Source organism: Sceloporus occidentalis, unplaced genomic scaffold, assembly GCF_023333645.1.
Source record: "Sceloporus occidentalis isolate IW3139 unplaced genomic scaffold, rSceOcc1.0.p SCAF_5, whole genome shotgun sequence".
Lineage (NCBI taxonomy): Eukaryota > Metazoa > Chordata > Lepidosauria > Squamata > Phrynosomatidae > Sceloporus > Sceloporus occidentalis.
This window is the reverse complement of record NW_028316985.1, coordinates 68,008,746-68,080,834: the sequence shown is the minus strand read 5'-3', so window position 1 is coordinate 68,080,834 and position 72,089 is coordinate 68,008,746. Positions and strand designations below refer to the sequence as shown.

At 39.5% G+C, this 72,089-nt stretch overlaps 1 protein-coding gene across 2 annotated transcripts; it reads left to right on the top strand.

Annotated features, from left to right (window-relative positions):
* Positions 1–28,258: 28,258 nt before the first annotated feature.
* LOC149312277 (transcription factor EC-like) lies at positions 28,259–65,322 on the top strand. 2 transcript variants are annotated; one of them, XM_089526836.1, is made up of 8 exons: positions 28,259–28,315; positions 28,862–29,113; positions 30,750–30,845; positions 43,230–43,344; positions 47,089–47,145; positions 54,923–54,998; positions 62,109–62,256; positions 64,945–65,322. In XM_089526836.1, the coding sequence occupies exons 1-8, from the start codon at positions 28,283–28,285 to the stop codon at positions 65,320–65,322; spliced, it is 1,155 nt and encodes a 384-aa protein (XP_089382962.1). In that variant the 5' UTR covers positions 28,259–28,282. The 2 variants fall into 2 exon arrangements, with proteins under 2 accessions (XP_089382962.1, XP_089382961.1); XM_089526835.1 differs by lacking the exons at positions 28,259–28,315; positions 28,862–29,113 and adding an exon at positions 35,414–35,419.
* Positions 65,323–72,089: the final 6,767 nt, after the last annotated feature.

The window sequence follows — 72,089 nt, the reverse complement described above, 5'->3', positions numbered from 1 at the left end:
TTCCTAGGCTCTATCCTCTCACTTGAGGAGTATGCCCCCCCCCCCCAAAGCTTTGGGATACTCTTTAGTCTGAAGGTAAGTACTTCTTTTTTTTTTTGTGTGACTTCCTGCCATTATTATGGAAGAAGAGCTGCTCTGTTGAGGGTGATGTAAGCCAGGATGGCTTCTCCTTAGATGAATACCCCTGTGTCACAAAGACCTTGTGGCCACACCTGACTAAATGTGGTGGTTATAGGGCTGAAACATCAAATGGAGGAAATAATATCATGCATCTCTTTGTGAATTTCAATCAATAGCTGCATTGGGACAGCAGAGACTCATATTGATAATGGACTGAAAATTAGCAAGAACAGCCTTATTCAGCCTAGGAGGCATTGAGCCTTGTAAAGTTAGGCCTCTCAAAGATGCTTTCCCAGTATCCCATGTAGGATTCAGAGTCCAAAAGATATTTTCATTCTCCCCAAGGGAATAGATGCCAGTTTAACTACAGCAGTCGCCACTGATCTAAGAGTGTTTTAACCCACATGCTCTTAGATATCACTTAACTGATTCAGAAGCCTCTTTCATTTTTATAGCAGATCTTCTCTGAAACAATTTCCAACCAATTATAAACACTAACAGGAACCCTGGTTGATCTTCATCTTTAATAACATGATAGTAAGCGGATATATTCCTACTTCCTATTCAGACTAAATTAATCAAACTTAACTTTGATTCCCACAACATTTATTCATTATACATTCTGCAAAAAATAGCTCAAAGGGTTAAACATGAAGTGAAATACAAGATTTAGTTGAGAAACTCCCCCCACCACCACCTTCAAATTATTTTAAAATGTCTTGTTATGTGATGAACTGGGGAGTTCCTGTTTTATTTAATAATGTTAATTTTAATCTTAATGATGAAAGATAATTCATTTACGTTAATTCTTAGAATTAAGAGAAGACACGTCTAGCCATCTGTTTCAAAGAGAAATGGGAACAATGAGTTTACTGTGTGCCTGAATATGAAGTTTTCCATTTACACAATTTGGCTTCAGTCTTACAAAGTCTGTAATAATGTTAATTCCATTGATTTCATAATTTTAAACATTCTGCTTTTTCCAATTCATAGCACTATAGTTGGACTTGAAGCATCCACAGACTAGATAACTGAAAGATATCTTTGTGTCTTCCAAAGCCTTACAAGCTGGCCACACTAGCTGTAGATTTCCTAGCTTAGTTTATAAAATAATACAGACCTAACTAAGCACTGACTATAAAAATAACTGGGAAAAATATGTGCCTAGTAGATGTAGGGAGGTTAGGAGGTCAACAACTCTCCTGTTCACCCTCTGGTCCTAACATAAAAACAATGGGGGTATTCAGTAAAATTAAAAGGCAATGCATAAAAACTTAAATGGACATTTAATGCTGTCACAAGATGAAGGCAATAAACAAGATATTGTGTGCTTATAGCATACGGGGTAGATGCAAAAAGAACAGGGGACAAATCCTTTTCATAGCCAACAGGAACTAACAACTTGATCCTGCTCTCTGTTTCACGGGCACTAAGCATCACAGAGCTAGGTACTAGCCTTATGTGGGCCTTATCCATTTGAAGGCATGATGGACTTTTGTAATCTCCACAGGTTCCATTTTATTTTATTCTTGTAAGAGTAAAGTTTCTAACACTTATTGGCTTAAGTCAAACTTACGATGCAATGAAATTAGTGGGAGTTCATTTGGTTATGATAGTTTTTCATATTGAATCATATGCATCATCCTGTGGAACCATGACATTCAGCATGGTGTAAACTTCTCTCTTCTCCTTTCCCTGCTCTCCATCACCCTCAAAGCAACTCTGGAGGATTCCCAGTCCCACTGGGGCAGGTCTGCAAGATGCATATGGAGCTGGTCCTGTGGTGATGGGAGCAAAATGGGAGGGTGTTTGAAAGATTGTATCATAGGTCATTATAAATGAGGTTAAATTCAAAGAAAAATTTGTGGGAACATAGGATTATCATTGGAGGCTTCATTGGGACTGAACATTCCCAGTTCCTTTGATGGAAATGGAAATACCCTTCCAGGTCCACCCTATTAATTTCACTGGGAGCAACAGAAACACATCTTAATTTACAAAGGCCTGAAACGGATGGGCCGAATAGACCGGCATGGGGCCGTGCCAGTGCCATTCGTACCAGGATCATGGCAACCACATGTGCCTGGTCCTGATATAGGCTGTGGCCACGATCCTGAACTGAGCCGCCAGAAGAAACAGATTCTATCCGCTCCTTCTTGGCCCAGTTCATTCCCGATGACACAGGCTTCTCGCCGCATTCGGGGAGTACGTCATCTGAATGCTATGCCTGGAACGTGACTGGAATCTACATAATTTATCTAGTGTGTTTTGGGCCATAATCTGGATCCAATTCACTTTTAAAGAATAGTATAAAGAAAAATGTGATAATGTCATATATTACCCAGCCGTTCAGCGAGGAGTAAGTTCTTTCTTGCCTTCCATCTTATTGGCTAATGAGTGGGAGTCAGAGAAAGACTTGATAATCCAGGAAACTACATCGTCCCAAACCATTCCCTTCCATTGCATGTACTGACCAATAAAGGAAGAAAGCACCAGGAGCATAAACAATTAATAGACTTTCCCCCCATTTTACCTAAGTACCATCCAGAACAGATTTGGTTTGAGCTCAGGGTCATTGTTTCGTTGGTTTGATGTAGTTTGATTTCTATGCTGTTTATAAGCCATAGCATAATCTGGAAGATATGAACTAAAACAGGGATGTGAGTAAAGGTCTGAGAGTAGAGGGTTTTCATCTACACAAATCACACCTTTATTATGTGTATAATGTTAATTTTTTGGTTAGTTTTCTGAAATCTTAACATAATGGAATTCATCCCATTTCCATTCTTAGTAAGTAAGTAAGTAAAATTTTATTTATATACCGCCTTTCTCAGACCAAGGCGGTTTCCAGCATTCCACATAATATAAAATCACAAAAAGAATAACATTAAAACCTTATACAATAAAAACAATAAAAAACCCCACTCATGCCAGCCTAACATGCTGACGAAGGGGGCGAGGAGAGAATACTTCAGGGGTCAAAGAGTCAGGGGTAAGCCTGCTCAAATAAGAATGTTTTTAACCCCTTCCTAAACTGAGGGAGGGAGGCGGCCGAGCAGAGCTCAAAGGGCAGCGCGTTCCAGAGGCTGGGGGACGAGATGGAGAAGGCCCTCCTAGTAGTGGCAACTAGTCTGGCCTCTGGAACCCTTAACAATTGCTGCCCAGTTGATCTGAGTGTGCGGGGCGGATTGTATGGAGAGAGGCGGTCCTCTAAGTACCCTGGACCCAAGCCATTTAGGGCTTTATAGGTAACAACCAACACCTTGTATTGTGCCCGGAAGTGACTAGGCAGCCAGTGTAGGTCTTTAAGGACCGGTGTTATATGACTGGCCCTGGAAGTACCAGTGACCAGTCGTGCTGCCATATTCTGCACTAATTGCAGCTTCCGGGTATGATACAAGGGCTGCCCCATGTAGAGCGCATTGCAGAAATCCAAACGAGAGGTTACCAGAGCATGTACTACAGTTTCAAGGTCCCTCCGTCCCAGGTAGGGATGCAGTGGCGTATCAGCCGAAGCTGATAACAGGTGCTCCTGACTGTCGCACTCACCTGAGATGTAAGATGAAGCGATGAGTCAAGGAGCACCCCCAAACTGCGTATCGAGTCCTTCACAGGAAGCGTGATCCCGTTTAGGACAGGTGGAACCACCGCCATTCCTGGACCAGGGGAACCTATCACGAGTACTTCCGTTTTCTCTGGATTCAGGCTGAGTCTGTTTCCCCTCATCCAGCCCATTACCGACTCCAGACAGGCCACGAGAGGAGAGATGCCATCCCCGGTCACTGCATCAGTCGGAGACATAGAGAAGACTATTTGGGTGTCCTCAGCGTACTGATAACCCCGCGCCCCATGTTTCCGGATGATCTCTCCCAGCAGTTTCATGTAAATGTTAAAAAGCATGGGAGACAGAATGGCTCCTTGAGGGACCCCAGATGTAAGGGCCCTCTTGCCGGAGCACACGTCCGCCAGCTGCACCATCTGGAACCTCCCAGAGAGGTAGGATCGGAACCACTGGAGCGCAGTGCCCCCGATTCCCAACTCTCCCAGGCGCTCCAGAAGGATACCATGGTCTATGGTATCGAAAGCCGCTGAGATGTCCAAGAGCACTAACAGGGACACGCTACCCCTGTCCATGCCCAGACGGAGATCATCGACCAAGGCGACCATAGCAGTCTCAACCCCGTAACCCACCCAAAAGCTGGTTTGAAATGGGTCTAGATAATCCGTTTCATCCAAGATCGATTGAAGCTGGATTGCAACCGCCCTCTTGATCACCTTCCCTAAAAATGGCAGTAGCGAAACTGGCCGATAATTGTTATGCATCAGGGGGTCAAGGGAGGGCTTTTTGAGCAAATGTTTTACCGTGGCCAATTTTAAGCTAGATGGAAATTGCCCATCCCTCAGAGATGTATTAATAATCCGGTGTAACATTAAAGTTACAGCCGGTCCTCCCTGAGCCGCTAGCCATGAGGGACAGGGATCAAGGGAGCAGGTTGTCTTCCTAACACTTCTAAGGATCTTGTCCACATCCTCGGTACTCACAGACTCAAAATGATCCAGTATAACCGAGTCCACGGAGGCTCTGGACACCTCTATTCTGGTTTCTGCTCTAACGTTGGCATCGAGACCTTCCCTTATCCGAGAGGTTTTATCCGCGAAGAAGTTGTTAAATTGGTCACAGCAGGCCTTAGTTGGTTCAAGGATCGGGTTTGGGGCAGGAGGGAGCTGAGTTAGCTCCCTCACCACCCTGAACAGCTCTGCTGGACGCGACTCCGCGGACGCGATACGTGCGCCAAAGAACAATTCCTTTGCCGCATCTATCGCCTCTCCATAGTTGTCAAAAAGACGGTCTAGGAGAGCCTTGTCGGATAAGCGCTGGTGTTTCCGCCAGACACGCTCTAGTCGTCGCAGCACCCGCTTCCTTGCCCTTGGCTTTCAAATTCATATATTTGGGACAATCTTAGTTTGGGAATTTGTCTTTGATCAAATATGGCTTGGAATATCCTTACTGGGCAATATATTTCTTATAGTTCATTGAAGAATTTTAGTTTGAGAAATGGTTGATAATGCAGTGATTGGGATCATAGGGCAGGGCTTCAAGCAACACAAAGCTGCAAGGAGAAGCCACAAAAGGACAAGCCGCATAATTTGTAGGCCTGGTTAATACTTTCAAGCAATAGTATTTTGGCCTTCTTTCTTTTTCACTGCCAGTATTAATCTCACATAAATGTACTGATACATTCATCACAGGCATGAAAATGCAAATTATTTCAGCATGAAAAAGAAAATGTGTGAATGAATTTCTACTAATACTAGCAGAGACCAGATCTCCCCCCCCCCCCCCCCCACCTGCCTTTAAAACTATACAGTGAAGAGTGTTCTCATTGTTTGCTATGTGGATCTCAGGAACAATCCCTGATGCTTTAACACTCTTTTCTGAAAGGCATCATGCTTGGTGGTATAAGAAAATCTGTATTGTGCAGTGGTTTGAGTGCTGGACTAGGACTTTGGGAGACAAGCTCGGCAATGAAAAGCCACTGGCTGATTTAGGGTAAGTCATATTCCCTCAGGCCAAGAGGAAGTCAATAGCAAACCTCCCTGGAATAAATCTGGCTAAGAAAACTCTAGGATAGGGTTGCCTGAATCAGAGGCAATTTGAAGGCAGATAACAAAATGATGATGATGATGATGATGATGATGATGATGATTGTGTGTGTTTGTTTACACTGAATGTCAACATGTGTTGGTTAGAGAATGTTACTTATTAATCAAGATTTTATTTCATCTTTGATATGGTAGATACTCAAAATCACAATTTTCTAACAATGATGAAACAGCAAGTTTATGGGGTGGGGTGGGGTGGGGTGGGGTGAGGGAGACCTCTTGTTTGGAAGATGCAAGTACTCATTCCAGCAATGGTTTGCAAATATGAAGCATACAGAAGAATATTAATTAAATTCCCAGCTGACTTTGAACCTTTCAATAACCATTGCCTGTAATGTATTGGAAGGTAGTAGCAGCAAGCCCTGGCAGTTGAATTACTTTTGATTTTGAAGATAAAAACTAGGGTGTAGCAACTGGATTAATTCACAGCTATGCCTTGATAATGGCATTGATCTTTCTTTGATGATTACAGTAGCCCGTATAAAATTTCCTTTTGTTTAAGCAAGCCTGAGCACTTGGTGCCAGTTTATACAGACGCCAGTATATACCTTATTGTTCTGCAAACAACTGTTGAATACAGTTGAATTATTCCATGAGTGGTGCTAAGATACATACATAGGTGTGTGTGTTGAAAAGAATGTTATGGTCTCTGCTGGATTCCTGTACAAATGTGTTTTAAAATAGAACTTCTGAGCACTTTAAGCATGTGTAGCAGCAGATAATTAATGATTCAAACCTTTCCCCATAGTTTGTTGTTATCTTTCATAACTCAGCATGATCTGGCATACATTTTGTCGAAAGGTGTATATTTGTGAGAGAGAACAGCTGGGCCATTTTTGAAATTTCTTGAGCACTTAGATATACAAAAGCAGAAAAGAAAAGAAACACCACAAACCATTTTTGCAGATTTATTAGGAAACAATCCATTTGTTATCTAGACAGAGCTTAGAATGCTGAATTTTGCCACTGATCATTAATGACAAGCAGACAGCAGATAAATGATGGTTACAGATTAGGGACAGAACACAACTGTTCCCAGGTTTTTAACCGTTTTGCTTTGGCAGCACTTCTTCAAGATTTATAGGTAATCAAGGTATTACCCACTTCAGTTTGACTTTCCCAAGCCTCCTCTACCATATGTCATGGCTCAGATATCTTCATTTTAAAGGATTCTTCAAACAAACTTGTTCATGATGACCCAGGCAAAGTTATAATGGCACTAAGAGCAGCACAATATGCCTATACCTAATTTCTCTGAAATGGGGTGATTCTGATGCCATCTCTTTTTGCCTACTTTCATGTACTCACCAGCATGGCAGCCTTATCATAATGCTTGGGAGGCAGTGAATGATGGAGAGTTGTTGATGGGAAGAGCTGGAGGACCTAAAGATGGCAGTGCATGTGCTGGTAACCTCAAGGCTGTACATCCAGGAGAGCTCAGATCACACCAATATTAAAATCACTGGCTACCAGTTAGTTTTTGGGCAAAATACGAAGTGTTGGTTATTACTTTTAAAGCCCTACATGGTTTGGGTCCAAATTACTTACAGGGTAGCCTCTTCCTGTATAATGCACTCTGTACACTCAGGTCCTTTGGGGGACATTTGCTCCAGCCAGCCAGGATTAGGTTGGAAACTGTCAGCCAGAAGACCTTTCTTCAGCCTTCTTTAGATCATGGAACACCCTGATGGAAGAGATTTGACAGTGGAATATGCTGTCTGAATTTAAAACAGCATTAAAGACCAGTCTCTTCCAGCAGGCCTATCTAGATAATTTTTAAATTTTAAATTTAATTGTGTTTCTTGATACTTCAAATTCACATTTTCATTCACACCTTGTTTGTGTACTTCCTGAATCATTTGGTTGGTTAATTTGGGAACTAAATGCCAGACTATAAGGGCATATGATCTGATCCAGAAGATTGTGTGTGTGTGTGTTTATGACTAATGGAATGTAAAACTGATATTATTGGGTGTTCTGAATCACTGCTCTGATTAACAGGTAACAGTGACCAAAAGCATAGTGAGCACATTGCTTCTGAATAAAGACTCTGATCACTCCTCTGATGTGTCATTATAATTTTTTCCCCATTTCAAACCTTTCTTCTGTAGACGTTGTACCCCAAGTCCCTTGTCTTCTGCCAAAAGGCATGATTCCTACAGGATCGTGGGCCACTGATCTCAAATTTGCTTTGATTCTTCTATAATGTCAGCAATGAGAGCTGATTCCTGTGGCCTGCAAAATGTTGTTTCTGACATCAGTAGCTGAAATAACTTTGTGCTTGAAGGTAGCCAACAAAAGGCATAAAAATCAGGTGAAGCATCTTTTCAAGGTACTTTTCCAAATGTACATGGGTCAGTTCTTAAATTTAAAAGGGATGTGTCTGCAGCACATATTGCAATCCCAACAAAACACCCTCCATAATCTACTGTACATTGTGAAGTGAATGTGTGTATGTGTGTTGCGTGGGTCAAGTAATTTTCAAACTTATGATGACCCAAAGGCAAACCTATTGGAGGCTTTCATGTCAAGATTTGTTCAAAGAAGGTTTATCATTGCCTTCCCCTGAGGCTGAGAGCATGTGATTTGCCTAAGGTCATCCAGTGGGTTTCATAGCTGAGCTGGGAATCAAATTCTAGTTTTTGGAGTCATAGGGGATTATCACGCGGAGGCTTACCATCCCTGAAATGTCACTGAATCATCTGTAAAATCCAAGGGTGTGATCGCCAGTTGCGCTTGTCCCTGTGATTAAATCGTCATGGAGGCATCCCATCATTAAAGCATTCACAGAGCAGCCATTTCTCTGCATAATGGAAGTTTCCATTATGCAGATACTAAAAGCCAATAACAATGTACTTAACTTTTAAGACCAATTCAAAGGAACCTTACATAAGCAGAAAACATCTTTCACTGACTTGTGTATATAGCACAGTCTAACCGTGTCCCTCTTGGAATCGCCTGCAATACTACTGTGTTAGTAGAAAAACAGGACTATGTCATGGAAAACATATCAGAAGTATACCTAAAGGATTAGGGGGAAATTGAGAGAACTATAAACTAAAGCCTTCTTATGGCTTCTTAACATAACCACAAGATTATGTACAACATATCTAGTGCCACATAACTAGTCCAAGGTTCTTTTTGTCCAGTGGCTAACTAGTTGAGAAAAACACATGCTATACTTATTATTAATGTTCACCAAACCAATATGTATCACAACATCTTCTGGTAGAGAATTGTGCAATTTAACTATGAACTATGTAAAAGAACGACATCTTTGCATTTTCACCATAGCTATTGCTTCTGCATAATCCGTTTCCAACTGAAACTTTGATCACATTGTCTTGTCTTCATAGTGACAGTATTAATCAAATCTGTGTGCAATAGTGATCAAAGTATCTCCTTACACACTTCATCTCCTATTAATTTTTTTCCTGCAACAGTTTGTCTCCCAATTAAATAGGTAGTTTATTCTTCAATAATTTGTTCTTTCCAGACTGCTTACATTTACCAAGTGCGTTTGTGTATGTGCATAGATCTATATGTATAGGAGCATTTACCAAGTATTATTTTATTTGATTAAGAGGCAGTCTTGAGCTGCATTCTTTCATTAACCTTTCAGGGTGTAAGCCCCATTGAACCTAGTAAGATTATTTCTCAGCAAATGTAAGGTTGTACTGAATACCTAACAATCTGATAGATAACTTATGCTGCATCTGCACTACAGAGATAATGCAGTTGGACACTGCTTTAACATCCATGGCTCAATTCTATGGAATTCTGGAAATTGTAGTTTGGTGAGATATCTAGCCTTCTCTGTCAGAGTGCTCTGGTGCAGACCAACGAAAAATCCCAGGATTCCACAATCTGATCCATGGCTGTTAAAGCAGTTAAAGCAGTTAAGGCAGTGTCAAACTGCATTATCGCTGCTAGTTACTTGAATCTTAAAAACAAATTACAGCCAATTCATTACTGTACAAGTTTCTTCAATTGTGATGTGACAGTTCACGAAATGTATTCTTTAGCCGTTCCCTTGCTGGGATTACCATTCATTTTCAGTGTAGGTGAAGCTCTGGTTGCTTATCTCTTTCTCATTTTCTTTTTTATTCTGTACTTTTTGTGTTCTTATTCACTCGCTATTCTTGTAGCCTAATAGTTCTTTACATTCACTAGTCTTGGCTGATTATTCATCCAAATCTGGTATCATGAAAACAACAACAACCCGACAGCCATTTTAAAGCAGAAATATGGGGAAGTCCTTCCCTTATATTTATCTTTCAATGTTTATCTGTCTGACTCCCTGCTACTTCGTGGTCCTCTTTTCAAACACACACACACACACACACACACACACACACACACACACACACGGGTGCACATGCACATTCAACAGATGGTTGCACATTAAGTTATGTATGCATTGCTATATAAATAGAAACTGCCTACCCATGCTATTGCAAAAGGAGTACATTGTCCTGAATTCAAATATATTTAAGGGTTGCATTTATACATCAAACAGCACCTATGTTTGAAAGATGAAAGAGCTGAAATGCTTACTGGAATATATTCTTTCTGTATGACACTTGTAGGAAAAAAAGTATGCTAGCTGAAAGAAAACTTATCTTTCAAACTTTCTACCAGATTCAACTCCTATCCCGCTCCTCAGCTCCAAGGCTACCACCATTGCTTGGCTGAGAAATAAAGCACACATGTAAATCATGTACACACCAATGTTCATCAGACATACTGCTGAGTTGGTAGTCCTGTCACATGTAAGCTAAATATATTGTTGCTTTAATGTATTCTCTCACTACTTTGATAAAAGCCTTAAGATGTTGTGACAGGTCCTTTGATATTTTCTTCTGATGTTACCGTGTTTCTTTCGTCGTCTTCTTCTTTCTCCAAAATGTCTATTTTGCATAAACATGAGCAAGCGAGACAGTTCTAGTTAAGGGTAAAATCATCATGTTTTATCATTAAAAAGGCAGTGGGCAAGAACTACACTCTTCTTCCTCTTTTAGCTAAACCCATATGTTTAGTAACATGGGTTCTTTAACTGTTTACATTTGATATACAGCAAATGTCATCCTGTATTTATAAAAATGGAACCTGAGTGAAAAACTGGAAGGGATCTCAAATTTGCTAGCATTCTCCCTAAGAAGTAAAAATCTGAACTCAAGTACAAATAAAGTTCCAAGCATTCTAATTATTAGTTTTTTGTGGGTTTTTTGGGCTATGTGGCTATGTTCTAGAAGAGTTTATTTCTGACATTTCACCTGCATCTGGGGCTGGTATCTTCAGAGAAAGATGCCAGAACATGGCCACAGTGCCTGGAAAACCCACAAAAAACTATGGATGCTGTCCATGAAATCCTTTGACTTCACATTCTATTATTATTTTTTAAAAAACTGTCCTGTTTCCTATTTGAATGATGAAACATAAGGACAATAATATTTTAAATATAGAGTTCCTGAAGAAAAAGAGGTGTGCCTCTCACTTGGCCAAAAAAGAAAAAAAAAGAGCTCACATGAAAGTATTTTTAGCAGAAGAATGGAAACTGTAAATGAAAATATGGCTGGGAGAGGTGTTAGTTTCCCTTCTTTATACATTTCTAGCATCCTACAGATGGGATGGTTGTTTTGTGAGCTCCAGAAATATTTAGAGTATTTATCATTCAGGATCAACCAGTGTTTGCAAGTGTGTTTTTGGGCATTTCCAATCTAGTTCAAAGACATGGAAGCTCTCACAAGAGAGCTTCTCACTTATTGCCCATTGGTGATTCTTGGTTCCCCTGTCTACAACCCCTCCATATTTTTTACTCCCTCTAAAACCTGGCAGGGAGGAGGAAGAAGGAATGTTACAGTGATATAGGCACTATACAGACAGCCCCAAAAGGGCGGTCTGCTGGCGCATTGTTTTGCCGCATGAGGAAGCTGCAGTGGACAAACCACGAAGCTTCCTTGTGTGGCAAAAAGAACCCTAAAAAATGGGTTCTTTCTGCGGTGCCCTTGTGACATCGCAGTGTGCCAATGGCACACTCGCGACATCACAAGGGGGTGTGGCATGCAGACGCTATGCGTCCATCATGTCATAATGGTGGCGCCCATGGAGACAGGGCGCCACCATTTTGCCACTGCCAGTACGTACTAGGCTAACCCTAGTACATATTATGGTTAGGGAGCATCTGAATGGTGCACGCTCCCTAACCCTACTGCTTCTGCCACCACGCTACATTTTGCCGGTCTGTATTCCCCCATAGACTCACGTTTATTGATTCGGACTCAAGTTGCTTCAACTTGAACCTGACTCAGTAATGAATGATGCACTGACTCAACTCAACTTGTAACTTATATACTTTTAGCAACCGACTTCCTGATGTCATTTACTTTGAGCAGCAGGCAAGACCTGCCAGCAGAACTCAGGGTGCATTTCTTGGAGAACAGCATATGTGTTAGGCAATGAGCTTGAGATGGAAGGTTCTTTTTAAAGCCTTTGAAAAGCTTTAGAAGGATCCTCTGATGTGCAGTAGGGACAGGCTGCTGGGCAGGTCACAACACCTGCCTCAAACCCATGGGCTAACACTTTTGCTGTTCCCCTCTGAGAAATACTCCTCACCTCTTTTTTTCCTGTTGATGTTGTCTCTTAGACTTCAGACTTGACTTGAAAGTATCATGCAAGGGCTTGACACTCAACCGTACAGACGGGTGCTTCATGCCAGCCTGAGCCTGAACCAAGGGCTTATGGGGGCTGAGTGTTTACATGCTCAGTATGCTACTGCACCCCCTAGCCTCTATCAGGGTGCTTACCTGTCCATACGAGGTGCATCATAATGACATCCATGTGGCACAGTGCCCAACCAACAGCAACCTTCTCCAACATCTTAACATATGCTAGAGAAGTGCTATGCAGACATGCCATGTGGTACGTCTTCATGGCACATGAGCGCGCTGATGGTGCCCTATGCATGCCCTAAAAAGAACTCACTGGGGAGCAGGTTCTTTTTAGGCCTCCTGGAGGCCATGGCATTTGGTTGCTGCAGTCTCCATCCGGGGCAGAAAGGGGTGGCATCTTGCTGCCCCTTTCTCCTAATCTGTCCAGTCTCATAGTACTTTTTTCTTCCATCGTATAGAACTTCCTCCATTACCTGGCTGCTGGTACTTTTCAGGCAAGAAGCTTGGTGCCATGTCTTAAGATGCTGGAGAAGGTTGCTGTTGGTATAATTTCCAGATATTTATCCCATATCCTTTGCTACCTACAGTGAAGACAGATAACAACCCTGGGATTTCCCTCACATTTTATGTGATGACTCTGTCTAGACCAGTGGTCCCCAAACTCTTTTGTTCTACCACCTCCTTCCCTTTTAGGCAACAAGCCTAGTACCCCCTCAGATGTTGGTAGTGGAGCAGGCTTGCAAACTTGCTCACTCCCAACACTCCGAGCCCTTGCAAGTCAGGCTGTTAGATTCATTAAAGTTACAGGGCTGAAAATGGGTTCACACATGAAGATTTATTGTGCTGCTATCAGTTGTATTTTGTATTTCAGTTCCTATTTTTTTGTATGCTGTGACTTCTAAATTAGCTTGCACAAAGGTGATGGTGGTGGTGGTGGTGGTGGTGGTGGTGGTAGTGGGGTGATTTAGAAATTGTTCTAGGGCCCTAACCACCTCAATCCAGCCTTCTTGCCTTGGATGAATTTGGATGGATGATACATTTGTGAGTTTGTGTCTGTCTGTCTGTCTCTGTCTGTCTCTCTCTCTGTGCATGGCAGGTAACAAAAAATCTTTGATTTTCCTGAAAATTTGCTACAATTCATTTTTTTCAAAAATGAGCAAAGAGGGAAGATTTTGTAGGAGATATGGAAATGACAGTGACAAACCTCATGCAGCTCAGGCATTTTCCATTTATATAGCTCTTCATTTTGTTCAAGGTTTTGAAGGTTTTCTTCAGGCAGAAGGTGAAATGTTTTGGTGTGAGAGTTCATCTTGATCTGTTCACTCTCTTGTCAAACACAAATGTCAGATCAGCAGCACTAAAATGGTTTTGTGGGTGTGGGGTGTGGGTAAGAATGTCTACAGTAATGTGAGCAGAACCTTTGGAAGTGAAAATGAAACTTCAGTAGTTAACATGAAAGTCATGCTTCAAGAATTGAAAATGTAGGTTAAATTTAGCTGGCCTGGAGACTGAAGTGTTAATGTGTTACACATGAAGATCTCAATTACTAACACAGGAGAACTAGATGTGCAAGTAACAGTTCATAGTAGTGAGACTTCTTTATCATTTGGAATGCATAGCTTTGTACCATATTCCTGGGTCTTGGGACTGTAACAGGGCACTATATGTTCTTTATCTGTCGCTTGTATTTCATTTCTTCGCCTGATTCCAAGATAGCCAGTATGGACAGAGCCTGACCTTTTATCTTCATCTATATTTATGCTGTATTTAGGCATTATTCTATATCTATGTTGCATGCTATATTTATGTTAGAACAGAATTCAGAAAAGGAATGGTTCCCAATCGGCAGGGCTGTACTCTGTCACCCTATTTGTTCAAATTGTGTGCTGAAAATATCATAAGAAAAGCAGGTTTAGACTTAGAAGGAGAAGCAAAGATAGGAGAAAGGAACATCAACAATCTTAGATATGCAGATGATACCATATTAGTAGCAGAAAACACCATGGACATGGAACAATTACAGAGAAAGGTCAAGGAAGAAAGTGTACTTAATGCTGACCATAAAGAAAACAAAAATGATAACTGTGAAGAAATACATAAATTCAGTCTGGACAATGAGGAAATCAAAATAGTTAAAGAGTTACAGTACTTAGGATCAAATGGTGATCAGAATTGTGACTTCAGCCAATAAATAAGAAGAGGACTAGGAATGGGAAGGGTAGCTATGAAAGAACTAGACAAGCTCCTAAAAAGTAAAGATATACAACTGAGCACTAAAATTGTATTCCCCATCACCAAGTATGGATGCAAGAGCTGCTGGACAATGAAAAAAGCAGAGAAGAAGAGAATAAACTCATTTGAAATGCTGTGATGGGTGAGAGCTCATTTGAAATGCTGTGATGGGTGAGAGCTCTGAGAATATGGACAGCCAAAGACAAACAAATGGGCCCTTGAACAGATCAAGCCTGAAATCTCCCTGGAAGCCAAGATGATTAAATTGAGTTAGTCGTACTTTGGCCTTACCATGAGAAGACATGACAATAATGCTAGGATAGGTGATGTTTAGATTTCTATTTATATACAATAGGTTGAGTCTCCCTTATCTGGAATTCCAAAATCCAAAATATTCCAAAACCCAAAACTTTTTCATGGGTGGCTGAAATAGTGGCACCTTTGCTTTTTGTTGGTTCAGTGTACACAAACTTTGTTTCAAGTTTAAAATATTGTATAAAATTATCTTAAGGTTATATGTATAACACACATATGAAACATAAATGAATTTTGTATTTAGGCTTTGGTACCGCCTCCAAGATATCTCTTTATGTACATATATGGAAATACAAGTATTCCAAAATCCAAAATAGTCCAGGTTCCAAGCACCTTGGATAAGGCAGACTCAGCCTGTAATATAAAGGATGTGCATACAAGTGAATATAAAGGATATTGTACTTCTGAAGAGGAATTATGTGTGCCCTTCCACAATGCACATGTACAAAATGTGTAATGAGAATGCATTTGATAATTAGAAGGAATACTGTAACCTTTATATGTGGAAATGCTATTTTCCTGTGTGGGCAGCATAAAAGGGAGGAGAAAGGAGAAGAGAGAAGCAGCTTTCGTGGTAGATTTCAGCGGTGGCAACGGTGAAGGAGTATTTGCAGTTGTTAATATATGACTCTAGCAAAATACTAATGGAAGAATACACACAAAGCAACAAACTATTTTTTAAAAGCCATCCTATTATTCACTTTTGGGTTCTCTTCAGTTAGTAACATGAGGGGGTTTTTCCCCTTGAAAGTGCTGTGTCACTTCTTCTTTATCCAAAATTCCACCCAGAATTTAGGAAGTACTCACTTCTCTTTTTCTTTCTCTTGCTCTCTTTCTCTTGATTTACACAAACTAATTAACCATACATTATTCATTGTCAAATATTTAATACTCTGTTCCTTGCTCTCTCGTCATTAGCAAGCTGCTTTCACTCCAGTAGCAGGGGTCCATGAGATGATGCTATTTTAGAGGGATGATTATTTAAATTTCCAAAATCCAATCAATGCTGGTAGGTAACTAAACTGCCAAGATAATCTTCCTTCTGGTTGTCAGTTAAGAGAAGTGACCAAACTCAGTTTATGCAATTTTTTGAAAAAACGCAGCATGTATATATTATTCTGTTACCTTTTTCTTAGGTAAATAGTGCATGGGATGTGTATTTAATGAATGCTAGTGAATTCTGGAGAAAGTATGCTAAATTTAGTTGTGAATTTCTTTAATAATAATAATAATAATAATAATAATTATTATTATTATTTGTATACCGCCCTCTGGCAAACCAATCCGGGCGGTTAACAACAGTAAAATATAAAATATTAGTTATTATTTGCGTTATTACTTTTGGTATTTTCTGACAGCTTCTGTATATAGCAAGGGAATTTTCTTAATACGTTGTTTTCCAATGTGTGCACTTACATAAAGTTATGTAGTGTAAAATGCTGTATAAAAACAAAAGCTTGTCATTGTTTTATTGTTACTTGATCACTGAGTTAAAAATGTATTGCTGTTTTTATCATATCAGATTAACATATGAAGCAGAATAGTTCTTAGTTCCTTTTAAAAATGCTCTAAAATATTTGCCTTATGTTTCATTTCATAACCTAAGCATTAGTATAATCTTGAAATCATGTGCAAATTCTCATTCATTCTGCTCCCTGCTCCTTAACAACTAACATAAACATTCCTTTCAGTTCAAGACCATAGATATGTTCATGGTAAGTAACCAGCCACAAAATCTGTAACATTTGTGATACTGAAATTAAACTACGCAAACAGAAAGAAATCATCATTAAAAAAAATTGGAGCATGATCTGTAATGTGTGTGTGTGCGTGCGTGCGTGCATGCATGCATGCGTGCATGCTTTAATCCCATAGGAATTAAAAGAATCAGGCTTCCATACTCAGGCTTTCTTTCTACCTGTGTAACCATAGCAGTGTGACTATTCCACACTAAACAATTGTATAGCAGTTGATACTCTTTTAACTACCATGGCACCTTCCTATGGAATCCTGGGATTTGTAGTTTGCTGAGGAACTTAGATTCCTATGCTACTTGAGGGCAGTGGACTAGAATAATGGTATTCAATTTGTGGTCCTGCAGGTGCTTTGGGTTTCTGCTCCCAGAAACCTGCCAGCGTGGCCAGTGGTTAGGAATCTGGGAGCTGAAGTCCAAAACACCTAGAAGACCAAAGGCTGAGAACCCACTAGACTATGGAGATTATCGCACTGTGTTCTGAGAACGTTCCTATCATCACGTGATGAGAACGTTCCTGGAACAGATATTACTGCATTAGTAAACTAGAACGTGATCAAAACGTGATCAGAACTGCATTTTACCGCACAGCGATTCCTGAAACCGTTCCGAGAACATATTCCACCAAGGCCGCCTCCGTGTCCTGATTGGCTGAAAGAATGACAGGCAGGGAGGCAGTGAAGCAGGCAGGCGAGCAACTGCAGTGAGGGAAGGGGTGTGTGTGAGAGAGAGAGGGGGGAAAGGAGGAGGGAGGGAAGGGAGGGAAGAAGGAGGGATCGGGAGGAAGGCAGGGAGAAAGAGAAATGAGGAGAGATGAGCCTTGCAAGTTACATCCCAAACCTCCTTTGCAAGGTTGGGAAGAAGGAGGAGCTCCATGCAGGTCTCTTCAAGCCGAAGAAAAGCAAGTTGCCAGGGAGGGGACTGGGCCAAGGGCAGAGCCCCGGCAGCCATAGCAGCTCTTTAAACCGGTTAGAAAAGAAGAGTCCTCTGCTGTCATCCCAATTCCCCATTTTGGCTGCTTGTCAGCCTTTTGCCTCCTGTGTGTGTGTGCATGTAATGTGTGCCTTCATAGAATCATAGAATCATAGAATTGGAAGAGACCACAAGGGCCATCCAGTCCAACCCCATTCTGCCATGCAGGAAATCACAATCAAAGCATCCCCAACAGATGGCCATCCAGCCTCTGCTTAAAGACCTCCAAGGAAGGAGACTCCACTACACTCTGAGGAAAGAGTGTGTTCCACTGTCGAACAGCCCTTACTCTCAGGAAGTTCCTCCTAATATTGAAGTGGGATCTCTTTTCCTGGAGCTTGCATCCTTTGCTCCGGGTCCTAGTCTCTGGAGCAGCAGAAAACAAGCTTGCTCCCTCATCAATGTGACATCCCTTCAAATATTTAAACAGGGCTATCATATCACCTCTTAATCTTCTCTTCTCCAGGCTAAACATCCCCAGCTCCTTAAGTCGTTCCTTGTAGGGCATGGTTTCCAGACCTTTCACCATTTTAGTCGCCCTCCTTTGGACACGCTCCTTTTTGAATTGTGGTGCCCAGAACTGGACACAATATTCCAGGTGGGGCCTGTGAGCTTCCCTCCCCGCTTTAATTCTTGTCTGGCTCTTTGCTATGGAATTCTGGGAGTTGTTTGCTTGCTTTTGTGTGTTGCTCCAAACAGAGGAGCTTTTGTGGGTTCCTTCCTGGAGGGAAGGAGGAGAAGGTCCTGGGCATCCCTGCCAACCTTGCCTCCTGCAGGCTGCCAGCACAGGAGCCCCGCTGGACATGACACTAGAGGCCCCCGCAGAAGCAGCCAGACCCTCTCCCTCTTGCTCTCTGCTCTGGCCCCCCTGTTTCCCTCTCTCTTTCTCTCTCTTTCCCTTCTTTCCTCTTCTCTCACTTGTCCCAACTTTCCTCCCTTCCCTCCCTCCTTCTTTCCCCCCTCACACACACACACCTTCCCTCACTGCAGTCGCTCGCCTGCCTGCCTCCCTCCCTGCCTGTCATTCTTTCAGCCAATCAGGAGACGGAGGAATGAGAGAACGGATTTGAGAACAGATAAGAATATCGCACACACCTCTGTTGGAACGTTCTCATCACGTTTCAGCTCTCTGGGAACACATTCATATCTGTACCCTCCTGGAACACATTTGGAACACATTTAAGCGTTCTGAGAACCCGATTGGAACACATACGTGCGGTATACTCAAATGCGTTCCGTTCTCATCACGTGATGAGAACGGTCTCAGAACGCAGTGCGATAATCTCCTATAACTCTCTAGTAGAGAAATCTGTCCCAGACTACAAATCCGAAGGGTCCATAGGCTGAAGCTGTAGCAGTTAAAGTGGCTTCAAGCAGTTATGATTCTGCAGCATTTATATATAGAGGTGGGGAAATTCTGATGATCTGGTTTCATTTCCATCTAGGTTTTGGCCTGGGTAGCTGAGGAAGTACCATATCTTGCATGAAACTGCAAATATTAGGATCGTTCTGAGAAAACCTTTTCTGGGTCCTTGTACTTTTGGAAGTCAGTTAAGTGATGTGTAGTCACTTCTCTGATGTGGCATTGTGGCCTTGGAATGTTTTCCTCAAGCATTTTCTCTTGCACCCAATTTGTTCTCTTTTTAGTGGCAGGTGAAAACCTCTCTCCCTTTCAAACGTTTAGCCTTCTTTTCTATTTTTCCCCTTGAAATGTTGAGTCTTTTGCTGAAGTTGTTCTCATTGGTACTTTCATTCACAAGCAAAGATCTTTACCTGCAGTAGGCTTTGGACAATTAATTGGCAGAGGGCTTTTGATGGGAATGGGGATGTGCAATATGTTCTCCATCTTCACTTTTCTGATGTCCTTTAACAATGCTTTTAATACAGTGTCTGATTTAATATGATCATTGGTGAAAATGTGTTTCAATACTATGGCATTCTGTTTTGGGTTATATCTGATTTTTGTAATGATGTTGTGCGCTTCCATAACTCTCCATTTTGAGAGAAATGAATCACAGCCACACACACACACACAAATAAGAATACCTATTACCTCCATTAATAGTATGGAGAAGCAGGGCACAGTGCTCTTATAATGCATATGCCATTGCCAGTCACCTCACATGGCACAACCTCTCATCCTTGGGGAGGTAAACATCTTCTGAAGTACCTCATGGCCCCAACAAGATAATCAGCATTAGAGAACTAGTTATTGAGAAAGGAGTATGGAAACAATGATTTCTCTTGGAGATAAACATAGCTGGATTGTGATCCTAGTTTTTTTGCAGATAGATAGGAATATAAATTTCACAAAGGAAACAAATCCCAAACAACTATATTCAAAAGGGGGCTGCTGCAATATCTTAAGATGGAAGAGGTCTTAAGAATTATAAACTGATTTTAATATACGGTATGTTAAATAAATAAATAAATAAATAAATAAAATGTCTGCATGGGTCAGGGCTGGATAGTAATTTCAAAGAGAATTTGTGGTGTTGTTTCTGATGAGAATTCCCAAGATCTGAGAGGGAAAGCCATGGCAATTGAAAGTGTTACACTTTTTGTCGATGTTGTGCTTTTAGACTATCCATATGGAGTGCATTTGTACTGCAGAATTAATCCAGTTTGACACTGCTTTAATTGCCATGGCTCAATGCTATGGAATATTGCAATTTGTACTTTTGTGATACATTTAGCCTTCTCTGTCAGAGACCTCTGGTGCCCCACCAAACTACGAATCCCAGGATTCTATAGCATTGAGCCCTGGCAGTTACAGCAGTGTCAAATGGCATTATTTCTCCAGTGCAGATGCAACCATGATTGCAGTTGATGAATTCTGTTCCTGAAAAAGGCCAATGGCTGTAAGATGTTAGCACCTTTAGTATTTTTAATGTTAGATCTAAAGTTATAGCAACATTTTAATAAAACAAGTGGCTTTATGTCACTTCTGATGACTATTCTGCTTTCAAGTTGTTCCTTTTTAACTGCTTGCAGAATGAAAAGTTTTGAAGCAGAAATGAAACTTCAGATGGTTGTTTGTTTTTTTTTAAAATCCCTCACTGAAACAAACCAACTGATTCTTTACATTTTTTTGGTTGCCTAATTTGCAGTTAAAGGAAACCTATGGCAAACAAATTTTGTATTTTTTAATATCAAGATTTTTTTCAATGTTTCACTATCTGTTGACTTTTGTGGACTTTTCAGCTGCATGGATATGACAGTGAGACAATTTGCTGTTTCAGTATTCTGATTTCTAGATTATAGATCAAGAGGGTAGCCCTCCAGTTGTTAGCTCCAATACTTAATCAGAGACTTTAACCCAAGTCTGACACTTTGCTCACAACATCATCCTGGCATTTTAGTGGCTTAATGTCTTTCTGTGCTGGTGATGCAGCATTGTAAAAATTTTGAGGTCTAAAGATAGCTCCTCTTCAGCTACAATACAAGAAGATTTAATAATGTCTGACAGCTATGATAGAGAAGGAATTTTACACACACATACATGCACATGCAAGAACTATTTTTAACCTGTTGGCATTAAAATAGGCAGCTCAATGACAAGTTTTGAATGGCCCGTGTGGTTAAAAAAAAAAAGCTTGGGCCCATGAAAATAGTTGTTTCTTAGGTCTGCTCCCCTTTGTTCAAATGTTGTTGAAGAGTACAATGTCAAAAGGTTAATGCAAAAGACTATATTTAATGTCACATGGGTGTTTTGTGTTAACATCAAAAGCATCTGGACACAGTAACATTTCTTCTGGGCAAGACAGATTATTTTGTAATTGACCCTCATATGGATGAGCATAAAGAGGGTTCTATCTTCAGAATGAAGAGTCAAGAAAGAAGCTACCAAGCATTTAAAGAACAGCTATAATATTTACAGTCTGGTCACTTGAGTTGATATGGTGACAGTATTTTGTTTGTCTCCCCTAATCGACAATCTATTCCTTTGAGGTACGAGAGGGAACACATGGAAAGTTTTAAGTATCCATGCCTTCTTCACTGGGATCCAGCATTTCTCACATTGTCACCATATAAAGCAGGGGTAGGCAACCTTTTTGAGCCGGTGGCCGGGTTGCTGTCCCTCAGACAACTGGGGGGCCGAAGCCAAAAAATTAAAAATTAAAAAATTAAAAAAAAATTAAATATATATATAAACCAGGACAAATGTAGGACAAAATTTTCAAATGGAAGACACTTTTTTTAAAAAAAATGGAGGACACGTGAAAAAATTGCTGATTTTTTAATTTTTTTTAAATATAAATGCATGTTTCTGAGGCTTCTATAGACAATTGCCCCCCAAAGGCCCCGGCTGCAATCGGCGGCAGGACTGGGCTGGGGCCGGTTTCAAGGCCTTGCCGGGCCGCATCCGGCCCGTGGGCCGCAGGTTGCCTACCCCTGATATAAAGCATGAAGGGATGCTTAATCACGACCTAGCCAAGTGAAAAGCTTGGAAACAGCTGTATTGTTTTAGACAACAATACCCAGAATTGGGAAATGTAGCTCCAAAAGTAATTTTTCTAATGTGAAGTTGAAGGTTTTCACAGTGTCCATAGTTTTTTGTGGGTTTTTCAAGCTATGTGGCCGTGTTCTGGAAGAATTTATTCCTGATGTTTTGCTTGCATCTGTGGCTGGCATCTCCAGGGGGTGATTCCATGGACGTGAGTGGGGTACACACAGTAAATATATCCCATAGATGCAGGTGAAACATCAGGAATAAATTCTTCCAGAGCATGCCCATGTAGCCAGAAAAACCCACAAACAACTAATTTTTCTAAGTTCTGGTTAGGTAGTTGGAACTGTCTTACTGTCCCCATTCAAAATCAAATATGAACAATGGAATCAGTAGCTACTATATTTGCTCTTTAATTACTTGTATATATAGACTTACAGATATGTGAGGCATATATGTACAGATGTATGTGGTCAGGTCTGTCCAATATCATAAGGAAAACATATTCTTCCCAAGTCCTCCCTCTTTTAGATTCCCTTTTTTCCCTCCAGAGCTTGAGATGTCAGACATTTTTGTACACAGTGGAAGAGCTGCTTTATTTCAAGTGTGAATGAGCCACATAAAACTCTTCCATATTTTTTTAACCTATAGAACACAATCTCCTCATTTCCTGTGTCTTTGGTCTGTCCCTGCTTTCTAGGAATCAACACTATCAACACTTTCCCCCAGAAAGAACACAGACTGTACATTCATTTATTTTCTTTACATCCCCATAACAGTCACAAAAATCTCAGTCAGGACTAAACTGGAAGTGCAGCAAGGAGTTTGCTTATGTGCTAGTTTGGAATAAGGGAATGACCTGATTACTAGTCAGCAGGGTCTTCTTTGTGGTAGTCTCAACACTGGGGACCTTATTACATGGAGGCACCTACGTGGGTAAAAGGTTGCTAAACTGTTACAGAAGTGCGAAGGTAGGGTTGTCCGTCGCACTTCTAAAACATAATTGGGGCTTCCTGCTTTCCTTCCATCAATGAAGCATTCTTGGAGAAGCCATTTTTGTAATAATGGAAGATCCCATTTTTTTTTAAAAAATGGCTTCTCCTGGCTTCTCCGTGAATGCTTCGTCAACGGAAGGAAGATAGGAAGCTTCAATAACATTTTAGAAGTGGGATGGATGATCCCACCTTCGTGCTTCTGCAACAATTCAGCAATGTTTTACCCATGTAAGTGCCTCAGTCTGATAAGGTTCTATGAAACTCACTTACTGTTTACTGTTTAGACCCTTCTGGGCAAGCAGTAAAACTTTTCTGTTCAAAGCTCCTCTTATTTGAATTTGTTATTGACTTGCGTGGTCACAGCAGCATAGCACAGTACAGTGGGCCCTTCATATTCACTGGATTAGGGATACAGGAGCCCCGTGAAAGTGGAAAAAATGCAAATAAAAAAACCCCAACCCATAATTTATTTTACCTAAGAGAACACCTCTTCAGGAATCTCTAGGTCCTTCAGTGCAACTCCATGGTCAACATCTGCCAGACTTTAACCATAGAATTGCAAAGATGGATGCAGAAATATCTAGAGAAGTGTTCTCTCTAGGAATCTCCAGGTCCTCTGGCAGATGTTGACCACAGAGTCATGCTGGAATACCTAGAGATTCCTAGATGGAACATACAGAGCCCCCTAGAACAGTGGTTCCTAACCTTTGTTGGGTTGCAACCCCCATTGCAGATGAAAGGCCCACCCTGATTGGTTGGGGTCACTTTTTCATACCTCTCAAGACTCATGGAGAAACAAGAAATTAATCTTGCTTCAAAAAATTGCACATTTGCAAGGCTTATGGGGTGTTTCAGAGAAGGAAAGTGAAAGGTTCACATTATAAAATGCAAATGGCTAAAATGCATTTTTTTTAAAAAAGTGCCCAAACATGCTTTAACCAAGGGGGGAAATGCATCAGGTGGGTTACAAATGCATAAATAAATGTACATTTAGAAAAAAAGTTTTAAAATGCACAAAATGCCCATGCAAATCACGCTTATCCCATAGTTTCTCAACTTGACATGAAAACAGGTGGGGCAAAGAGCAGGTGTAATTCAGAGAAATGGAGCAAAATCAAAATAGAAGGATTTTTAAAAATTCCTGAAGCTGACCTGCTTCTCTGTCTCTGAAACACTAAGAAAAGGAAGGCATTGACATAGTTTTTCCATGTTGCCCACAAGTGGAAATGGCTGCATATGCACCATTTTGTAATTTCTGTCACTTTTGCTTTGAATTATAAAGTCAATTGCTGGTATGATGCTATGTGAGTCTGACATTTGAATCTGAAAGTCTTGCTGGAATGAAAGATGGTAGCCATTTTTATTATATAGTATAAACTATTCAGTATGGCTTAATTTCACTGCTCCTAGTTCTGGAGAGACAGATGGACTTAAAATATACTTGTTTTCAGGTTTCACATTTGCTCACAATTTATCTTTTTGTTGGGAATTCAAAATTGTATGTAACAAACAGAAACATATCAGCAAAATGCCTTGAATGAGATTTGGAGGCTGTATGTCAGATGATTCGCTCTTTTTTCTTGCTTGGAATTAAAATCTTCATTCTGAAATATACTATTAACCAGCTCACAAAAACTGGTAATATAAATAAATGTATTAATACATTTACTGTACTTTCTGTTTGTGTAGAAGGTGTCCTATCAATGATACTGTGGATGATACTGTGAGCAAATGTGAAAACTGAAAACAATTTCCACTAAGTTTGTAACTTAGAGGTGATACAGACGGGCAGAAAGGGGCAGCCAGACGCCACCCCTTTCTGCCCCGGATGGAGGCCGCAGCAGACAAACGGTGCGGCATCCGTGAGGCTTAAAAGGAACCCGCTCCTGGTGGGTTCTTTTTCTGCCATGTGTGGGGTACCATTTGTGCACTCACGTGCAAAGATGACATCTGCACAGTGCTGCACTGTTTGAGCGCTGTACCACGTAGATGTCATAGTTATACCCCCTGTAAACGACGGTGCACCAAGGTGGCGCCCGTGGCACGGTAGGGCATGAGAGTGTGCAGATGCTCTGCTCTCCCGAGCCCTACTTTCGACCTCAGGCTGGAGCAAAGTGCCAGTCTGTACTGGGCCTCAGTCAAAAGAAATATTTATGAGAAACAGTTTAAAGCTACATATATGTTCGGGGGCTAAACTTCCATTACAAACAATGGGGCTTACATGTGAAGGTGGTGCATCTAAGTTACAAAAAATGCAGTTTAACACTATTTAATTGCTTTAGCTGTATCCTGTGGAATCCTGGGATTTTTACTTTTACAACATCTTTAGCCTTCTTGTCCAAAGAGTGCTGGTGCTTCACTACAAACCCCAGGATTCTGTAGGATGGAACCGTGACAGTTAAAAGTGATGTCAAACTGCATTATTTCTACAGTGTAGTTGCACCCTGAGTTAGCTTGTATAGCATTGGCTACATGTATTATTAGTATATCTAGATGTGATCCTTGTAGAGAATTTGTCACAGACCAGAAATAGCTATGATGGGTGATCTGAAAAAAAGAGACTATAGGGTGAAATATATCAGTCTATGGAGTTTAAAGTGAAATACCCATTTTCATTTAATTTTGAAGCTGGATTTTATCGCACATTCCAGGGGTCAGGCGAGTGCAACCTGGCTCCAGCCTGGGTCCCAGTCGCATTTATCCGACATCTTTTCAAAAATGGCAGATTCCCAGTTTTGAAAAGATGCCGGATAAGTGCAGCTGGGACCCAGGCTGGAGCCAGGTTGCACTCGCCCGACCCCCGGAACGTGTGATAAGATCCGGCTTCAAAATTAAATGCGAATGAGGCAAGTTGCTTTAAACGTCATGTGATAAACTCCTATGATTATATCCATCTAGGATCCACCAGTGGAACAGCTAACCCCTCTCCAGCAAGTTTTTGCCCCACTTCTGGAGGATTGAGAATTTTTCAGAGGCAATTTTGGAGTTGAATGGAGACCTTACAAGAGGCCAAGTAGGAGAAGAGAAAGATCCATTGTACTAGTAAATGTCCACTTGCACAATGTTGGATGCAGCCCATAATTATAATGATCTAATTGGAATTGAAATGTTGAATATTACATTTCCTCTTGTGGAATGTTGCTCTCCCCTCCCTTCAGTTTTAATCCATGCATTACATTAAATAATCCAGGTAGTTAGGCAATTTTGCTTAAACACTAAAAGTGTGTATTCAATGCTCACTTGTTAAACTCTCTGTAGGGTGACAGTCCATCCAAAACTAAGCCTGTTTAGGTTTTAATCGTTTAAAAAACCCCACTTAATTCCCATACTAAGGAGATTATCACACAGCCATTTCATAACGGGCTTGGTTCGTGATGTAAATTGAACAGAAGGGATTTTATCACACATCCCCGTTTTCAGACAGTACACCTCCTGCACCCAGACCAGTCTTCTTCCATTACATGGCAGGTACAGTAAAATCCCATGAGGAGCGTCCACGATCGGTTTCAGCCCGTTCTAGCTGTTGTGTGCAATAATTCATGCTTCATGGTCTCAATCCATGCTTATGAAGACATCTTTCCTGATTGGTGTGGAATCCCTCCTCCTCTCCTTGTTCCATAACACCCCTCATGTTACTCTCCTTCCGGTAGCAACGAGGATGAGAGAAAAGGTTTGTTTTTATTTTTTATCTTTCCACAAAATTGTAGAATAAATTTTATTCCCATTATAGCGAGATTTTATTGCTGAAAAACAATGTGTTACCAACTCAAATCTTGCTGGCAGTACTGAATATGCTTGTTTAAATCCACTGTTTGTGCATAGGCAGGGATGGCATTCATTTGTGTTTTTTGTTTGCAAACTACTTTTGAAAGCTGCTTTTCTTGAATGAAAACAGTTTATTAGCATCAGAAACATGAGTATGTTCTTTTATTCTGTGTTATTCTTTTATGCGTGGTGAGAAAAAAAATATTGCAGCCGAATTGGGCTCGAACCCAGCAAATCTTGTGCAATGGCATTTGTTCTCATCTCATTCACATCCCGTGAACATCGTGCAAACACTAGGCTAACAGCTAATGCAGTGTGATAACACCCATTCTTAACTGTTAACATCACAACATTACAACTCAATCAGGTAACACCCATTCCCATCTCAATTGTTTAACAGTGCATTTTTGGTGCATGAATGGGAGAGATGCAAGTGAGATAATTTCCTAAAATAATGCAGGTAACGTGACCTGCCTTGCAGAGAGCCTGAAAACAGAATTGAGGAAGAGCTTCAGGGTCATTTATCTATGTAACATCTTAAAGGTGTTTCGGATGCCACTGAGCTGATTTTGTTTAAAGCAGCATTATTAATTTAATGTTTAGAAATAACTACCAATAGCTTTTGAAAGGAAGAGTAGCAAAAATGACTGCATAATGAATGTACTATAATGACAACAGTTGCATTGCAGTGTTGGTATCTGAAGAGCTGGATGTAATACTATGATCCTACTAATCAAACTTGCTGGAAAACTTGTGGTTAGAATAGCTTGCAGTGACTTAGAATGGTAGCAGAATTGTATATTGCATGCAATCTGAAAAATGTTACATATATACCAAAATGTGGAAAATATAGCAGTCCATGTGTTTTAATTTAGGTCAGAGAAGTGAAATTACAACAGCAACAAGAAACAACAGCAACATACTACCAAGTGCTGGACAAAAGCTTCACTATTGTTTAAATCTTAGGGACAATTTGGAAGAAACCTATTAGAAGAAATTAGTCATTAGTCATAGTATGATACTGCAAGAAAGCCAGAGGGTGAATGTGACAGTACATATTTGTGTATTCAGTATCCCTGAGTAGTGGATAAATTGTAGGAATGTGGCAAAGATCAGAGATGAGAGTTGTTTGAAGTAGTGGCAGTGAGTATGCGTAATGAATGGATGCCCGGATCTTATACAATTAGCTGTTGTGGGCATGACCACTTAATTTATAAAGTCTCTCAGGCCACAAGAAAATGTTATCAGTCCATACCAGGACAGCTGAGAATTCTGCATTGCTTGAGATTGCTCAATGATAATCTAGCACAGTTCTTTGGGATTATTTGATAGTACTGAATCTAAAATGCCTCATTTGACTGATTGCTCTTACTATCAGGTGAGCTATTAACAATACAGTATATGTTTTTCTGGTGCTCAGTAGCCATTTGTTTCTCATTGGGTTTTTTTGGGCAAAGGCAATAATGTAGTATTTATGTAATGAACAGTTCTATGTTGTAATGTTTCATGTGAGTATGTATATATATATGTGGCTTAAGCAAGGCTTTGAAAAAAGATTGTTCTATTTTCTGGATAATGTGTCTGAATTGTATTCCTTCCAAAACATTTATTTTCATTGGTAGAAAAGTAATTGTATAAGAGAAATCATTGATTTAGAAGCCAGGGAAGGCTGAATGTTTTGAATTTCTAAAATGTTAAGGTGTTTTGTTTGTTTATGAGTATAGTTCTATTAATTTAGTTGGGGACAATAATGATACTTTTTATTCAGTTAAGCCAATATACCTGTATTTAAATTATGGCCCTGGGTACGTGTAGATTCTGACTTGGAAAAATAACTTGTGGATCATATCAGTTAATGTATATTATCTTAACACAATATTAACAAACAAACAAACAACAATTTATGACTTTCTTGACTTTATAGGTCCAGACCCATTTGGAGAATCCAACAAGGTATCACATTCAGCAAACTCAGAGGCATCAAGTGAAGCAGTACCTAACCCTGGATACGAAGTTATCTAGCCAAACTCTCTCTCTCTCTCATTCCCATTCAATACATTCTTCAGGAGTAACACCCACATTAAGGAGCGGGCATATGCCTCCTACCAGTGATATCAGCACTTCTGGAAGTCCAGTGACAAAGTTACTAACTCTTGGAGGAGAACATGAAAATGCGGTATGGAATATAATTGTAAAATAATCTAAGACTTTATTGGTGTTGGCTGCCTAATTGCATGGAGCTGACAAAATGGGGGAAGGAGAAAGCTTCCCAGATTGTTCAGCATTCATTTTAAGGTTAACTAAGGGCCCGTACAGACAGGCAAAAATAAAGCTGCTTTGGGTCACTTTGGAGGTATGCTGTATAAGTGATGCATGTGTACTAAGAGTCTGGAAGCTGTGCCAAAACCAAGCTCCAGTCCTTAGGATTCTTAGGATGCATGCATAATTTAAACAGAATACCTCCAAAGTGACCCGAAGGAGCTTTATTTTCGCCTGTCTGTATGGGGCCTTTTAAGTTATACTTCAACTGATAATCTGATTGAATAAAACATTAAAGCTTGTACATTGAAATCATGTTACCATTGTCAACTCTGATAGCAATAACATTATCATCTTTATTTATACACATACATATAGACTTTTATGCTGGATGAAATATCTATTTGGGAAATCTTTGTTAACTTCATACTGTAGGAACCTCTTGTTGCAGTGAATAATGATGTTGTGTTTATATATAATTTAGCTTCTATGCTTATTAGATAATGGTCCATATTACGCAAGCATAAATACATTTCTGGCTGTCACTCGAAACCTTTCCTTTCCCAATCTAGGGGTGGTTTCAGGATGTGAAGAGGAAAGTCTCGGGTTTGCTTGGTCACCCCATTTTCAGGCTCATGGTGCTATCTGCCATTGAAAAACCTCACTGCCGTTATCTGAGACTTTCAGTTACAGCACTATGATGACTATTCTCCTGTCTCAGTTTGTGTGCCAAAAATATTAATTTTGGAAGGGCAGAACTGTTTCCTAAAAAAAGCTTTAATTGTGAGGATATTTGTTTTTGTAGTCTTTGTTGAAGTGATTCCCCCCCTTTATTTTCTCTTACACTATTTTGTCTTTTAGTTATTACAACTTATTTGTGCCTGAATTTGACATGTGGATGATGCTAGGTGATTAGGGATCAAATAATAAAGTAGATACTGCCACGATACTATATGACCAATACTTTTGGTAGTATGGTGTTTGTGAAGGCAAAAGAAGTGAATTGAGAGGAAGGAAAATGTTTTTTGGATTAATCATGTGGGCAATTTCATCTAATCAGGGAGCATTACTGAATGAGATAAAATCACTGTATACCAAACCACACAGATATGGTTTAACACAAAAATCATTAACTGAGAGAGGGAGCAAGTGAGAGCACTCTTTATGATTTTGTAAGCATTTCACAAAAGTCACCAGAAAAAAGGGACATGTATGAAAATATTTTTCCAAATCAGTAAGTAGTTTAAAAAAACCCAACCCTATTTAGGTGTCATGCTGTTTTTCCCAAAGAACTTACATTTCCTAGGTAATCTTCCACCCAAGTAGTGTGAAAGACCCATTCTATTTGGGTTTAAGAAAGGAGATGCATTGCGTTACTTGTTTTTGATGTAATATGGTGGATAAAATGTTGGCTCCAGGCTGCAGTCCTATTCCTTGTTATCTGGCAGTCAGCCCTCATTGAAGTCATTGGGACTTACTTTTGAGTTGATATGTATAGAATTAAACAGTGAGCTTCTCTATTAACCATACACTAATAACTCTTGTTTTATTAGATGGAAGACGTTATTGATGACATAATCAACATGGAATCAAGTTTTAATGATGAAGGGATAAGTTGCTCTGAAGCACCACTGCTTATGCAAAGAACTGTAAGTAACTGTTGACAGGGTGAAACAAATGGGTAAAATAAAATAGCTCCCAGCATCTTTTACATGACACACACTTTCAAAGCGGGTGGAAACCGAAAAGAAGCTGTGCTCCAGGGTCGAAAAACAAAGCCTCCCCCCCCAAAAAAAAAAAAAGAAAGAAGAAAAGCTGGAATACTCTGGCTTAGCTCGCAAAATGTGCATCTTCACATCTGTATAAATAGCCCGGTGCCAGTGCAGGGCTGTGGCAAAACAAATAAATGAAAATATGGCAAAACCAGAGGATATAATCATGTTGTACACAAACCAGACAGTCCAACAGGGGGCATTGCATGAAAGGTGGTGGAGGGGCATGTATGGGGGCACATCAATGTATCACCAGCACACTGATGAACCAATGCCCTGTACCAGCAGAGCATTGCACATGTGACTGTGTGGCCAATCAAAGGAGAGGCTATCCAATGGAATGGCATCTAGATGGGATGTCGGAGGTATTTGGGGGTTGCAGGTAATATGTTTGTGTGATGGTGCACATGCATGGTGGGGAGATGATAAAAAATTATCCAGCAGTGTGACTTGACACCACACCATGTAGTCTGCCCATGGGTGTTTGGTTTGCCTTGGAGCAGGCTGTGTGGACAGTGGGGTTTCAACATGCTTTTGGAAAAAGCAGGATCAAGCCGCTTTCTCCTGCCCATCCACTATGGCCCATTGTCTTCTATCAATGAACCAGAATTTAGTTAAGAACTGTGAGAATTTAGTTAAGAACTATAGCAAAAGAGATTCCACCTCAACATTAGGAAGAACTTCCTGACAGTAAGGGCTCTCCGACTGTGGAACACACTCCCTCGGAGTGTAGTGAAATCTCCCTGCTTGGAGGTCTTTAAACAGAGACTGGATGGCCATCTGTTGGGGATGCTTTGATTTGGATTTCCTGCATGGCAGGGGGTTGGACTGGATGGCCCGTGTGGTCTCTTCCAACTCTATTATTCTATGATTCTATGTAATTCAGTATTATAAACATTTACTTCCTATTTTCTGCTCTTCCATGAGACTACCTGAGAAAAATGCCTTTTTCACAGGTGAAGTGTGTATTGATGGTATGGGCAATGGAAAGTGATACTTGCCCATGCTAACTGTAAACAAGCAGATATGATTTTTTTAAATCTTATCTTTCCCTTATTCAGATGCACAACTTTTTGCACTATTATAGATCTTATATAAATGTAATAATTATTAGCTAAATATTTTTACTACTCCAGAGGCTCAGAAAAAGCAGGTCTAACTCTTGCCAGTATGCAGATCAGAGTGACTCAAATCTGCATTGAGGTTGGTGATCCAGACTCCATTTTGTAAATCACTTAATAGAACATGACAAAATAATAAATAGTTTGCAATCCTGACCATCAGGAATTGATTTAGGTTAGAAGAATTTCAGCAAGAACTGAAAAATGCTATAAAGCCAATGAAATAGGCCCAGTCTAGGCACCAAACAGTGCTTGATTTGGAAGCTCACATTTGTCAAATATTTAAAAGATGAAGTACACAATGGAATACTTTTATGTTATAACATTAATTTATAACTATATTATTAACTCCTTTTCCCCTCCACTTGGGCACTGAAAGGGATTCACAAAATTTGTAATATAATAAATTTCAAATGAATTATTAAAATTTATAAAACAGTAAAAATCAGAAAGAGATTTAAAAGGTTGCTATGAAGGAACTAGATAATATCCCCAAGTGTAAAGATGTATCAATGAATACCAAAGTCAGGATCACTCATGCCATAGTATTTCAAATGTCTGTGTATGTATGTAAAAGTTGGACAGTGACGGAGAGTAACAGGAAAGAATAAATTCATTTGAAACGTTTTGCTGCAGGAGAGTTCTGTGAGTACCATGGACTATCAAAAAGATAAGGGCATGTCAAGGGTGGTTTCCCTAGATGCCAAAATAACTAAACTGAAGCTCTTATACTTTGGCCATATCATGAGATGACATGACTCATTGGAAAAGACAATAATGTTTGGTAGTCAGGATGTACCTGCACTGCAGAAATAATCCAGTTTTACACCACTTTAACTGCCATGGGTCAATGCTATGGAATCTGAGGATTTGTAGTTTGTTGTGTCACCAGAGTTCTCTGACTGAGAAGGCTAAATGTCCCACAAAACTACAATTTCCACAATTGTAGGCACTAGGAAAAGAGGAAAACCACATTACAAGTCAGTCAAGGAAGGCACAGTCCTTAGTTTGCAAGGCCTAAGCAAGGTTGTTTATAACAGGTTGTCTTCAAGGTCTCTCATTCATAGGGCTGCTATAAATCAATGCTGACTTGATGCCACATAAAAATAGTAGCAGCAGCCACAGCCACAAGACCAATAAATAAAACAGCCCTCCCACATATATAGAAACTAAGATCTAGCCAGTTTGACTTTCTAGGCTCAGCGATCAGATTCAGATTTGTTTTCATTACACTTTAGCTAGTGTAGTTTGTACAAGCAATTTCTAGTCAGTAATTCCATGATCATCAAAGTTTAACACATCTTTGCTGGGAAAAGACGAGAGTAAATATTAACAACTCTACTTGCTTATCTGTAGTAACCGGAAAATGCTACATCAAGACAAAGTCTTGGTCAAACACATTTTAAGCTAAGTTATGCTTGAAGTTCAAGGAAGTCTCAAAGGTCATTGTTCACCATTTCATTAATAGGTTCTGTTTTTAAAAGTAGAAAAGCACCAAAAAAACAAACAGTATTAAAAGTACACCCTTTTAAAAAATGTTTGCCATAAATATTCTTTATCTATATCTATCAGTTGCTTTCTTTACAACATGACATGTGGTCCTATACATAAGTCTTCCAACAGACTTACTTCCAGGGTAATGTGTATTGATTGCAACCTAAATAAATATAAGGTAGGGCTGTGGAAATTCTGGCTCTCCAGATGTGGTTGGACTTTATTTCCTATCAAACCCTGCCAGCCTGGCCAGTGATGAAGAATAATGATACTTAATAGTTCGCAGAGATCTAGAGGGGCACAAATTCCTTAGCCTGACAGAATACATGGCTGACAGACATAAACTACAAGAGATTGTGGCATCTGTACATAGAAGCAAGGTTGATTTGGACTAGGACATATCACCAGTTGTGTCCTGCAGCTTAGGCCAGTCATCCAAGGCAAAACTACATAGGAGGAGGAACTGTATACATAATATATACTGAGCTCAGTGGTCTTCAAAGTGCATCTAAGGAGAAACAACTGCTCCTGTGGAAGTATGCCACATGATTGGACTTCCTCTTTAGATATGATGTGAATGTGAGAACAAGCAAATGTGTACAACACAAGCCAGCTTTGAAAATGTTGATATGAAGAATTGGGTCCCGGAAAGGAACTAACCAGACACACAGATATACACACAGTGTCCTGTACTGGGCCCAGTGCTATTCAACATGAGTCAACAGTACGACGTAGCAGCTAAAAAGGCCAATGCAATTTTAGGCTGCATCGATAAAAGTATAGTGTCTAGATCAAGGGAAGTAATAGTGCCACTATATTCTGCTCTGGTCAGGCCCCACCTGGAATATTGTGTCCAGTTCTGGGCACCACAATTTAAAAAGGATGTGGAGAAACTGGGGCATGTCCAAAGGAGGGCGACTAAAATGGTGAAGGGTCTGGAAACCATGTTCTATGAGGAACGACTAAGGGAGCTGGGGATGTTTAGCCTGGAGAAGAGAAGGTTAAGAGATGATATGATAGCCCTGTTTAAATATTTGAAGGGATGTCATATTGAGGAGGGAGCAAGCTTGTTTTCTGCTGCCCCGGAGACTAGGACCCGGAACAATGGATGCAAGCTACAGCAAAAGAGATTCCACCTCAACATTAGGAAGAACTTACTGATAGCAAGGGCTGTTCGACAGTGGAACACACTCCCTCGGAATATAGTGGAATCTCCCTGCTTGGAGGTCTTTAAACAGAGGCTGGATGGCCATCTGTCAGGGATGCTTTGAATTGGATTTCCTGCATGGCAGGGGGTTGGACTGGATGGCCCTTGCAGTCTCTTCCAACTCTATTATTCTATGATTCTATGATTGCACTGCAACAATCTAATACAGTACACTCAAATCTATTTAGTTTTAAAACTCAAATTGATGTCAACCAAGCAACAGGCTATCTCACTCCATAATATGGGGAAGTATTTAAGGGAATGACTGACTCATGACTCATAGTTGGTGAACACATGAGTAATGATACATGTTAATTTGTCTTCAACACCTTTCCTCCCCTGATTCCCCGGATCCCCATAATTTTATGGCATTTGCAGGTGTGTCTGAAGGCTATACATTACATATATGTCTTTGGGCTGTTCCATTTCCTTAAGCTCCTCTGTAAACGCCATCTGAAGAGACTGGAGAATATATGCAGTTGAAGTATATTCTGTGGTAATTTCGAAGGAACTGAAGGAAGGCTGTTCCTTTCCTTCCTGTTGAGCTTTCTGCCTTTTGAAAGGTAGGTGAAAGCTGTGAAGGAAAGTGTTCCTTGCTAAAGTGCTCAGGTTTTATTCTGGAGCTGCCAGTCACTTATAAATAGAAATGTGATGGGACTAACCAATTCATGCAATACATTTAAAAAAAGACGACGACAGCAGATAGAGAAGAGAAGGATGGAGTTAGTTAATCTTTCAAAAGAAAAGAATGTATTTCTCATAAAATACTCCGCACATTAGGTATGTAGTGTTCACTTACTTTCACGTTGGGCCATACCTCTCAAATAGATAGTCACTTATTTGAGACTTATGGCATAGCATGACAATAGATTATCAAGTTCAAGGTTCAGAGTTCTGTCTCTGTCCTTTAAAGAGGCTATCTCCATGAACAACTTTGGAAATAACAGCTATCTCAGAACACCTCTCTGTTAGAGTCTGGAAATCTTTTTGACTACAAGTTCTAGCTTCCCCCATAAAGTATAATCAGAGATAATGAAAAATGGGGGACTTAGGGAGTTGTAATACCAAAAAATATTTTTTTTCAAAGCTTCATTCTATTATGAGTTGTTTGTTGGGAGGCAATAAGTGTTAGAAACAGTTGTCCTGTTTAAAGACACAGACAAAAGGCCGTTCATGATGGAAGGGTTTATTGCTTGCTGTACATCCTACCAACAAATCAGCAAAGGCCTGAAACAATCCAAGTTCATCTGGTTGAGGAGGCATTCTAAAGAACCAGTTTTGGGAAGGTTTTATTTTTTAAAAATAATTATCTGCTTCTAATGCCAGTTCTACCTATAAAATAAATGTGCTCTTCTGGAAATGAGGTGTGTGCACACATAATTAGGGACTTGGCACTGAGATATCCTACCATCCTGGATCTTGCAGAGGGAAACAGATCACTTGGTAGTTAAATTACTAAGGAGCTGTTTACCATCATGTCCTCTCCTCACCAGAAAATGGAGACACGGCAGTTGTATTATTTCATGTAGCTTTAGTAGTGGCCTCTTGGAAGTTCTAATTTTCAGATATTGCCTCCCTCATTCATCTGCCTACTGTGTCATCAATCTATAAAGTGTTGCTTTCTCAGTGTTATCTTGAAGATAAAAGATCTTATAGATGGGCAGTTAAGTTATAGAGAACTGAGATAGTCAACAAATAAGGTTTCTTCAACGTCATTTGTGAAACAACCACAGCTAGTGATTAGACATAGTATTTCAGCCTTTCTGTTTGTTAGCAGTTTTGATACGCAAGGCCAAATGGCAAGGTACATGGGAAACAGCACAATTTTACCTTCAATTTAGAAGAGGAAATATCTTTTGATAGCTCTGATTTCATTGTGGAAGTATCTGCATGAGTGGCAATAGACCAGTTTGTATTAAAACGGCAAAAGTTAATGCATATTTTCTAGTTCATCTGCAAGCTTCAAAGATTAAACCAATCTGTGTTGGCTAGTTATACTGAATAAACCAAAAAGTAAATGATAAGAAAATGAAACAAACATTGAACAAATTGTATTTTAGTTAATGTAGGAAATGAATGAGAACGTGCTTCTAATTTCAGCCATCTACTTGACAGATGAAAATAGTGCAAGTCTTAAACTTTATTAAGTCACCTTCAATGATGGTTGCACTTAAAAATGAATCAATATGGTTGATGTTTAAATTGTAGATTGCTAATATGCTCTCCTTGCTCCTGGGCACTTGTCACCTTACCAACTACTTTGTAATCAACCATACAGAATACTTTCTTCATATTTAATAATGGGGCAATCTGGGCTCTGAGAACTGCTGTCCTCAGATGGTCTATTTGATTCTGTGTTATTTTTTAAATTTATTGACTGTAATGAGTACTTGAATCAACTAAACGTAAAGCCACATAAAAGGAAGTTACTGCTAAGTTTTTCTTTGCTGTTGTTAACTCTCTTTGAGTCTGCTTTGACTCATGACAACCTTATGAATGAGATGTTTGCAAGACCCCCTAACCTCACCAAACTAATCAGGTCCTGGAGGTCCAGGCCCATGACCTCCCTAGTTACATCCAACCATTTGTCATGCAGTCTTTCTTTGTACCACCCTCCTTATGTCCTAGTATTAATGTCTTTTCTAAAGAGGCATGCCTTCCTATGATATGGCCAAAGTATGACAGCCTGAATTTAGTCATCCTGGCTTACAGGGAAAGTTCATGCTTGATCTGTTCTAGAACCCATTTGTTTATCTTTTTGGCCATCCATGGTATGCTCAGCACTCCGGCACCATATTTCATATAAGCTGATTTTCTTTCTATCTATTTTCTTCATTGTCCAACTTTCACACCTGTACAGTGATGGGGAATACAATGGCTTGGGTGATCCTAACTTTTAGTGTTCAGTTTTATACCTTTGCACTTCCTGCCCTTCCCATTCCTGTTCTTATTTCTTGACTGCAGTCTCCATTCTGATCAATGTTTGATCCAAGGTACGGGAAAACTTTGATCATTTCAATTTCCTCATCATGTACGATGAATTCATGTAGCCCTTCCATGGTCATTATCAATATCCCTCAGCCCTTTCTCACTAGAGTACAATCATAGTATCATAGAGTTGGAACTTGGAAGAGACCACAAGGACTGTCCCATCCAACCCCCTGCTGTTCAGAAACACACAAACTACTCCTGACAGATGGCCATCTAGCCTCTGTTTAAAAACTTCCAAAGAAGGAGACTCTACCACACTCCACTCTCAGGAAGTTCTTCCTAATGTTGAAGTGGAATCTCTTTTCCTCGAGCATAAATCCATTGCTCCATGTCCTAGGGCTGAAGCAGACAACCAGGAAGGAGTGGCCAGAGGCTGCTCTGGCTGGGATTGGGCCAGGACCATGGCAACTGCACGGCCTGCTCCCAAAGTGCTTTGCCACCACAGTTCTCAAGCCACATGAACCAGGAATCAGTTTAAATTGACTCCTTGTTGTGGTGGTGGCAGACTCCTTTTTGAGGTGTTGGAGTAGCTTCCAGCTGCTTTGGGGGTATGCATCACCTAAATGCCATACCCCTAAAGCAGCCAGAAGCTGCTTCTTTTGGCCTGTGTATTCTAGGCCCTAATCTCTGGAGTAGCAGAAAGCAAGCTTGCTTCATCCTCAATATGACATCCCTTCAAATATTTAAACAAGGCTACCACTTCTTAACCTCTAGGCTAAACATACCCAGCCACTCATCACAAGGCATGTTTCCAGACCTTTCACCATTTTGGTTGCTCTCCTTTGGACACGCTCCTGCTTGTCCAAATCCTTCTTGAATTGTAGTGCCCAGAACTCGACACAGTATTTCAGATGAGGCCTGGCCAAAGCAGAATAAAATGGTACTATTACTTTCCTCAGTCTAGACACTATACTCCTATTGATGCAACCTAGAATTGCATTGGCTTTCTTAGCTGCTGCATAATATTGCTGACTCATGTTCGGCCTGTGGTCGTAGATCCTTTTTGCATGTATTGCTATCAAGCCAGGTGTCAGTCATCCTATATCTGTGCACTTCATTTTTACTGCTGTAGTGTAGTATCCTACATTTCTTCTTCTTGAAATTCATTGTGTTAGGTTTGGCCCAGCTTTCCAATTTATTAAGGTCATTTTGAATTCTGATCTTCTCCTCTGGGATATTAGCAACCACACCTAATTTAGTATCATCTGCAAATTTGATAAACATGCTCTCTATTCCATCATGAAAGTAAACTGATAAAGCTGTTGAACAGCATTGGGTCCAGGACAGAACCCTGGGACACTCCACTGGTCACTTCTGTCTGGGAGGAGAAGGAGCCATTGTTGAATACTCCTTGGGTTCAGTCAGTCAACCAGCTATGGGGAATTTCATCAAAGGCCTTACTGAAAGTAGGGCTGGGAATCATGTGGTCCTTCAGATGTCAGACTGCACATCCCCACAGCAATAACCAGTCATAGTCAGTGGTGAGGAATTCTGGGAGTTGCAGTACAATAAAACTTGGAAGCCTTATAGATCCCATATCTGCACTAAAGGAAATCCCAAGGATTAAGGGTGATTTCACACATGCATGCTGCTCCTTGAAATATCATCGCTCAGCCAGATGTGTAAACTGCCTCCAGGATGCCAACTGAGAGGATAGATCTTTTGATCATGGACACTCACTTGATATTGCAGTCATTGAATGATAAAGGTCCATGTGTGGCCTTGTCTTAGAGTGAAGCACTACAGCAATAAACAAAGGGGGCAAAGAATTGGAAAGACTTACAGGGCTGATTGAAACCAGACTGGTTTTATAGGGGTGGAAAAACAGCTTTCAGATCTTGAAAAAGATGATAAGAGTGAGTCTAATACTGCTGTCAGTTTTACTGTTGACAGAAAACAAAATTAGGTCATTGCGATTATTTCATGAAGTTTAGTGGATGAACATGGGCCACTCATTGTTCCACAGCCAAATCTACCTCATACATTTGTGTTGTGAGAGGAACATCAGATGTAATCATATCTGCCATTAAGCTCTGTAAGAAAAAGTAGATGATTATGAAAAATGCTAAGTAATAACAGGAATATTATTTTTATAATTGTCTTTTGCCATCTTTAGGTATTTCAATTTAATGGGTACATAAATGAATGCAGGCAGGATTCACATGAAGAGAAGCACTGTATTTCATTTAAATGAAATATTAAAACAATGATCTTCTGTGATTATTAAGGTTTTTAAATAACCTTTTCAGAAATGCTTACTGGAATCTAAGCTATATTAGTCTTTCCTCTGGAACTTCCATTATAAGTGCCATTGTATTGTCTGGTTAACCATTTGCTGTGTTAATCATTTAGTGTAGTTCTCAGCACTGAGCAAAATGATTTATCCTTTATGAGAGGGAGGGGGAAGAGTGAGTTATCTGTAGATCAGTGGTCACTGACAATGAAGACAACAAAACGCACTGAACAGAAAGGTACAACCTCTCTCTCTATACATTTTTCATTTATGTGTACGTTACTACTTTCCGGTCCAATGGTTTGAAGTACAGTAGTTTCCAGATTGTAAATATGAAGAATATTTTTATTTATGTATCTTTCCTGGTTTCGTTGGAAGGCTATTTGCTTGTATCCGTTAGTGAGTAGTGATGTTTTTGATGGATGTAAATATATCAATACATCTGTATTTAAGTTACCTTTGATCCTTAGAGCAAGAGAATAATGGACAAATCAGTATAGTACTAATCTTGAGTTGCTTGACTTTTTATTTTTTTTAATACTGACATTAATAGATACTTTGTCTTCTGAATCTTCTGGGAAAATGAGGCTCCAAAATCAGCTCAGTAAGAGATAGATGTGGAATCTGCTGTTCTCCCTACCTTAGTGCAGCTTTGTTGTTTACCACTATAGTAGCCACAATGTGAGCATCGATTTTTGTTGTGAAATGTAATCCTAATTTGGTAGGGATACAGATACATGATCGGAGTGGAGACCAAAAACAGCAGTGAGAGCAAAGGAAATAAAATGCAACAAGGAGAGTGGTAATTTGGTTTGCAGGGACTATTCATTAGCAATTCCAGTTTGTGTTTTCCCTAATCTGTATTGTTCATAGTCTTTCTAAATTGTAACTATTTTGTTTTTATATAATTGTCTGTCTTTTTGTATCTCATTTCCAAGTTACTTTCTCACAGACACCCACATGTCCACTGTCTGTGGATATAGACTTGCTGGTTTAGGATTATCCTTCATGTATCTGATACAGTGGGGTCTAGTCTGGAGACGTTTATGCCAGAATAAATGTGTTATTCTCTAAGGTGCCATGAGCTCTTTCTGCTTAAACTGAAATCTGGCACATTTTGGAGCCACAGTACATTCTGTACTATTCTTGAGTAGTGAGTATGTGGAGATAGAAGTATGAGGTAGGATCCAGTGGGGGAGTTTGACTGAAGCAATTATTTCCATCTTCAGAACTAGCAGGGAGGTGAAAACCTGCCCTTCCTACAGCCTTCCACAGGCCTTTCAAACCTCTCTGAGGTCCTGAAAAACCCTTCACAGTATGTTATTAGATGGTGCAGAAAGCTACACAAGGTGGCAAGTGGAGAAGCAAGTCTTATTCCATTAGTGGATGGGTACTAATGCAACATTCAATTTAGGCTGAGATGACTGTGCTTGCCAGGTCCATCATGGTGTCCATAGTATGTCCAACATTTAAAAGAAGAAGTTATGTGCATACTAGTATTATTTAAGTTACATGTATACAGTGAGCCCATGGTATCTGCTGGGGTTTGATTCCAGGACCCTCTGTGGATACCAAAATCTGTGGATGCTCAAGTCCCATTCAGTGCAATGGCTAGTAAGATGGTGTCTCTTATATAAAATGGCAAAATCAAGATTTGCTTTTTGGAACACACACACACACACACACACACACACACACACACACACACAATATTTTCTTGCCATAGATGCTTGAATCTGTGGATAAAAATATCAATGGATACAGAGGGCCAATTGTCCTTCATATGTGATCAAGAATGCATAGAGTTCCTTACTACGCCTGTTGTAGGTAACTGAGTGAATGCACAATTGGGGCTAGGACTGGCATATCTGGCCACCCATCTCCTTTTACATTATGTATACATTATGGAGAGGATCTACACTGTCTGCTTCATGGGTGGGCAACTTTTGGCATCTACTGGACTGCACTGGATTCCTGGGAGACTTTCAAAGGCTACATTCTCCACCAAAAACTCCTTCTCTTTTCAACCCCCCCCCCCAGTGCCCACCAATACCCTCTCCTTTATCTGTATCAACAAATATTTGATTATATTTTTACTTGTATACAAATAGCTATAACAAGTACATTTCTATACCACTTATCAGTGCACTTGAGCACTCCCTAAGTGGTTTACAATGTGTAAGTTAATTGACCCCAACAAGCTGGGTACTAATTTTAGTGACGCATGCCAGGCTGAGTTGACCATGAGCCCCTGGCTGGTTTTGAACTCACAATCTTGTGTCCTGCCCCATGTCTTTTCCTTTGCGTACATCACTACAAAATAGTGTTGAATTTGATGTCTGTATCTGTGGAAGGAGAAATCTCAGACATTAAAACTGTTGTTATTTCAAGATTTTCTTTATGACCCAAGCTTTCATAATGTGTGGGTTTATATAAAGCCAAGGACACTGTAAATTTAAAACTTATTTAGAAAACTCTGAGCAATATCTACAAACTGAAATCAACTGTTTTGAGAGATTTCATATTACACATTAGAAATTAATGGACCTACTATACGGCCGGTTACAAAATCTAAGCATGCATAGCAAATGGAGAACAAATTTTCTAATTTATCCCTGTGCCCTTGTAAGGCAGTTGCCCACAGCATGGTCTCCAGTGCTCTGTCCAGTCTCATTTAAAGATGTTTTGCATTGCCAAGTCTCTTCCTTTGTATGCTGTCTGAAGCATAAACAATTTCAGAAATGAATTTTGAGTGCAGGGAGATAGTTGAGAATCCACTTGGGTCTCAGGTAAGATCAGGAAGGTTATTTTCCCTTTCAACTTAACTCATATTTGAAGTGTAGTTGCAGTAATCCTGTTATTGGAAAATATGCTATGGCATTAATTCAAAATCAGACATCAGGGGCCATAACCAGGCATCATTCTGCATATAAAACTCACATCAGCCTCACTCAAGTTTCTGCATACGGAACAATGGCAGTCTTTGACCCTTAACATTTAATTTTATTTTATACAAGATAAGGGCGAAGTCTGTCTTTAGATGCATATTTGCAGCTCCCGCTGCGATTAAGACATGAATACGCATCTGAAAAAGAATTTTGTTCTTAAGTGTCTACATATGCTTTTCACCTTACAAATCATGAATTTATTTTGCTTCCCTCACCCCTAACTTTATTTCTTCTCTCTCTTTCTCTTTTCCTTCTGTTTTCCTGAAGCTTTCAAGTAGCATTTTGGACATATACAACAGTGACCAAGGAATGCCAGCTGCTAATATGGGCCTTACCAATACTTCCTGTTCATCTAATTTGCCAGTTAAAAGAGAACTCACAGGTAAACTACTTCTGTCTTATAACTTTGAAAATAATAGCACTTTTCATTGGGAACAGCTCTTTGTGATGTATGCAGAGTGGCTACCCCTTTCTCCCCAAACAACCTTTTGCTTGCCTAGTGTTGCACAGAGGGAGAATTCTGGAGGGAAACCTAGGCAGTAGATCCTGGGACAAGCTTCAACATCAGTGGTGAATGTGTGAGCTTCATGCCCCTGCTCTGTGCATTGCCAGAAAACAACAACAAACAAAACACACAAAGAGAGATACTGAGATGTTGAGAGAGAACCCAGTTAAGGGGTCTTCCTTTGTGTGTGCGAGAGAGTTATTGTTGGAGTAGTGGTGCAGAAAATAAATAAATACTCCTCCCACATATACATATTCTATATGCCTTTGTGTGAAAAAGATGAATATATTTTGACATATCTGCTGTTGCATTGTTTTGTTGTTATTGCTGTACATCTTCAAGTCCTTTCTGACTTAAGGTAAGCCTAAGGTGATCCTCAGGTGGGGCTCAAGAGTGTATGACTCACCTAATTTCACCCATTGGGTTTCCATAACCAAACAGGGAATCAAACCTGGATCTCAAGAGTCATAGTCCAACACTCAAATCACTATACCACACTGGCTCTATTTTTGTTACTAAAAGAAATGTTGTAGTAGAGTTTCTTACCTCAGAAATGAGCCATAATTATTTTTGCTTCTGCAAAGTCATGGATCAAATCATTAAAGTCTATACCGGAGTTGTTTCAATGATCATAAAAACCAAAGATTTCAGTTGGACTGAGAATGCATGCCTCTATTTCAAGATTCTCCATTCTTCTTCCCGTATTAAATGCAATATTTTATTGTTTTCCTTATTTATCAGTTTCAGTTATATCCTGTCTTTCCTGCCAATGTGGTATACAAGATTCCCCCTACTTTGTCCTTGTAATAATCCTGTGAGGTAGGTCAGTCTGAGAGAGAAAACTAAGATCAGATCAATATGTGAGCTTCATGTTTCAGTGAAGACTACAATGTAGATTTTCCAAGTCCTAGTTCAATCATAACCTATAAACCAAAAATACAAAATAAATGTTGAGGGTAGCTGAGAGATGGACTTCAAAGAGTCATGATAAGTGAGAAATAGGGTGCACAGAGGGTAACAGATCTGTGGTGGCAATTGAAAAGGTGGTAGCTAGGTGGGTGATGGAACGTAGCAAGCAAAAGGGGGGGGGGTAGTAGAAAGACAGAATACAAGGTGCTATTGGCGCAAAGAGAAAGAGGGGAGATTTACATATGGCTTACTCAAATAGCAAAGAAGATGATCATGATGATCTTTATTTATACCTTGCCTTTTCTCCCAGACCAAGACTCAAGATAGGTCACAAATTAAAATAAATAAAGCAAAACCAAAAAAAAAGGCAAAGATCTATGCTGAAATGGAATTAAACTATTAACAATAATAAAAATAAAATTAAAAATAAAATTAAAATTAAAAAGTTTAAAAGGAGATGAACAGGAGAAATGAGGCCTACTAGATGTATATTATTCTCTTGCCTTGCCTAATTTATTAAAAAGCTAGAGGGAGACTGGCTAAGTAGGCAGAAGGTAGAGTTCCATCATGCCTAAAGAAGGCATTTATATGACCATTGCTGAAAAAGCCCATCATATTGGATAACTACTGGCCAGTTAACATACAGTTTTTGGGCACAGTACTATATGAGACAAGGAGATTATCATACATACTTTATTTCATTGTTTTCCCGTCCTTGAAAAGCTACAGGATAAGCCTGGGTTGCATACAGGCAGTATACAGGAGAATATGATAAGACCTGTCTTTGAAGTTAAATTAGAAAAACGACAGGATAAAGCATGTGCGATAATCTCCAGTCTCTACAACCATTTCAGTCTGGTTTCAGGCCTGACTAAGAGACAGAGACAGTGCTGCTTGGTGAATGGCCTTGCAATAGTGTATGCCCTGTTGGTCTCCAACATAACGCATGCTCTGTGTCTGCTCTTGCAGTGTATTGCCAAGATTTAGTGGCACATAGCAACCAGAAGTAGAAAAAAACACCTATTTTCTAATTTCTTGGAGAAAACCTTTTTGTATTATAACCTGGCTTATGTCATGAGTCTACTCTGAAACAAGGCATGGATTCTCTATGCTCCCCATTATGGCACAGAAAAAAGAGCTTGTTCTATTGTTGTGCCAACAAATCTGGAGACAGAAGAAGCTCTGAAATTACAAAAATGGCTAGAAGGAGCCATACAATCCCCTTCTTCTGAATGCCATTCCTTCTCCACCCTGTTTTAATCATCTATAATTGCATTCTCTCTAAAGAATATATCTAATGTTCAGCTCCAGTATCCTATTATGGGATATACATATTTTAACTTTGGTTCATATTGAGATTTTTTTCCTGTAAAGTCTAAATGGCATTGGCCCTATTACCATATGACTTTAGGTAAGAGAGAGAGCATCTTATACTATTAAGTGCAGGAGTTTTGAAATGTAACAGCAGTAGACTCAAACAGTTAAATGTGAGGCTGGTTCTGCCTCTCCTGTGTGGCTGTTATTTATCAAAGGAAGGAAGGCAGGCAGGAGGGTGGGCAGACAATAAGCATAGTGAGAACTTGTAGTGGAGGGCAAGGTGTACAACTGGGACTAACTCACGAAATCCACAGGGACTAATCTTGAGCCAGGTTTTTAATCTCTCCCTGCCTACCTCACAGGGTTGTTGGGCGAATAAAGTGGAGGGAAAGTACAACCATGTATACTGCTTTCAGTTCACTGGAGAAAAAGCTGCATATAATATATAAGTAATAATGAATGGTTATAAAATTAAGTTATGTTATTTCCATATTTTTGGCATGTACCTTCAGAGAGGAAAGAATGATTTCAGTCTATTCTTAGAACCTTTTGAAAATCATTTTGATTTAGAGAAGTGCAGAGGAGAAAATAAGTACATACTGACATTTTATTTTGTTTTACAGAGCTTAATATTTTCTCACTTGACTTTGCATGGTCTTGCCCTGCCTATTTGATTCGGTTGATGTGGTAGTGCTGTGTAGCTGGACAACTTGTAACAAGCATTTTTTCTAGACATCGTGTTGCTAATAAAACCAATTACTGTAGGAAACATAGCAGATTTGCACACATTTTGGCTTCTGATCAATAATATAAATAAATTATCTTCCATTAAATTTGTTCCAGGTTGCCACAAATGACTCTCTCAAAGGTTCACAATGCATCTATTCACCGAAAATCCGTATTAATGGATTAACAACTTTAAAAGTTACATTCACGTAATCCAAAGAATGCTAACAACCATGTACAGTTTATCAGTGCTATGCAAAAGGAACAAAGAGGGAGTTTTCTTTCCTCCCTGCCCCTTCCATGAGTATTTTGAAATCTGATTATCTCTTGCAAGATGGGAAGGGGAACTCAGTTTCACTTTAGACTGCCCTAAATTACAGCAAATTAGAAAATTGCTAAATACGATGTTCTTCTTTTTCAGTTTCTGAAAATTAAAAATGCATGATGACATTTTTTAAAAAAGTGCACACAGCCTGAACAAGCTGTAAACAGCAAACAGGGAACTGAAGAACATGGCAAAATCATCTTTTGTAAATCTAAGAACATTAGAGCATAAAACTACTGAAAGTTTGTTGGAAACACTGTACAATGAAAAGGGCCATTTCCAACCCAGAGCAGTGTCTGAAGTTATGTTTTAAGACTGTTAAAATAGTTTTTGCTTTCTGTCAGAAACAGATACACGAGCAATGGCAAAGGAGAGGCAAAAAAAGGATAACCATAATCTCAGTGAGTATATGTAACACTTTCCTAACATTAATTGCTGTTTTGTGGGCAGTACATAAAATTAGACATCTGTAACAGAATAGTTGACAAATATGATCACTTTTTTTTTTTTTTAAAAAAACCTCATAATTGTAGAAAAATAGCAGGTAAAAATATTATGTTCTTCAAATTTATGTGCATATCCCTCGAACTACTTTCAGAAAGTATGCTGTTTTCAACCAAAGTTAAATATAACTTAGTTCTGAACAAATGCAAAAGATTTAACTTGTCTTTCCCAGTTAGTATCATAGGGTCAGATGAGAAAAACAGACTATTGCCAGGGTTACCTGCATTGACATTGGACTTGTGGATTTCTTTCTTTGCTCTTGCCAGTGTGCAGAAAATTTGGTCCTTTTGATGTTTCCTACCAATAATTCCTAACAGCCTCACCTTGCATGAATAATGATCCAAGAGTGTGGGAACTATAGTCCAAAACATCTAGTGGTTCAAAAGTGCCCACTTCTGTCCTAGAAGGTAAATGCACAGTAAGATTCAGCTTCCATAGGCTGCCAAAAGTTGGTGTCCTTTTCGACAGTTTTCCAGGGTTGAATGCTTGCTTTCCTGAGAAGCCAGGACTAAGTGAACCTCTTCAGACTCCTTTAAGGAGTAGGCCAGGGGTAGGTAACCTGCGGCCCACGGGCCAGATGCGGCCCGGCGAGGCCTTGGGACCGGCCCCAGCCTGGTCCTGCCACCGATTGCCGCCGGGGCCTTTGGCCTCTCGCGCGCAGGGGCAAGGGGGGGCAATTGTCTATAGACGCCTCAGAAACATGCATTTATATTAACATTTTTTAAAAAATCAGCAAATATTTTTGGTTGTCCTCCACTTTTTTTAAAAAAAGTGTCCACCATTTGAAAATGTTGTCCTACATTTGTCCCGGTTTATTTATGTATTTAAATTTTTTTTAAATTATTTAATTATTTATTTTTTGGCTTCGGCCCCCCAGTTGTCTGAGGGACAGCAACCTGGCCCCTGGCTCAAAACGGTTGCCTACCCCTGGAGTAGGCTATGAGGAGAAGATAACAGATTTAATTTGCTCTTCTAATTGCTAATTAAAGTCAGGGTGAGATTGCCCAAATGTGGAGTCTGGGCAGTCTTCTTAATAAACTAGGGCAGACTGGTGATATTAGCCCAGGTCACTATATTAGATCCTTGTCCAAGTGTATAGTGGGTTATATCCTTGTTCCTTACATAGCCTCTAAGATGTGACCTGGTTAAAAAGTATGACTCCTGTCTTCCTTTGAATGAGTGTAGGCAGTGATGATCAAGTGGAGCAATAGAAGAAGGTGAACTTTTGCTTTTGGATTCAATATTGATTGTTTGGCTAAGTTGTTTAGAAGCTTGCTTATATGCTTTTGTTTTGAGTCTTGTGCTTTACTTGAGCACATAGTCTAAAGAGACACTGGCGGGTTACAAACCGCCATAAAGTACGCGCTCCGTGCGTACTAGGGTTAGGAAGGGCCGTATTAGGGTTAGGAAGGTTCTTACCTTCCTGACAGCCCTTTCTCCCAGTACGCGCGGAGCGCGTAGTTTTTTGCGGTGCCCATCCACATGGGCGCCGCCATGTTGACGTACTAGACGCTGTGCGTCCAGACGTGTCGCGGCGGAAGTGACGTCGCGAGGACGCACTCCACCCCTCGCAGCGCCACTTCCGCGTTCCAAAAAGGAGCGGCATTTCGCCGCTCCTTTTTTGCTGCGCAGGGAAGCCTCGCGGTCTGGCAGCTGGGGCTTCCCTACGCAGCGAATGGCGGCGGCGGGAAAACGGCCCCTTGAGAGCCGTTTGTAACCCGCCACTGTTTCTGCCGAGAGGAAGTGAGACATATAACTGCTGCTTCCATTTATGAAGCTCAGAAAACAGGAAAAGAAACACTGGTATTTCACAGAAAGCATTTTATGGGGGTGTTTTTCAGGGATGTTTCATGGGGGCAACCTTGGAATGCTGTGTTGCTACCTATATAAGACAATGAATCTGGGTGATGACCATGTATTTACTTGCCAGATGATGGGGGGGGGGGGGTTATATTTACATCAAATGCAAGCTGATTGTTCTGCTTGAGGAGATGGTGAGTCAGGTTTGATGCCTGTGCATCTACATCTCAAGTTCATAGAATCATAGAATCGTAGAGTCGGAAGAGAACGCAAGGGCCATTCAGTCCAACCCCCAGCCATGCAGGAAATCCAAATCAAATCATCCATGGTAGATGGCCATCCATCCTCTGTTTAAAGACCTCTAAGGAAGGACACTGCACTACACTCCGAGGGAGTGTGTTCCACTGTCAAACAGCCCTTTCTGTCAGGAAGTTCCTCCTAATGTTGAGGTGGAATCTTATTTCCTGTCGCTTGCATCCATTGTTCCAGGTCCTGTTCTCTGGAGCAGCAGAAAACATGAAACTGTTTTGGAAAGAGTAGGGCAGAATTGCCTGGAACAGCTAGACACAGGCTTTCCTCTAGGGGAGTGAACAATTCACAAATACAAGAGGCAGAATGTGACACACAGAAGTAGATCTATTAGGAGCCATGCTGTGACTTTGGGGCTACAAAATTGATTCCAATCCCTACTTGGATTCCAAGCCCTAATCCTGTGATTATGAGATATAGGAAAAAAGACTGCAGCCTCAGTCCTCAGAGAGCATGGAGGTGACTTTGGAGGGTTCTCTGAATGCAATGACCCCTGCCTACTTTCAGAGGAAGAAGCAATGTATGGTGATGGTAGGCGATTCCTCTCTGAGAAGAACAGAAACAGTAGTGTGCAGAACTAATAGATTTCTCAAGTGGTGTGCAGCCTCCAAGGAATAAAGATCCACTATTACCCCTTCTTTCTGCTCCATGTGGGAACAAATTATATTGTAAAATATAGCCTTCAACATGTTCCAAGGGTTTATGAGATTCTGGATAGGAAGCTGAAGAACCTGGGGCACAAGCTGATATTTCCTCACTCCTTCCTGTGGAAGAGAGAGAATACTAGAAATAAACATCTGGCTCTGCACATGTACTGCCATGAAAGGCTTGGCATTGTGGACCATGGACTGCACTTTCATGAAGTAAGACTTCTAGCAAGATATTGCTTATAGCTCACACAGGCTGGTATGAGTGGATTTGCTAGGAGCCTAGGTGTTACATGGGGAAGGATGTCAGTGTTCTAAAAAGCAGGGGGACACCAAGTACTGGGGCAGTGGCCTCAATGATGCAAGAGGAATTTGGGGGATAGTACAGGAGCCCAGCAGTGGGCAGAAAAGGAACAACAAAGAAGGAGCTGGAAAGAATGCCCCATGATCTTAAAAGATTATCACACCAGCGCTTACTGTCTCTCAATCAGCTGTCAAGCGTTGGGGAAGCATGTGTGTGTGTGAAAGCCAGGCACGCTTCCTCATCGTCAGGGAATCATTGGCTCCCTTTAGCATCACTGAATCATTCAGGGAGAGGGAATTTCCTCTGAACACAAAGTTTCCATTCAGAGGAAATTCCCTCTCCTGGAATGATTCAGTGACGCTAGAGGGACCCAATGATTCCCTGACAATGAGGAAGCGTGCCAGGCTTTCACACACACACACACACACACACACACACACACACACACACACACACTTCCTTGACGTTTGAGAGCCGATTGAGAGACGGTAAGTGCTGGTGTGATAATCTTTTAAATGTCTATATATCCATGCACAGAGCATGGGAAATAAACTAACTTGCACCCTTAACAGAGGATGGCAAATATGATTTAATAGACATCACTGAAACCTGGTGGGATGAATCTCATCATTGGAATGTCATAATAGAATACATAATAACCTATTCCACAGAACAGGCCAAACAGGGAAGAAGGGCTAGCCTTTTGGATGGAGATCTTTGACTCAAAGCATGGCAAACAGGTTGGGGGGAGTCTAATACCAACTCCAAAGCCAGTCTGAAGACTTGGGTGTTGTCTTCCTAGATGTAATGACTAGAAATTCATAAAAAGAGAGAAAAAGTATTAGTAGAAGACTTTAACAACCCAGATATTTGTTGAAAGTAAAAGTCTGCCAAGAATGTAACGTCAAAGAAAACAGCTTCATTTATATACCGCTTCATACTGACATAGCAGTGTCTAAGCGGTTTACAACTATAAGCTAATTTCCCCCAACAATCTGGCTACTCATTTTAGCAACCTCAGTAGGATGCAAGACTGAGTCGAGCTTGAGCCCCCTTGGCTAGGATTGAACTCGCAACCTTATGGTTTTGAGTGAGTGGCTGCAGTACAGGCATTTAACCACTGCACCACCAGGGCTCCAACAAATTCCTCAATTGACATGCAGACAATTTCATTGTTCAAAGGTAGAGGAGGCAACAAGGTGGATCAATTATTTTGGATTTGATCTTAACCAACAGGGATGAACTAGTCAACAAAGTGGAACTAATGAGATCCTTAGGTGGGAATGACCATTCTCTTGGGTTTGTTATACAGATGAAAAGGGAAACCAGACCTGTAGAGATGAAATCACAAAAACTAAAGCTCAGAATGACTTTAGTTTTCTAAAGTGGTTAAAAATAATCAGGATGGGGGGAGAGCTATATTTGGGGTAAGAGGAAGCCCAAGCAAATGACCTAGCTAGTGCATGAAGATGGTAAAATGCTAACAAGGACAGAGAGAAGACAGAACTTCTCAACACCCTCTTTGCTCCCGTCTTCTTCCAAGGAAATAATTAATCTTTAATGGTTGAAAACAGAACCAATGATGCAGTAAGAACACTTCTGCCTAGAACAGGTAAAGAAGTAGTAAAGGAATTTTTAACTACTTTGAATGAATTTTCTATGGTGTAATCAGCTGCATCCCAGGATACTAAAGGAACTTGCAGTTGTAATCTCAGAACCACCATCAACAATAAATTAGAATTCTTGGAGAAGATTATTGGTCCCAGAAAACTGGAAGAGGATGAATGTTGTCACCATCTTGAAAAGAGGGGGGACCTAATGTCTAGTTACCTGGATGTCAGTACCAGTAAAAGGTTCTAAAATAGATATTTGAATGGACAGTGTGTGAGTACATACAAAGGAATGCTGTGATTACTAAGACCCAGCATGTGTTTGTCTATTTTTAAATAAAGTTGCAAGTTTGTTAGATGAAGGGAAGGCTGTAGATGTAGTATATTTTGATTACATTGGTAAGTACTGGTTGGGCCTCTGTGATATTCTTGCAGATAAGAAGGTAAAATGCTGGCTAGATAGTGCTAACGTTAGCTTGATTTATAACCTGTTCAGGGACCAAGCAATACTTACCAATGATTCCTCTTTATCCTGGAGAGATGTGACTAGTGGGTGAGAGAGGGTTCTGTCTGGGCCTGGTTTGCACCTGGCTCTGTTTGCACCTGGATGATGGAGTAGAGAGCAAGTTTATTAAATCTGTGAATGGCATCAAAGGTGGGAATAACTCATACCCCGTAGGACAGAATCAGAATTCAAAATGACCATGACAGATTAGAGAACTAAGCCAAAACTAATAAAATGAATTTTAACATGGATAAATATAAAGTACTAGTTTAGGTGGGGAAAGTGAAATGTACAAATATAGTATGGCTTGACTACAGTACATGTGAAAAATATCTAAGGGTTGGCAGGAGTTTGTACTAGATGGGTATTATGGGCTCTTCCACCTCTCTGATTCTGTTTCTAAGTGTACCTTGCTTCATTTCTAGCCAGCAAACTGAGACGAAGCATGGATTGATTTTATGATATTAGCTTAATTGGGTTGTGCATTACTCCCACTGACTTTAATGGGATTAAGTCTTAGTTTATACATGTACTCGTGCCACATGGGTTTCTTAAAAGGAGACTGAGCACCACTATATATACCAAGCCATTTCCCCCAGCTTGCTTTCAGACACCCACCTCTGTGCCCATAATGCCTATTTACAGACCTGTAGGTTCTTTTTATGATAATTTGTTGTAACGGTGCCATAAAACAAGGACAAACAAATAACAAAAGTGAGCATTTTACAGCATCAACAGAGAACAAAATTGTTGAAATATATTGATTCCTGCATTTTTAAGCTCACCCAATTAAGATTCAGTTGATTTCTAGGTGCTTTTTGATATATGAAAACGTTTAATGATACATAGACATTCCTAATAAAAAATAAAAATTTTAATCTGAAAGTCTAAATGTTTCAGTCCAAATGATAACAAATGATAATAAATACATGATAGGTTCACTATGGGGCTGTGCAGACAGCCCCGAAGGGTTGGTCTTTAGCCACCCCTTTTAGAACCAAATTGGGGCTGCAGCAACCATATGCTGTGGCCCTGATCTGGCCTTTCCAGGGTGAGAAAAGGAGCTGCCAAAAGCATCTCTTTTTTGCATCCTGGAAAGGGTGCAACAGCTGCAGCGCTGTGGTTTTACAGCACTCCTTTGGAGCTGCATCGTGCGGATGCAGCACCAGAGGAGCACCATGATGCCACATTCTGTGTGGTGTGCCACATGGTGTCACACCGCTCTGGGGCAGAGCTGGAGTAACTGTCCTATGGACACTATGCCCCGACTCTGCCCTCAACCCAGACTTTAAGACCGGACTTAGGCACAGGGTCTAAGATGTTTTTGCCTCCCTGTTTATGTTTATGTTTATGTTTATGTTTATGCACAACTCAATTAAGCTAATATCATAAAATCAATCTATGCTTTGTCTCAGTTTGCTAGCTAGAAATGAAGCAAGGTACAGTTAGAAACAGAATCAGAAAGGTGGAAGAGACCATAATACCCATCTAGTAGTTTATACCGATGAATCAAGCAACAATAAAAATTATTCTGATGTTGAAATGTCTCTGCATCATAGCTGGGTAGATATCAGGATCTACATGGTTTTTCACGAGATCCTTGAGAACTATCAAGAGGAATAAAAAAAAAACAGTATGTTTGGGAGTTTATGCTCTTCTTGGAATATATAGTCGGTAACAGAACCAGGTTCATGAGCCCTTTTGTACAAAATGTCACCTCCGGCTTTCTCCCAACCAAGTCTGTGTATGTGTGTGTGTGTGTGCAGCACGTGTGGTTACCTTTAATTGCTTCTGTTAGACAATTAGGAGTCAGAAACACTTGCTGACTTTCTATAAATCATCCTAATATTAGCTATTGGATCATGATATATCTTTACTCTATGTGATTCTAAAAAAACCTACAATTTTAGTCTAGATCTTAGCTTCCCTTTATTAAGATTTCTTAATGGGTGAATTATTTTTTATATATATGGGAGAGAATACAGAAATATATACTCGCTCAAAAAAAAAATTCTGAAGAACTTGATTAGAGCCATCTTTTCCAGTGCCAGTCATTTTGATGTTAGCATGGATTCAGAATTTTCCAGTGTTAGCAATTCTTTGTGTTTTATAAGTCATAAGTATATATGTTACTCACTGTCTAAACTTATCAGTTTTAATAATTCATTTCCTTTAAGCAAATCCTATTATTTGATTTTATCTTGCCATGGTCCAAGAACTAATTCAATAAATGTTTTACTACTGTTACATTTCATTTGTTTGTGGAAAGAAAGCTCTGAAGAACTTCCTGTCTTTTCCAGTACTAGTCATTTTATTGTCAGCATGTATATAGTTAGCATTTTCAGATAATGCAAGAGCCTGTGGGTGTGTTTGTTGGGACTGTGATGTTTTGAAACAGGTACAGCAATGTATAAGAACATAACTGTGTCACTGTTTACTATAATAAATGATATCCATTTTGTTAGGTTCTGCTATTATTACAGTCTCTTGTTTTCCTAGTTGAAAGAAGAAGGAGGTACAACATTAATTACCGGATTAAGGAGCTTGGCACACTTATCCCAAAGTCTAATGATCCGTGAGTTCAGTTGTCACTTCTGTCATTGTTCTTACAATTTAAATACAAAGAAAGGGGCAAAGGGTAAAATATTGTTCTAAATGTCAGGGTTAACCTGGATAGTTTGGTTTTCTACCATTTATATCCTGCCAGGCATCTAGAGCCTATTGTCTGTGGGTCTGTGTCTGTTGAAAACTCTACTTGTAATCTACTCAAAACAAGCCAGTGTGGCATAGTGGTTTGAGTGTTGGACTATGTCTCTGGAGACCAGGGGTTGAATCCCTGTTTAGCCATGGGAGCCCACTGGGCAAGTCATACATTCTCAGCCTCAGAAAACCCAATGATAGGTTTGCCTTAGGGTCCATAAATCAAAAATTGCTTGAAGACACACACACACCACCACCACCACCACCAACATTTGCTTATAATCTACTTTCCACAAGCTGAGACATTCTAAATGTTGTAGATGAATGTTATTCATGTCATTCAAGACAGTATCACCTTGGCACATTTCCAGTATTCTTCAGTGAACATATAAGGACAAGCTTCATAATGTAACAAGGAACTTTGGCAAGCATCAGAATAACCAGTAGATTTTATGGTTCTCCTTAAAATAACCAGCACTCATGGGTTATGAGCTAAAAATAATGTCAGTGGCAACCACAGAAGAGTGAATGTCTCCTTTAGAGTGTCCAAAAGTCATATTTAGATTTTCCACATGAACTTTTGAAGCTAGCACATACTTTACCAGATATAGTAAAGGACAGAGAGGGAGAAGGAGAAGAGGGAACATTCCACTTTCTTTTAAAGGGATTTAAAAAATATGTGGGCAGTACAAGTACAGTCTGCAGAAATAGAACACAAGTACAATGTGTGCATCTGTAGTGCTCTCTGCTGAGTCAGGCTGATGCACTCACTATTTACTATGACATCTGTTGCTACCTCCTCTCTTCCTCTTCTCCTATCTATCTTTGTGGTAGTGCTTTGGTTCTATATGTCTGGGTGTTGGACTATATGGTCCTTGTGGTCTTTTCCAGTTCTTTGATTCTGTTTCATATTTCACATGCCCCTTGATTTATTTTCTCTAAAAGTCATTACTGCAAGGAATGTGACTGGTGAACACAGAGGTTAAAATAACTCACAGGTTTCCAAATGTTTTTGGGATCCACCATTGGACAATAGCAGACTTCAAATTTAATCACAAAGAAATAGGTCTCTGTATCCGATCTATATCTTTCATTCTTTGTCCTAATGCCCAATTCATTTGTTTGATATGCATTGTGGCATGGGACCACTCAGTCTAAAAGCTACATTGTTGTTGTTATGTTTCTTCAAGTTGTTTCCAATTTATGGCAATCCTGGGATGAATCTGTCATGGACCTTTCTTGGCAAACATTTTTTGGAGGGGATTTGCCATTGCCTTCCTTGAATGGTGAAAGTGTGACTTGCTCAGAGTCACTCAGTATAATTCCATGGCCGAGTGGAGTTTCAGCCCTAGACTCTGAGAGTCCGAGTCCAGCACTCAAATACTACAGCACTCTGGCTCTTGGAGTAACATTACATGTACAGTATGAGTTGGCTTGAAACCTAAGGGCCTTGGGTGTGATGGGTTGAACTGTTTTGATGACTAATTACATTATTGCTATGCATGATGGAAAGATTTATTTCATTTCATTTATATGCTGCCTTTCTTCCAAAAAGGGACCATAAAAGATAAAAAACACTTTAAAAACAATAAAAAGCAATTTAAATAACCCAGTTAAAACAGTGTAAAATTAAGACTAAAAACATACAAAAACTGAAACACATAATCTAAAACACCTATCCCATGGTTTTTAAAAAGATGAACTCCAGGATTTCTTAAAGACTCTGGGGCTGTACAGATGGGCGGCATGCAGCCACCCCTTTCTTGGCCAGATCGGGGCCGCAGTAACTGCATGCCACAGCCCCGATCAAGCCTCTGGAGAGTGCAAAAAAGGAAGCGGCATAGCAGCTCCTTTAGGCACCCTCCAAGAGGTGCCATAGCTGTGGTAGCATGGCTTTATGCTTCAATGTTGCATTATGTGGATGCAGTACTGGAGCATCATCATCATGGTGCACGCCAAGTGGACTGGCATACACCAAAATGGCACCCTGGGGGCAGGGTTAGGGCATGCAGCGTGTGCCCTAATCCCACCTACAGCTGGCACAGTGCCGGTCTGCATTGCCTCTCTGTCTCCCAGTGTTAGCCTGTTGAAGTTTTGATATCATGATTTTCTCTTGGTCTTACCACTGGCATGTTTAGTAAAGACATGGGAGCTAACCTTTTATTAATTGTTCCTATACTGTGGAATTCCTTGCCACAGAAAACTTTGTTGACTCCCTCTTTGCTATTCTTCCAGCTACAGGTAAAGATTTTTCTATTTACCCAGTTCTTTGAGTTATAACTGTCTGCTGCAGAAAGTCTGGGTTACACTGGATTTATATGTATACTTTAATAGTTATTTGTATATTTTATATGCCTTTTAAAAACTTATTTAAATTAACATTTTTATCTGGCTGCTTGTTTAATTGTTTTTTTTTAAAAAAACTTTATATAGCCATAATTTTAGCTATATTTTGCTTTAACATTTAGCTGCCTTGGATCCCATATTGTTCACTGTCAGTAGGAAGGAATTTAAACTCCCTACTAGTACTCTCTGCTCTTCTAATAAAACAGTTTCTTAATGGAATCTTGACAGTCTTTATTTATACAGCATGCACTCCTAATAGATTAAGAAATACGACTCAGTGAGTGGTACATTTCCAAGTTGTAACCTATGCTTTAATCTGCAACATGTAGAGATCTGGGGGTTGTATACACCTTTCCCCAGCCTTGGAGGGCTGACTTTGCATCTCTTGACATCCTAACACATACCTGACACCCCTAATTTTTTTTTATTTAAAAATAATTTGCCTTTAATATATGCATTGCATCCTCTATGAGGCATGGAGGTAGATTTTGCTACATTTTTGTCCTGCATTTGTTTCAGGCTGGGGAGGGTTTTTCTCCCCTCAAAATAAGAAGTGACAGGGGGTCACCATAGCCTAAACCAGCTGGGAGGTATCCGAAGCATTGTAAAGTTGGTCCACTATGCCCTATAGAGCACAAAAGACTTTTTAAAGGAAATGTTGAGTTATTTTTTATTTGAGAGCAATGGGAGGAATGCAGTTGTATGGAGCTTGTGAGCTGCACTTTGTTCCTCCAGTTTTAATGCCAGAGTATGGAGCTTATCAAAGATGCTACTTTAGAATAAACCAGCATGTTGGTTGATGTATGTTGGCAAGCCACCATTGCCAGATGCGATATAGTGACAGCAACAGAAAGGGAGCCCCATGGAATGGGATGAGATTATAAGCAGGATGACCAGCTGTCATAACTGCAAAGGAGGACAATGCACCACAAAATAAATAACATTAAAGAAAAATTTAGGATGTTACAATATAAAAGCTAAAAACACTAATATAAATGTGAATTCATGCTTCTTAGTCATGCTCACAATAGAGAATGTTTTGAAAGTCTTCCTGGACAGAAGGTTGAAATGTAGAACATGTCCTGGAAAAGCAGGATGTCTGGTCAACCTGATGATAAGCCAAAGTGAGAATTCATAGTGACTTATCTTCATACCACTTTAAAGAAACTTCAAATGGTATTTAGTAAGCGAATTCAGTATCAGTGCTCTGAATGTAATCTGAAATTACATACTACATTAGTGAAACTGATACTAACAGGTTGTGCCATCATCATAACACAAGGTGTACCACAAAAGATGTATTTGCAGGAATGTAATTCTTTGCTAATTTTGTTCTTGAATAAAACAATGAATAGTTTTAGTTTTTTTCTTCCTGCTGTGAGAAAGTCTTTGAAAACTGTTTGCAAATCAGCACTTATTCTGCATGAAATTTGTATTTTCTGTGTAAGAAACAACAGTTTCTACTGAGAAAATGGAGTTTCTGTACATCATATAGTTTTCTGTGCAGAAAATGGTGTTTTGAGTGCAAAAATAGCATGTGCAAATTTTATACAGGATATACCCCAAACTGTGAGTTTTTTTATTAGTCCAGATTCTCTCTATCAGCATTTCTCAACACTTGAGCAATACTTTTTTTGGACATTTTTTCATTTTTTAAAAATATTCGTCCCATACATTTGTGAAAGCCATGCAATACAGTTTCACAACTGTGCAGTAAGGATATGAATAGCATTTTATTGGTTTACAACTCAATATGAACTGACCTAATTTACTCTTTCTAAGTTAATTAAAAAACAAGAGTGTAATTAGCTTTCTGTTCCACACTTCCCCAAATTTTCTGATGTAGCTAATTTGTTTTAAAAGGGTAGAAAATTGTGTAGATTAAGAGAAATTGGATGCTAAAAGGCATATATTAGGGGAAACTGCTTACAAGTGATATGTGTATTGAGGAAAATGCACAAAAAGACATACATGTTTATATAGAGAAATAGGTGCACGGAACTGCAAGTGGATTTACATAGAGACTTTGAAAAAGAAAAGCACACAGATGTGCAAACAAGATGGAAGAAACATATTCTTGAAAAAATGGAGGTGGGAATGTATAGAGACTCAAGTAGGCGCCTTTATCCATTTGTGCCATGAAAATCTTTTGAGGTATCAATACAGCTAAACCTGAATGAATGATACATTTTTGTCCTCTGCAAGAAGGCCAGGAAATAGGGTTGTAAATAATATGGCTTAAATGTCTAAAGCAGCTTTTGCATTAACTACTCAGTTTATTATTTACTGCCTCTGCTTTCATCTGCTGATTTCTAAAGCTGCTCAACTGAGCCTAAACGATTGTGATGCCCATGCCCATGCCGTTACACACAAAAACTTTATGCCTTTCATTTCTTTCTCTGCACAATCCTGCATAATGTGTTGGATGTAATGTCTGTTGACACTTAAACCTTTCCCCCTTCTGAGCTGAGAAACATTTGATTAAATTATGGATTTTGATAACAATATAAAGCTGTGTGAGACTAACATAAGTACAAGCTTGATATGACAAGTCATTTTGAACAAACTCACCACTGAAAAACTTAATACAATTATAGGTCCTTGTAAGGATTCCTCCCCCCTACCTATTATATCAGCCTAAGATGCTGGCATATTGTTAGTGATATAGCTGGTGCTGCCTCCTCAGTTGTTGTCTGGTCATATAACACAAGAATCATGCTTAAATCTTGAAGGAGAATTGTTCTGGTTACATCACCTAGATAAGAGCCAATGTGGTACTGGATTACAATTCTAGAGACCAAGGTTCAAATCCCTTCTCAGCTATGGAAACCTACTTGGTGGCCTTGGGCAAGTCACATTCGCTCAGTCTCAGAGGAAGATAAAAGCAACTCCCTTTGAACAAATCTTGCCAAGAAAACCCCCATAATAGGTTTGCCTTAGGGTCACCATAATCTGGAAATGACTTGAAGGAATATAGCAACCACAACATTGCATAGTCTGAAAAGCAATGCAGGTTTATATATAAAATATCCATTGGGCCAGCCACATTGGTGAGCTAGCAATCCCCAGATTCAACCATCTGTGACCCATATTATTCAATGGTGGTGCATGCACATGGATGTACTGATGTGAATTTGCACAGTTGCTGCTCATCGAATAATATGGGGCTTGACCATTCACATTTTTCCCATTCACCTGAATCCTGCAGATGGAAAGAGTCCACTGTACTAGGTTTCTTTCTTTCTTTTTTGTGTTAATGTAATCAGATCAGTGCTTGAGAGCATTAATTTTGTTTTGGATTGCAACTCTCAGAATTAAACAGCCATCTGGAAAATGCTGGGAGTTGTAGTCTAAAAGTTGCCTTTTCAAGCACTTTTCCAGTTCTAGCTGAACCTAGATGTAGACCCTGTTAGCACATTGGGTTGATAGGTAACGTAGATGGATAATCAAAAGATGACATCCTCCAAAGTATCAGCTTCTGGTTGAACCAAGTGAACAGGGAAGTCATCACAGGACAGGAACTGGTTCTAAATAAAACAATTTCACTTCCGATTTAAATCTCCCAAATCTATTGAATAACTCTCCTCAAGGAGATTCAAATGTTTTCACCAACTCCCATACTTTTTTTTATCCTTGCAAGAGGCACGCATTTATAAGTTAGTCATTCACCATTATATTGGGATTTTGATCCCAAATGTCTGAGCAGTTATGAAAATATTCAGGATAGCATGCATGAACACAGTTAATGTGAATTGCTGGAAGCAAAGCAAAACCACAATATTTTCCCAGTGTGTTCCTAGTGCCTCCTTAATATTTCCTAGCTACCAACCTCTCCTATGCTGCTACTTTGTCTATTACAACCTTCCATATGTGCAGCTTTGGTTGCAACAACAGTACATCACAATGTGAGAAAACATTATTTCATAGAGTTTTGTAACACTAGGGTAGCACAAATGCTGGTACAACTTAGTGAAAAATACTTGGGAACTACTTCATTATCAATGTGCAGTGCACATAAGGTTTACACAAAGTATATTACAAAGAGATTTTTTTTTTTGCAGGGCTGCATTATTTATACAATCTTTATAGTATGAGATGGAATACTTGCAATGTGGTTTGTGCACTGTGTATTGTCAGTGGTGAGAATCAAAATTAGTTGAGACTTTTTACTTAAGTAAGCATAAAAACATCCGCATTAGAAAATGAGGTAAAAAGAGTAGTACTGCATATCTGAAATGATCTGCAAAAATTTTGGCTTAAATTTTCAGTAATGTGTGTTCCCCAATTCATGAATACAGAAATATTGCACATAGATTTTCATCTTAGAGTTAATAATAGAAGCAATTTTCACTAAAAATATAAAAACTGTAATGGTAGAATCATGATATTGCATTTAGCTTTCCCACAAAAAAGTCACTTTATTACTTTCCTTTGACACTTATTTTCATTCTGGGATTAATTTTACTATATAAGGGCTTCTTAACTATTCTATTAAAATTTCCATTCAGAAGCAATAATATCTAAGAGTGAATAATGGTCATGTAAATCATTATTTCACATTAATGTAAAAGATTTTGTACGTTCTTATGAATTTTGCTGACATGCACAATTGTGAAAAGGTTATCTCTACTTTCTACAGTGATATGCGCTGGAACAAAGGAACTATTTTAAAAGCATCAGTGGAGTATATCAAGTGGTTACAAAAAGAACAACAAAGAGCCAGAGAATTAGAACACAGACAGAAGAAATTAGAACAGGCTAACAGGCGACTTTTGCTTCGAATTCAGGTTTGTATGGGAATGCACCCATTCAGGGCCAAGATTTTTCCCCTCTCCCAACTACCTCTCCATTTTCAAATTTTATCCAGCAACATCTTCTAAATACTTTATGCTGAACAGTGCTACACATTCATACACATTTTAATCTAAGATCCCTAATTTTGTAGGACTGCTGCCAGTAATACATTTTATAACTTAAAAAACCCAAAACAAAACAGCAATTCCATGATGGCATACTGTCTTTGTGTATATATTCTACCCATATTAGTGTGTGAGAGAAGGAGAAAAGAACTTCATTTGTTTGTTTAAAATAGCATTTGAACACTCAAGATTCTGCTTTATGCATTGAAAAATGTCCATGACATTGTGTTACCTTGGGATATGTTGAGCCACATTAAATTAAGTCTCACATCATTTTCCTGTGGCTTTCTATTGCAGAGCACATGATTTACAACATATTTAATTGGGTAAGGTATCTGGTCGGCTTTTAGATAGCATTCCTGAATTTTGGTAGATAATTAGTGAGTAGAAATGCTGGCAGGATTTTCTCATCACTTCTAAGCACTTAATGCAAAGCACAATCCATCCAAATTTAAGCATTTTGGAGTGTTGCTTATTACAATAGGAGAGATTAAGCATATGCTTAATTCTCCCATTAAAATCAATGTGACTCCAAATGGCATAATTTTGGCTGAATCATGTACATAACCTATTTAAATGGAAAATTAAGCCTCCAATGTTATACTTTCTTACTGAGGAGTAAGCTTGCTTTTGTATACTAAAGTATAGGAATGTGCAGTAATTAGGTGCTTAGAAGTGGAAGACTATACATATGTGGAATAGGCTGCCTAGCAATATGCTGGAGTATCCATCTTTGGAGGTTTTTAAACAAATTTGATGTCCATCTGATGGGAGTGCTTTGCTTGTGTATTCCTGCATGTTAGAGGGTTGAACTGGATGGCCCTTGGAGTCTCTTCCAACTATATATTCTTTGATTCTACTCAGAAACAAGTCCCATTGAGTTCTATGAGATTTGTTCCCATGTAAATATGTATGGAATCATAGAGTAAATCTGTCAATGAAATACACTTTGAGAATGTTTAACTTTGGGTGGATCACATATTAAGGTATTTAAATGCCTCTTGTAAATAGTTGCAGCAGTCTATGCAAAAACAGTCATGAAACTATCTATGAAAACAGTTAGACATTCAAGACTGAGGGGCTATACAGGCCTCCCAAAAGGGGCAGTGTGCAGCCGCCCCTTTACTGGCCAAATCGGGGCTGCGGCAACCTCATGCTACAGCCCTGATCTGGCCTTTGGAGAGCGCAAAAAGGACCCGCAAAAAGCAGCACCTTTTTGTGCTCTCCAAGGGGCGCTGTAGCCGTGGTGGCATGGCCTTATGATGCCCTTTGTCACTGCATCATGTAGATACAGTGCCGGAGTCTCACCATGATGGCGCACACCATGTAGATCGGTGTGCACCAAAATGGCACCCTAGGGGTGGAGTTAGGGCATCTACCGTGAAGACGCTATGCCTTAACTCTGCCCACAGGCTGGCAAAAAGTACTGGTCTATATAGGCCCTGAGTCACTGTTTAGTGGTACAGTGAACCCTTGTTATACACTGGGGTTTGGTTCCAAGATCCCCGTGTATAACAAAATCCGTGGATGCTCAAGTCCCATTAAATGAGATAGCAAAATGGTGTCCCTTATAAAAAATGGAAAATCAAGGTTTGATATTTGAAATTTATACTTTTTTTGAACATTTTCAAACCGTGTATGCTTGAATCCGTGTATAACAAATCCATGTATAAGAAGGGCCGACTGTATATCTGAACCACTACTGTGATGTTAATCTAACTAAGATTTATTGAAACAAGCTGACTTCATATATAAAAGTTTGAAATTGACTCATTTCAGAAGCCATAGTTAGAAGTAACAGTTTGTTCATGTTAGAATACAACACTGGTATAATTAATTAAATCCAGATACAGAAGCTTCTGACCTCCCTCTTGCAACTGCAGCAGAGGAGGAGAGAGCAGATGGGATGCTCACATACTTGAAGCTCACCCAGGAACATTAACATAATAAAGCAGAATTTATCATTACAACTGAAGGCAGCTAGCATGTCCTCCCCCCCCCTTTTTTAAGTAACAAAACACTGTCAAATATTGATATATTCCAGTTAAAGCAGACTGTCAAAATAGACTTCAAAACTATATCAGATGCAGATTTCATCAGAGCTTGGGAAGTAACTTTAAAAAGTATTAGTTACAGTTAGCCTCAAAGTAGTTAATTTATAGTGATTTTTAGTGGGGTTTTTTTAGTGACTATATGCTTGTCCTTTTTTTGAAAATTGACTGAAATAGTTAAAAGAAAAGCCAGGCATAGCATAAGACAGAACTTTAACTACAAGATGTTCCTTAGCTATCACTTGAAGAAGCCACATCCTTATAATTTACACAAGCAATTTCAAAAGTTTAGAAGTTATCATTGTAGTGTGCATTGTTTAGTTACAATTGGTAATGGAGCCTAATTATCTGCTATCTTTGTTGTTGGAGAAAGAAACCGATTACAAGTAACTTTTGATTTGTAACTCATTACTTCCATACTCTTGAGTTTCACTGTCAGAATTTTGTAGATTCTAGAACTGGTCTTTGATGGTGGTTTTTCAAATATTCTTCTCTCCAACCACAGGAGTTAGAAATACAAGCCCGAGCCCATGGCCTGCCAATCATGTCTTCTATCAGCACCGTAGATTTAACATCCCATGTCATGAAACAACAGGAATATCCAGAAGAGAATTCAGTAGACTACTCTCAACATCTTCCTATGGCTCATGAGCAGCACTCTGACCTTGGTGACACTTCTGCAGCCTTTTCTGATCCACTCTCACACTTCACAGATCTGTCTTTTAGTGCTGCTTTAAAAGAACAAAGGTTGGACAAAATATTACTGGATGACACAATATCACCTTTTGGGACGGATCCACTCTTATCTTCTGTATCTCCTGCTGTGTCCAAGGGAAGCAGCCGAAGGAGCAGTTTTAGTTCAGATGATGGAGATGATGTATAACATGGAAAAGACTTCATAATTATATTGTTGTTTGTTTTAGCTTCATCGGTGCTGGAATCATGTTGCTGCTAAGTTCAACTAAAGAAATAGGAAGTAAGTTTCAATAGAACCTGTTCTGTAACGTGCTTTAGAGTGGTGCATAGATCACAGAAAAAGGAACATTGGAACAGAAAGTAGGTTCAGAAGTAATCACACCCAAGCTTCTCATTTTGCAGTGGTTCTTATTTATTTATTAAAGGGTGCTAAATTCACTTTTCCTTGCAGATTTATACCATCATTGTATTGTCCAAACTCAAAGTGGACTGTTGTTAGAGGAATCCTTAGTCAGGGGAACTGGACCATGCATTAATCTAGAACTGGATGCCATGTTTTCCATTTCAGGGCACCTGAGCTACTGAAATGGAGATGCTGAAGCCTGAATTACAGCAAGCAGAATGAACTTTGACTAGGTAAAGGCTGACATGCCATTTTCTTCCTATATATGTCAGGATTGGCCAATTTGAAGGCTTCAATCTAACATCATTGCCAGGGGCTGATGTTACACACCCATTTCACAGCAGTTCACTTAAGTTAGGTCTCAGACTCAAAGCCTGGTGCTTGGAAACATTACTTTTAGGGACTATCACTCCCAGACTCCTTCCACCAAAATGACACACTGGCTGGGAATAATTAGAGATGTAATCTAAAACAGTAACTTTCCCAAGTTATGCCCAAGGCACATAGCTCTAGTTCTGGAGCACTCAACACTGGTCATCCAAATATATATGGTGGGTATATAAAATATGGTTAGCATCCACCTTTTCCAGATGAACTGCAAAAGATTTCCCACTTAGCAGATTGTGAAATGGGGTTTTTCACATAGGACTATGAAATGGTGTGTAAGCGTAGGGGGACTTTTCAACTGTTTTCAGGAGACAGCAGAAAATAATCATTATCTCTTGCCAGGAGCTGTTCCTGCCAGCTTACTACTTCATATTTTTCCTGAAATAACACCATTTCATTATTTGTTTTGAAGTAGACTGGTTTTTTTTTAAAGTAAACATTTTAAAACTACCATTGTTGATTATATATAAAGATAAAGCATTATTCCAGGGGCATTAAGGGAATAAACCAGTCACCAACAGCCTGGAGGGGGCACTGCCAGGAAACCTGCACTTGTACCAATCCCCTAAACGAATAAAAAGAAAGGAAGAGGGATCTCCCAAATCTCAGCCCCATTGTAACAGAAGTTCACTAATGGCTCACTCTAATACTCAAGGATCTTAAGAGACTCCTTGATATATGTAGCTTGTTCTTCAGTGCTTGGAAATAGACAAATTATCCCTCTGAAAAAGTTGCATTCCAGGTTCATGGCTGCAAAGAGTGGCATTGGCTCTTACAGAGAGGCAGCAGGGATTTTATGGAATTTCTTATGAAAATGCAGTGCTAAACACTCTCTTTTGCAGTTCATGGGGAATATTTTCCTTCATAATTTCAAATATGTGTATAGTTAGGTACAAAAGAAAGGAAGAGACATAAGTTGCAAAGATAGAAGAGACCATAAGAAAGTGTGCAATAAGGAATCCCCGCAGTTTCGTGTTGCATATTATACATATTTTAAGGATACAAAAAGCAGCAAGTTTAATGCAGAATCCCATTAGAGTCAATAGACATGGGATGATAAGATCCTTCTCTTCCAGCAATAATAATTTCAGGGAAATAAAATGTAAGAAGTATAGTTTGCTAACTTTGCTATCTTATTATATTTCCCAAGTATTTTGAATAGTACACTATCTGTTATCTTTGCTAAAATGTTATGCTGTACTGACAATATGTAAGCATCTAGGAGGGACACACAATTCCATTGAATAAAAGAGATCTTCCTTTTGATACTTTATTAATCTAGATTTACAATCCGAAAGGTGAAGTCAGTTGACCTTGGAATTGCAGTGGATTATTAGGATAACTATATACTTTATGGTGGTAATACACTTGTAATGGACTTTCACAAAACATATAGATTGATGAAGTAATTGAGGGTTGAAAGTAAGAGGGCATGAGTTACTCAAATCATTTTTGTATCTAGTGAGATCCTGGAAGGCAGTGGGGACTTCTGAAGTGAACAAATAGAATAATTGTACATCAAATACTATAATATGTCTGTAAAGCAGCTGACATTCATCCTTCCCAACTTTTCTCACAGGAAACATAAGAGATGCTTGAGAAGAGCAGAGAGGTTCAAACTGATTTTGCACAAAATTCTCTCACATGTTTTAAGACACCAGTGGACAAGTCCATAATAGAAATATGGAAATTAAATATTAATTGGATCCATGGTTTTCTGTTTCCATTCCTATGTCGGTTCTTGGTCATTAAACCCCTCCCTCTCTCTCTCTTTTTAAAAACGAAATCATGAATCCACTTGTTTTCTGGAACAGACATTACAGTGCACATCCACTAATGTTTTAAATGCCCATTTGCATTTTTAAAAGGATCTCCATTATGAAATGCTGGCAGGCGAATCTGCTTACTTTGGGATTATATACTAACCATTTGGAAGGACAACTATCCAGTGCAGGCTGGAACCACTTGCAATATTTGGTCATACTCATGTTTTGTGCCAATCTCAAAAATAATTGCTGTGCAAATTGTGTTAAGTATTTGGACAGTGCCTTTGGCCACAGGACTTTGTTATTTCACTGGCAATCAGCACCTAGCATGATCAGACCCAGGGAGCTCTCATAATGAGCTTTTTATAGCAAGGAGATGGAGTTTTCCATCTTAGTGCATAGAACACCTCTTTGAATGGGAAAGGAAAATAGACTGGATTAATATTTGAGTGTATGCTACAAGTATCATTTATAGGAAACATGTCCAAAAGGCTTCCAATGCAGCTTTAATCAAGTTCTAGTAATAGGTATGTGCTCTTCATATGGTGAGGCCATAGGAACTTATCACTATAATATTAATTGGAGCAGAAAGGATAGATATTTCCTTCTTTTCCTCTAATAGCAGATGTTCAGGACTTACGTTATTCCTCCAGTATACGTAAAGCAGAAAACTCATCATTATGCAAACAAAAGAGGAACTGAAATATTGCCACCTTGTTTAATTTATGAAATGCATATAGATGCTCATTGGACAAAAAAGGACCCAAACCTTTAAGTATTTTATGGCCTACAGTGTAGATATGAAATGCTAAGTGAAACACTGAAAAAGAAGAATGCTGTGGCTTTATAGTATAAAGGACTGAGAATAATTCAGTCACTTAATCTTAATAAGAACATTGTTATTGTAATGCATCTGACTGTTATGGGGCTGTAAATAAAAATGGAGAGTGTACAATTTTTGTAATTTAAAATTATGTTATGTCTTTTAGATCAGTTAAAACATTTACATTGCTGTTGTGAGGCTGTAGAAACATTTTTATAGTAATTGCTATTTTTCCCTGTTAATACAATCTCTTGTTTTCTAAGTAACTGTACGCAACAGCATGTGCTTTATTTCATACCTTTATGCAACTTTTTATTAAACTAATTTTAATATGGGCTCATATTTACGTTTATTATAATAGGAATGCAATTATCCACTGGAAAGTAAAGTAAATCTTTATACAGACTGCATGAAGTTGTTTTATTCAGGCTTACATTGAGCATCATAGGCCGTAAGACAATATAATAACACCAGGTAAGCACATCTGAGAGGACACCTAGCAAAGACAACTCTAAACAACAGCCAGACATGGAATCCATGATAAGACATCCTAAGCCAGTAGTTTCCCAATATATATTTAATACCATCTCCTCCTTTCTATTTATTCCTGGTGTGAAGGTTTTGACTTAGGGGAAACGGTTTCAAAATGTTCCAAAATTGCTAGGAGGCAAGATGCTATCAGTTAATTCAAGCAGAAGCTCTACAAAAACCATTTCAATGTACAAGATTTTCCCCAGACAATCTAGGATAAACAGGATATTGTACTTTAGGATGTAAAACATTTTAGAAAGCAGATAATTAGACAACGCTTTAGCACTCAGAAAGATACCCCGTTTAATGAATTTAAGCTTTAGTGTTTAAAGTTCTTAATCCTAAGTGATGCCTTTTCTGGAATATGTTTACTTCCTTATGTCTATGATGGAATGCTGAGCAGTGATTAAACAAGAATACAATTTAGCACTAGCTTTGTAGTCTCCCTGCATATTTTAAAAGACTAAATTTTTAAGAAGACATCAGAGAGTTATACATCAGCTTTATTTGCTTTAGAAATATTTAATTATAACTCTTTTAATTATTGTGTTGCAAACAGTGGAGGTTAATTAGCACTCTTGCAGTTAATTTAGAGTCTGATGAACTAGGAAACAAAATTTGGCTGTGCTACATGGCAGCACACTTGGGACTTGAATCTGTAAAGGGTTTAGTGTGTTTGAAGCCAAAGAATGATCACCACATAGCAGAATTAGGCCCTTAAATGTTAAACACCATGAAGCAACTGAATCACAATGTACACATTAAGAAAACATTATTTGCTGCCTATTTGATTAGAAACAATGCCATTAGTAAAAGGCTGGCAATCAGATCTGACATGAGCATAGTTTGTATTGACAGACAATGTTGATTAGAGACAAACCTGGGAAGTTTAGAGACTAATTAGTGTCATGTCTATGAATCTAATCAAGAATACCCCAGTAGTGAAGTATGCCAACTGGTATTGGTTAAATCACTGATATCCATCAACTTAAATCTGTATCAGTTTCATTAATTGGCAACTACACGACAAGTGTAGAATGCTCAGGATGGTGATGATTCTGATATAATCCACCACACTGTGGTTAAGTATATGATTCATGTAATAAGAAAAAGGTGCCTGCAGGCTATTGTTCCTAGCATGGATTAAAATTTGCATATTGCTTCTCCTTATGTCAAAACATCTGGTGTCTGCAAATGCTAACATTTCGTTAAAAAGTTTCATGAGCTAGGAAAAGTGGACTGGAAATATTGCATGTGACTCATTCGAGCATTATAATTGAATAAGAGGCTAGGTTACGGAGAGAAAGAGTGCTGAAAAACAATTGTATGGTGAACATTAAGGATTCATGGGGAAGGCATATACAGCAGAAGATAGGGATATTCTTCATACTGTACAAGAAGTAGATTTTTCCTCCAGATTTCATTAAAAATGACAATTGCTCTTATTGAGGTCATATGTGACACTAGTGTGTCATTATTAAGATAATATAAAGATATTAATTTATGTCTGAAATTTAAGGAGAATATTTTACCCAACGAGCATTATTAATTCAAGTACAGAATATCCTCCAATGTTATTCTTAGCACCCATTGCAAATCTTCCTAAACTCACATCACACCTGTCCATATAACTAGGGATGAATAAATTTCAGAACCTGGAAAGGGATAATTTGAACATCTCTTTTGTTACCTGTTCCTGGTGCTCAGGGACCGCACTAGATATTACATGGCTAATAGTTGTGGGTCGATTTCTTCACAAGGCTGTCAATGAAAAATTGCTTTTCTTCTGAAGTTCTTAATGATAGGGATGCCAGAAGGTGTGTGACTCTAGGGAACCCAAGAAACTGGATCTCTGTGAGTGAGCGATTGACCATCTTATTCTTGACCATGCCTAAACTGTGCACAGATTGCTCTCACATTTTCATATTTCATATAATTTGCTTTAAAAAACTAGAGGAGAATAGAGGAAGCACAATTACCCTCTCCCCCAATTTGGGTATTCACACATACATGTACACAATATTTTTAAAAAACCTACATCATATCTTGAAATTTTCAGGTAGAGCAATCTCTGTGCTGTATATCATTTTTCTAATAATTGCCCACAAAAACTATACAGGGATAAAAATTATGCACCCTATGATTTCTGCACATCAAGTAGCGCTGGAGCTTGTGATACCTCTGCACCTTTCTCTAAGCACCACATTCATGGAAATCCTTGCTGGATTGGATGTACAGTGTAAATGTCTAGATTTGGAAGCCATCTTGGCTGAAAGCAGGCCAAGGTGGGGAGAAAAGCCAGCTCACACCCAGTGTTCCCTGATTCACACTACCAGCTCTCACAACGAGCTGACAACCGATGTGCAGTCCACACTGCCCCCCTCCCATTGTGAGGATAGACTGGTCAAAATAGAGCAAATGTAGCCAAAAGCCATGCAGTGCCATTAATTTCCTCCCATCTGCCTCAAAAGTATTTGCATGAGTGTACAGACACTCTGCTAGCAGCATCAAATCACCTCCATCATCCTGCCATGTCACCAGCCCATTGGACTCTGTGCAACCCTCTTCTCAATCATGTGATCCATCGACTGCCCCTATGGTGCATCAGTGCGGCCAGTGGCACATTGGCACAGTAAGATCATGAGCCCCCCATTTATCTTTGTCACCACCTGAAGTTTTCTGACTGGAGCAGTGGATTGTCATCATTGAGGGCCAACTCAGGAAGATCAAAGGCAACCTCCATGTTCTCCGAGAACAACAAGTGCAGCCTTGATGTCTCTCCCCTTTCTCCTCCCCCCATGGCCAGTTTGTTAATGTGTTTATTAAATCCTTTTTATTGTTGGTAAACTGACATGTTTGTCACCAATTGACTTCATGTGATGTGTCAATGGTGCCTCTGTCCACTTGTTCACTTGTATAATCGATTTGTTCTTGGGCAATAAAAAATATGGGCAGCAACGGCACTGGTGGCTGCCTGGTCCCTCACCCATCTCTGCACTGATGCAGAGTCCATGCGCTGGTATGATAGTTTGTTCCCTCTGGCT

Coding starts and splice junctions, on each gene's coding strand:
- LOC149312277 (XM_089526836.1), top strand. CDS start 28,283: ATGCCTCATTTGACTGATTGCTCTTACTATCAG. Junction 28,316..28,861: donor CTGATTGCTCTTACTATCAG/GTGAGCTATTAA, acceptor TTGACTTTATAG/GTCCAGACCCATTTGGAGAA. Junction 54,999..62,108: donor ATCCCAAAGTCTAATGATCC/GTGAGTTCAGTT, acceptor TACTTTCTACAG/TGATATGCGCTGGAACAAAG.